Source organism: Coturnix japonica, chromosome 2, assembly GCF_001577835.2.
Source record: "Coturnix japonica isolate 7356 chromosome 2, Coturnix japonica 2.1, whole genome shotgun sequence".
NCBI lineage: Eukaryota > Metazoa > Chordata > Aves > Galliformes > Phasianidae > Coturnix > Coturnix japonica.
In genome coordinates, this window is record NC_029517.1 from 109,614,887 (window position 1) to 109,686,521 (window position 71,635).

Sequence of the window (71,635 nt, forward strand, 5' to 3'; positions counted from 1 at the left end):
TGCTGATAGCTTCCATCTCTTCCACCCGCTCAGCTCTATTGGCAAAAGAAATTATGAGCTCTCCTTCACGTGCTTCTGACAAGTCAGACGGATTAGTCAGTGAAAAGGGTTTAAATTAACCTGTTCACTTTGCCTGGAGCAAGTTAAAGAGCCCTTAAACAAACCCTTTAATCAGCAGAGCTACGGCAGCAACAATCACAACATCAAAGATGGGAAGTGGCAAAATCCTCAAATGGCACAGTTAGATGTGGAACACAATACGTGTGAGTTCCTCTTAGTGGGAATTACTTCCCAAAGCTTTCTCTAACTGTGAGCTGGAAACAAGGGCTGTGACATGAACAGGTGTGCCTGTGTCAGCTTGTACTGCAGCAGAAATAACACACACACTCCTTCTGAGGACACCCAGAGCTGCCCAGACAGCTGGACTCGTGCTGCCAACTCTATGCAGGTACGTCTTCTTTGGCTGCACCTGGAAGTGCAGCACAGTCATGACCTCAGAACAGTGACAGCACTGAGATTTTTGAGCCCTTCCTTCCTCGTGAGCTTCCAGCATTATTTCCTATTCTTGGTACCAATTTCCTCTTCTTGGCTCCAATTCTGACATGCTCACTTTGTTGTGTGATCCCCACAGCAAATAATCCTATTCTCCAGAGTAAAGCTTTTACTTGAGACACAGAAACGCCTCTCCTATTAGGGAATTTCTAGCTTCAAAAATCCCTTAATATCCAGGAGCGTTTGATGTGAAACTTTCACATGCCTGGGGATAGATATTTCCAACGTTACAAAAAAACCCACGTTAGTGGAGGTTCAACTCTTTAAAAAGAAAATCTTCTTTATTTTATGAACATCCATTGCAGAAATATGCTCTTGGAATGGATAATATCCCCTCAGCCTTTGAAGATATCTTGGAAAAGCCAGCTTTGTCATGATAGTGTTTGTTAGGTCACAGCAGGAATGCGGGGACACAGACGTCTCCAGAAATAACATGCTGTTAGTATCAGAAGCATCTTGCTGAATAAAGCTATCATCAGTATATGCTGGAAATGCAAGATGTCTCATAGCATAACCTGCTTCTCACTGGATTCTGTTGCCTCAGACTTCAAATACTCAGCTCCAACAAAAGGAAACACTGGGTATGCGTAGAAAGCTCACTGCCCCTATGGCTTGTGTACTGTCCCTCATTGATAGGACACTCCACCATGGATCACACAAGGCTGAGAATTCAGTCCTCAGAGTCTCTCACAATGGGTTTTATCATTTAAAAGCAGAAGATCCTATTCTTTTCATTGGAGCTTGCAAACTGTTCACTGGAACCCTAATTCCGCAGAACGCACAAGGACACATTGAAATGCTTTAATGGAATTTTAATAGCATTAAATTTAATAGCATGGAATTGTAATACTCTTATGTACAGATTTTTTCAGCAATGATACTCACCCTCTAAGCAGTTTCATAAATCATTCTCTTCATCTATGTACATATAAGCACACAGAGTGATAAATAGGAGCCCGTGCAATATTTGCTCCTTTTCACGGTATCCCATTCAATAAATTATCTTTAAACAAAGCAATGCCAGCAACTGACAACAGCACAGTTCAGGTGTGTGTTGTTCTAGATGCGGTGCAAAATGCCACACTGCAGCAGCACATGGAACGTGAAGCATCCGTTAATTATTCCACTCCCTCATGTGAGGCACAAGAGCTCTTCATTTACAGGAAGCTACATCGCTTTATGAATTCTTCTCAATGAACCGTGGGAGATTTGGAGGTCTTTCTGTAATAGAAGAGAAAGAAGCGGAAAGAACCAAGGGATTATCAGAGAAACAAGCAAGCTGAATGTTGTTAACTGGAGAATTGGATTTCAGACTGAATTAAACAGCGTGTGCTGTTCTCTCCCATACAACCTAAATTCTGGTGTCACAGAGATGCTATGGACCACTGAAGGTTTGATTAAGATCCCCACGCACCGAACGGAGGTGGAATCCCTTGTATCAGGCTGACAAAGCACTCAAGGTTTGCTGAGCAAACAGTCTGGGAGAGGCTGAGACGCTGTCCCTGAGCAACACAATGTAACGGAGGCCGGTCCTGCTTTGAAGTCCAATCTAAATTATTTTATGATTCTCTATCAATTTTATTAGCAATTCTGTACTCAAATGCAGATTATTTTTGCACTCTACTGCAGAGACCTATGGCTCCTTATCCTGCAGTTCCTCTCACGCTTTCTAAGCACCCCGGTGCATCTCCAAGCATCCACTGGGAATGCTTTAAACACTCCGGGATGCCGGCTACGCTCCTGGCTGCAACAAATCTCCCCTCTACACGTGAATCCCTGCAGGGATTCTTCATGCGAGCAACCTGTTCTAGTTTAATCATTCAGTAAGAAAGATCCGCTAAGAAAGCACCTCCAACACCAGGCTTTAAGAGCAGCTCGGTTCTCGAAAGGCTGAGAAACCGCAATGTAGACAGGCGTGAGGCAGCAGCCAGCTGACAAACGCTGACAGGCGAGGATCTCACGCTCGGGGATATGGAAGCATCACAAAGCCAGGAGCTGAGGAAGTGCCGTTTGAGTTTCCACACGGGCTGCATCGTGGGAACCCTTCGCTTAGACGGCTCTGGATTTGAGCCGCTATCTCCACCCCGTGCCCCGCCGAGGCACAGCAAATGTTGGGATGCTTCAGCTCCAAACCCTCACCGAAACCCAGAGCATCTTTATTCCTCCCCCTTCTGGAAACGTGCCGCTGCCTCAAGGCGGCTCTTTTAATCCATCAGGGATTCACCAGCCGCCTCTGGAATTTCAGACTTTCTTAATCCCAACCAGGAGAAGAAAAATTTCCACTAAGTACCTGGTAGCAATTACCAATTACTTGAGAAATTACTTTTCCCAAGGCGTTTTGAGAGCGTCGCACGGCACCAGCAGGAGAGGAAGCGCAAGGATGAGCTCAGCCAACAGCTCTTACCCACAAACGGCCTCACCTGTTCGCGGCCACAACGGGCGGCTTTCGGAGCGAACCGACCCTATAAGCGACGGCCCTAAAGCCTCGCTGGGCCGTTCCCGACAAGCGGTCCCGGTGCGGCCGGTCGGGTGGCACATAACGGTCCCGACCACCCCGCCAGCCCCGGGCAGAGTGGGATCCCTCGGCCCCTCGGTAGGAGGGCGCTGTGCGGGGCGGGGCTCGTAAGGCACCGCGCTCGTCGCTCGCTCCCCGCCCCGCCGCCCCCCGTTCCCCCTCCCTCCTTCCTTCCTTCCCTCCCCTCCTTCCCTTCCCGGCCGCCCGCCCCCCGCTCGCTCTCCCCCTCCCCTGCGGCGGCCGTCCCGTTGCATTGTGGGAGCCGCCCGTTGTTCATTTGCCATTCGACCCGATCCGGGGCCTGTAGGGACGGAAGCGGCGCCGAGCCCGGCCGGATCCATTGTGGGCAGCCCCGCGGCGGCGATCTCAGCCCGGAGCCCGCGGGGGGGGCGGCCCCGGACGCTCGTTTCTCTCGGCCGCCGCCCCCCTCCGCCCTTCTCGTCGGGCGGCCGTTCCGCTCCGCTCCGCTCGTTCCCGCGGGCGCGGCCCCTCAGCCGGGCTCGGAGCGGGGCCGGGGGGCGCCAGGCGGCGGCGGGGGGGCGCGCTCGCTCGCCCGCCATGTTCGCGGAGATGAACCGGCGGACGCTGGCGTTCCGAGGAGGCGGGTTAGTGGCGGCGGCCGCCGCGGCCGCATCGGCGGGAGGCGGAGGGGCCGAGGCCTGGGAGAGACAGGACCCCGAGGCGCCGAACGGGCGCGGGGCGGACGAGGAAGCGGAGCTGGAGGGGCCTGAGGCCGACGAGCCGGAGGCGGCCGGCGACGAGAAGGAGCTGCTGCTGCTGCCGCCGCCGCCGGACGCCGCGTCGCCCCCCGCCGAGAGGAACCGGCGGACGCTGGCCTTCCGCGGCGGAGGAGCCAACAATGGCTGCGAGGCGGCGGCCTGGCCGAGGAAGCGCTACGACGGGCGGGGGGCGGACGACGAGATGGAGCTGGAGGGCGCCGAGGGCCTGGAGCCGGAGGGGCTGCTGGAGGGCAAGGAGCTGGCGCAGGACGGCGGCTCGCTCAGCGACAGCAGCGACGACGAGGAGGACGGCGAAGGGGGCAGCCTCGGAGACGGCAGCGGCGCGGAGGGCGGCAGCTGCAGCAGCGGCAGGCGGTCCGGGGGCGACGGCGGGGACGAGGCGGAGGGCAGCAGCGTGGGCGCGGGGGAGGGGGAGAGCGTCCGGCACTTCCCGCTGGCCAGGCCCAAGTCGCTGCTGCAGAAGCTGCACGTCTCCTTCCAGGGCTCCTGGCTGAAGGAGTTCCCGTGGCTCTACTACTGCCAGGAGACCGGCCTCATGTCCTGCGCGTGGTGCACCGCCGCGGCCGCCGCCGCTGCCCCTCCCGAGCTGATCCTGGCGGGCGGCCCCGTGCCCGGCGGCCACGACGAGCTCTGCAAGGGCACCCGCAACTACAAGCGGGCCCTGCTGCTGCGGCACCACCTCTCCGCCGAGCATCGCCTCAACGAGCCGGGCAGCGCCGAGCAGGTAGGCGGCGGGTCGCCCTCCCTCCCCTTATATATAGCAGGCTCTTTGTTTTAGTTTGTTTCTGTCGGCTTTTGCTTTCACAGAATCACAGAATGACCCGGGTTGGAAGGGACCTCAAGGATCATGTAGTTCCAACCCCCCTGCCTGGCAGGGCCACCAAACATACACATTTACTAGATCAGGTTGCCCAGGGCCCCATCCAACCTGGCCTTGAACACCTCCAAGGACGGGGCATCCACAACCTCCCTGGGCAGCCTGTTCCAGGGCCTAACCACTCTCCTAGTAAAGAACTTCCCCCTAACATCCAACCTAAATCTTCCCTCTTTTAACTTAAAACCATTTCCCCTAGTCCTGCTATTGTCAGCCCTTTCCAAGAGTTTACTCCCCTCCAGGGTGTAAGTTCCCTTCAGGTATTTAAAGGCTGCAATGAGGTCATGCTTTGTCTCCCCCCTTCTCTTTGCCCACGTGCGAGAGCTTCCTCGCACGGCTCCGTGCGTCGAACTCAGCGCGAGGGTCCCGCATCCCCGGCTGCCTTTATCTGGCGGAGGAAAAGCTGCGGTGCGGGCGGCAGTTGCGTATTGCCGGCAATGTTCTTGCACTGATTTACAAACGCGAGTTACAACTTCCTCCTGCGGTACTGGCGGAGGGAGGGTAGTGTCCGGCCTGCGAAACCGGCGCTCACCGCCTTTAAATCGGCGTCGTTTCGCCGTCCTGTTGCCCGGGTCTCCGTACGCCGCCTTATTGCTGCAGGCCAGGGAGTTTCAGCCTTAAACAAACGGGTCGCTTTAGATCGAGTTACTTAGCCAGAAACGTGTAATCGCTCGGTGTTTGTTTGAGATAAACATGTGGTTTCCTGAAAGCTGCGTTAATACGCCGGCATCTCCTCTAACGCTTTTGGATTGGCCAAACTCTTTGTTGTTCCCTGCTGAACTTAGAGTTATTGCAGTTCTTGGCTGCTCTCTGAGTAAGTCAGGGTGAACTCGGAGCTTTTCATCTACATGTGTCCTAAGGGATGGTCTCGTTGAATCACCAGCCTTTCTTCCTAAGGTTGCCTGCACTGCTGAAGCCTGCTCGCATGGACTGACCGGCTGTGGGTTAGGTTCATCCTGGAGCTGTGCTCTCCCAGCTTAGAACTGAGCTCTCCTTAAAGCCCCTACTGTGGTTGTGCAGGCGTATCCATAGTCCAGCTCGTAGCTCAGTGCTTGCACTGGGCATGTTGCTTGAGCACCTTAAGGAGCTCAGGGTACCTCGGACAAAAGCTGCTGCCCTAATCTCTGGGTAGGGCATTAGGATGGCAGGCACCGTAGGTGAGTGTGATATTAGGGCTAGTTGTAAAGGAACACGAGTTGTGCGTGGAACTCCTGCAGGATTGCAAGAGAACCTTATGATTTGTGAAGCAATACCAGCCATTCAGGACACCGTTTGGGATTGATAAAGGCAGCGATCACCTTTGAGATGAGTAATGCTCCCTGTTGGGTGAGTGCCTTTGTGAGCCCGCTGCTATGCATGCTTCATGGCGGTAGGTCACTATCGGTTTCCTGCAATCTGAGGTTTGCTATTTACTCTGCAGTATTTTGGCCTGACTTGCCTTAAATACCTCCAGTTTCTATTTCGAATCTCTCATTTGCAATTTTCCTTCTCTTTATTTTGTAAACGTTCTTTTTTGTTTCGCGTTAGCATGGTATGTTCCCCGCCATCCTGTTATGGCTGATTACCCCGCAGAGGTATGTCCTGTCACTGTGCAGCCTCCCTCCCACCAGATATTGTTACTTCGTGTCACATGTGAAAGTTTCTTTTGCTGCCTGTAGCTATGTGTAAATAAAACATACTCCGAGCAGTTTTTTCTTACTAAACTCAATACTCCGTCCTTCTGTCCTCCTCTCCATACCTTGTCATAAGACTAATTGATATTGGCGAGAAGGGAGCAGCCTAAATGTTAGTGCAAGTAATGATGAGGTTTGGACCAAGTAAGGTTCTGTAAGGTAGCCGTAGCAGTGCTGGTTGTGAATAGAAACAGTGCTGGGTGCATCCCTGCTCAGCTGTGCTTGAGTTAGAAACTTCTTACAAGGAGAAGAGTTCAGTTGTTAAGGGTCACTGTAGGTTTTCTGTGGTGCACTTGTGGGTTGCACTTGCTCTACTGTAAATACGGTTAAGAATCTGTGTTTTCTTTGCGCTTATTGTGTCATTATTTTCCCCTTTCGTGTTTGTAATAGCACTCTTCCTTCTCTAGATCCATATGTTTAACTAATGCCGAAACAATAGCCCTATTTTGATCTTAATGCCTTGATACCAGATACTTGGAACAAAAGTAGGTAATTTGTACCCCGACTGTATTTCCAACATACATAATGAGGCAGCAAAGCCTTTTAAATTTAATGAAATTTGGGAGAGGCCTTTCGCTCTTTGTTTTAGAGACAATGCATATGTATTCCTGACTTGACAAGCTTCAACTGCAGGGCATGTTTAGCAGCTGCTAATAAACATATGGCGGAGTGCCACCCTTCAAGTGCAGAAGGGAAATGGTAGGTGTTAAGACAGTAAAGCAGTGGAAATTTCTGTGGGTCTGTTGGATGTTACGCTCGTGAAGAAGCAAGTGATGATTTCAGTTTATTTTTGGGGTACTTTTAATTCGGAATGCCGAAATGCATGAGTGGTTACAGCTGCTGCAGTTGAAGATATGGAGCTGTCGGTTGGTGCTACTTTCTAAGACAAAAAGCTCAATTCTTTCTGTTTTAGTTTTTCAGCTGGTCTGTGTTGCCACGTTAAAGCTTGAGGAGAGATATAATCCAGTCTGAAGCTACCTTGGGTTTTTTGTTAAATAAGACTTGTTGCAGAGATATTTCTCTTTTAATTGAAAAGAATTGAGACTTGCTGGGAAGTCACTGCCAAATGTTTTAGTTCTGTGATGAATTTAGATCCATGAGTTGCAGATTTATCATCTGTTTGTGGTTCCTGTCCTCAAAGCTGCTTCTTAAAACACTTTTTTTTTATGTGGACATAATTCGAAGCGAGCTTTGGCATCAGTGCCAGGAAAGCTTTCTCCAGCCTAGCGGGTGCGTTGGTTTAAAGCAGAAGCTCTCGGAAAGGAGGAAGGCCCTTGATGTGTTACTTTTTCCATTTGAACTGTAATTGTTTGCTTTGTGCGTGCACTGATGAATAGAGGTCGTGCTTCAAATGTAAAGTTGCATTGTGGCGTTCTAAGTTAACTTACTTCTTGAATTACTCTGGTTGAGGAGGCGGTCAGGCCTTCAGAGTAAGCACCTTCGCTTACAGTGGATTTATGCCGTGTTCTTTCCAGGCCCAGAGCTGCTGGGTTGTGCATTAGGCACTTAGTGCAGCTATGCCGCAGTGCTGTGTTTCCTGAGGGATGCTGACTGAGGCTTGTGAAGCAGCAGCGGAGCATCCTGCATGTACAGCTGATGGGGCTGTTTGCTGAGAGCATCTCCTTCGGCAGCCGCACGTGTGTAAAAACAGCCTGTTTTTTCAGCAGGAGAATTAATTTGGGGGCATTGAGAAGTTGCTGTGGAGCAAGGTGTGGCAATAGGGAAGGGATTGCAAAAATGTTGCTTTACTGCTTTAAATATGCAAACATTTGGGGTGGAATCTGTGCTCAGAGGGCTTTCCTTCACCTCCCTCCTGCTTTCACTGCTAGGAGAGCATGGTGGTGGCACAGAGAGCAAGTTTCTAGTAGTGCTTCTGATCATCCTTATTAGCTTTCAGGTGGCTGTAATTACTGAGCTGTACATACAGAGGAGTCATTTTGTCTTTGGGTGCATTTGGAGACCAGTTGGCTGAATCTGAGCTCAGTTCATGATCTGTTGCACTGCTGCTTAATCTCACCTACAGAGCGAAGCTTTTCAGGCTGATTCTGGAAATTCCACAAACAAGAATGAAAGTCTTCCATTCTATTCTGTGTGTCTTATCATTGTCAAGGATAAAGCTGTTTGCTGGTGAGGTAACCTAAGCCAGGGGAATATTTATGTTTGTATTCTGAAATTACAATTGGCATCTAAGGAAATAGCAGTTTGTGGTTCTCATCAGAAAAACAGTTCCCTTACGGTGATTGCTATGAGCATTACGTGGGTAATAGAACATTAAAAATAAATCCTCTTTATTTTTTTCCTGTAATTATTTTCTTAACTTTACCTCCCATTGAATCGCATTCTACTTTCTCTATGGAGAGGGGAGATGTTTAAAAGTCTCCAAGGGCTATGGCATTTTTTTCATTTTTTCCCATAGTGGATGCTAACTGTGTCACACTTGGTTTACACAGACTTGTTCACTGTTCTGATGGCAGGGCTTTCCTTTAGCTCTTGGTGCAGTGTTAGAGTTGGTTTCCAACAGCAGTTAGTCGCTCATGTTCAGTTCTGCAGGTAGCTGGAAAGAAAATCTGTGTGCTCTCTGTTAACTGCACATACTTATCCCTTTCTACCAGCCTGCACCACAGAATCAGAGTATCACAGAATGACACAGGTTGGAAGGGACCTCAAAGATCATGTAGTTCCAACCCCCCTGCCTGGCAGGGCCACCAAACATACACATTTACTAGATCAGGTTGCCCAGGGCCCCGTCCAACCTGGTCTTGAACACCTCCAAGGACGGGGCATCCACAACCTCCCTGGGCAGCCTGTTCCAGGACCTAACCACTCTCCTAGTAAAGTACCCTGGTACTTTGAATGGTTGTTGCATTATGTCCCTTATTTTCACTTGGCATTCTGTTGTTTTCATAACAAAGACTTCAGCCTCGCTTCTATAGCTTGTGACTCTGCAAGTCCTCATTGCGCTGCCCTTTTTTCCTTAAGGAAAGATGCACTGTACATCTCACTTATTTCTCAGCTGGATTGGTTGCATACACATCCTTACTTCAAACATACTCTATTGCTTCTGTGTAGTCAAACATAAAGAGGAAAGGCCGGCTGCAGAACGATCTTGAATATTGTCTCAGGAAATGAAGACGCATCAGCTATTGTGGCACGTGCCTGACAGTGTGAAAGACAGAAGTCACTGATGTTTGGCTGTGACTAGAGTGACGACACTTCAATGCCATCGCTTCTGTTTTTATTCTGACCCGAAGTCAGCGTAGTCAGAGTTTTGAAACTGCTCCGTGGAGTAAGAGAAAGTTTGTCTGGCTCTGAAATGCTCAGAACTCAGAGGCAGACTGAGCTGTCACATCTAGGGTGTGCTTCCTGTTTCACAGCTCTGATCAGAGGGAGCGCTCGCCTTTGTCAGAGAGCACATAGAAAGAAGTAAGCTGGGGCTGGACAAAGATGTGCCTCATCTTCACATAAAAGCCTAATTGCTAGTCGTGCTGCTTCTTTCCACTGAAGGTTGGTTTTGTTTGTTTGTTTTTTCCCCAAAAAAGTGTAGAGGTTTAGAAGTGAGTTGAACATGGCAGCAAACTGAATTTTCTCTGCAGGGGATACTGGGAAGTTTCTCTTTTGATCGTGTTGGACATTGCTTGCTGCTCAGAGATAGAAAACATCTCTTCTGAAGTATGTAGCTTGACCTCATGATTCTGTGACCTCAGCTGCCATTCTAGTGATCCACACTGGGATTATAACTTGAAGCAAGTGCTGATTTAAGGCACTGATTCCTGTATGATGAAAAGTGGCTTCTTTATATAGTCAATTCTGCCGTAATTCCAACTTAAGGGTAGTACTCGTTTTCAGGATGCATTCTAGCCCCGGTTTATATTATGAGCTCATGAAAACCCACTAACTGAATCTGACCTGTAATGCACTCGATGGCATCTATCACTTAATATAGGTACGATCTCTTTTTGTTGTTTTCTGCTCTCTTCTGGCTGCTTCTCTTGTAACAGATTTGGATCATCACTGTCTAAACAAAGCAGTGTAAAATGTACTTCAAGCCTCTCGTTACTTCAGCTTCTGCCTGAACTAATTATTTAGGAATTCATCTCTTGGTGTTTGATTGTCTGATTCTACTGCTGGGAAATGTCTGAAGCTGTTTAAGATCATTTCTTGAAAGGCTTGTGGAGAGGCATATAAGTGCATGTTGTCGGTATTTTAACCAACTAAAGGTGGTGTTGCTGGGAAGTTCCAGTGTAGTTTGATTCAAGTAAGTCTTGGCTAAGTAACATAATGGAAGCCTGACTTTTGTTTGGTCACCTGCAGCATTCTGTTCACTTGTATTACCAGTATTTAATCTTAAGCCTGTACAATGGGGACAGGTTGGGAAGATAAATTGATCATCTTTATGTATTCATCTCTCAGCATGAGCAAATGCTGAGTCTGGATCAAGGTTCTTTATTGACTGAATGAACTGGGAATGTGAGAACCATCTAGATAAATCTCAGACTGCAAATCTTTAATGTACAAAGTCAAGTACTTCATTCTCATCTAAATCTTATTTCACTTTTGGCCCAAATTTTACTTCCTTTGTCCTTATGGCAATTTTCTTTTAGTTTTGTTCCAAATATGGGAGGAAGATGCAGTCTGAGAACGTGATTCTTAGCTGATGGAAATGTTTTTTCAAACATGTGTTTCAGCCTGCGTTTATAACCAAGATTCTAATTAAGAAAAAATGGAGTAGCACTATCTTCAGTTTGGTATCCTTTTAATAGTGTTGCAGGACTAAAGAGAGCGTTTGTGAAAAGCTGATTGTTTTTCTTTCTAATTCCAGGAGTCGGAGTTACCGTCAGAACTGAACAATGAAGGATACTGTGATTTTAACAGCAGGCCAAATGAGAACTCTTACTGCTATCAGCTCCTGCAAGAACTAAATGAGCAGAGGAAGAAAGGCATTCTCTGCGATGTCAATATTGTGGTGAGTGGGAGGGTCTTCAGAGCTCACAAGAACATCCTGGTTGCAGGCAGCCGCTTCTTTAAGACTCTGTATTGCTTTACAAACAAAGAAAGCCGTAACCAAACCACTGTTACCTATTTAGATGTTGTTGCTGTTCAAGGTTTTTCTGTCATTTTGGACTTCTTGTATTCTGGTAACCTCGTGCTTACGAGCCAAAATGCCATTGAAGTGATGTCAGTGGCCAGCTACCTTCAGATGACGGAGGTTGTCCAGTCTTGCCGCAATTTCATTAAAGATGCCTTAAACATAAGTATAAAATCAGAAGCTCCAGAGACTGTTGTAGTGGATTATAACAGGAGGTCTGTTAGTAGGGATGGTATGTCTCCAAGGGATCAGAAAGTTGCCAGCTTCTGGGCAACGCGAAATCTTACCAACTTGGCAAGCAGCATAAAAACTGAGAACGACGGTTACTCTATTGACGAGGCCCAAATTGAAAGCTACCAAATGAATGACTGCAGCTGGGTCCAGGACAGCTCACCTGAAATGGCTGAAAACGAGTCTCAAGGTGAGGGGAAAGTTTTTGTGTGGAATGACGTGGGCTCACAGGGACAATCAGTTCAAGAACCTGGAAAAGCGAGAAGGAAAAACCAAACTGCAAAAAGATTTATTTATAATATACCGCCGAACACTGAAGAGAACTCAGAAGATTGCTCAGTGTTGCAGCCGTCAGTCCCATATCCAGAAGAAGATCTGTCATTCATTAAAGAAGAAGCAGGTAAATATTGCTTAATATCAATCATATAACTTAAAAATTTCCGAATCACGTACATGGCAATGTAATTTCTTTACAGGTATGGTGGGTAGGGTGTTCTAGTAAAATCAGCACTTGTTTAGCATTATTCAGCAACTTGGTTCTCCTTGTGCTGCAGCAGTGCGTCTTCAGTTAGAGAAAAGAACTGTCCAACCAATCTCATGTGGTACACAACATGTTCTTTATAACTGATGTTTGATTGCAGGTCCTTATCAACTAGTAGAAGCTAAAATCTTCGTATCTACGTTTCAATCTCTAGCTAAAGTTAGGCACAAAATCAAGAAGTGATAGCTGATGCTGCTTGCTGATTGCATGGAGATGGCCTTATGAATTTTCTTCTTTTCACTAACAAAAGATTTTTGTGATCATCTCCTTGAATCTCAACAAGAAGCAGAAATCAGCATTCCACTACCGTTGTCTGGATATCTGGGAAACTGCAAAATGGAGTAATACTGCCTATGAAGTCTTAAAACAGATAGATTTGTGAAGCAGATGGGAAAGAGATACCACAACAACATGTAGTAGAGAGAAATGACAGTTTGCTCAACTGTCCTTTAAACAATCTTGGAATGTGACTTTTCATGGGGTTGTTTATCTGTTGTATTTTTCCTCAAGGGTTACTGCTTATTGAAAGTGCTAGAATAAGATTAAATGTGTTCTAGGTAAATACTGTCGCGTAGAATTCTAAGCAGACTGTTCCTGGTGTATTTGGAACTTGGGGTAATATAGTTTTTAATTACCATTATGTTGCATGAGTAGCTGAAATATGGATTTGAAATACTGCTGTATCAGTTCTAGGTGGATTAGCAATCTTGGAAGTATGAGTTCTGGATATTTTTAGTTTCATGTTTCTGAAGCATTTTAAAATGCATGTCTTTTTCAGATATCTCAGACGCCTGTGAATGACCTTTACTTCTCAGGTTTAGATGGCAGAACTTGGAGGGGGGGGGGAGAAGGGAATAACCCATGTGTAAATTAGGTAAAACAAACAAACAAAAACCCCCAAACAAACTCAACCAACTAACAAAAAACACCAGCACTCAGACCTTGGGTGCAGAGTATTTCTGTGGAAATTTTTGCATTCCAGTGATGAAAAAAAGGAGATTTGAAAGCGGCTTGAGATTTCAGGAATGCCTCGGAAACCTGTCTATTCTGGTGGAAGTAGAGGTGACCTTAGTTCGTTCTTGTACCCCCAGTCTCCTTGAAAAGCAAAGACTGAAAGAAATCCTTTCAGGAGTGCTGTGACCAAGCCAATTGTACTGGGGCCCTGGAATGCCTTTGCCCACAGTGTTAGAAGTCTATCTCTGTTGCTGGCAGCTGCTGAGGTGTGAGGAGGCAATACGTGAATAGCAGTCCAGCAGCGGGCACGTGATATCTCTGCACTGCATTGTACTGCTGTGCATTTGTGTATGGCATATACGTGAGCACCGCAACAACATGTGACAGTAGAGTACTGCAGACTGAAGCTACGGGCACCTATATTTGGTGAGAGCAGGAGCAGACAACACAGGAGATGGATGTGCTGTTAGCGAGCAGTGTGACACAACAGGAGCAGATGTGGGAAATCAGAATCGGCTGTGCTAAGGAACTGACACTCACTCCATAAATGCTTGAGTGGGGTTACTTGTCTCTGGGTCAGTAGGCATGTCCATGCTAGCTTTTCAGGTTAGCCTGAGAGTGTACTCTTGTAAAGTGGATTTCTTGATCTTCTCTTAGTGTACCTTGATTAATGTTGTGAAGTATTCTTGGCCTGCAGAGAGTTTCTTCTGTGTGAAAGGAAAATGGAAGCTGTGTTACAGAAATGTGCTTGTTATGTGCCAACCACTGTCAGGCTTTGGATCCACAGGGTTAGATCTAGCCTGATGTAAAACAGCTCTGAATGTGTATGGTAGGGCCTTCAGTACCCATATTAACAGATCTATCTACTCATGCTGTGTAGCACTACTTGCTAGCATGCATTTAGCTGCAGCAGCTTTAAGAAGGGCAGCAGGAAAAAGTCTGGAGCAGGAATGGGGATCTGAGTTGTGAGAAATTGCACAAATATCAAGTTTCTGACGCAATTTAGTGCGTTTTCTACTTCTGATTTATTTGGGTTAGGCAGTTAAGCTTTTTTTACTGTTTGAAATATTACAGGGAGTAAGTATCCAGCTAACAAATGGCTTGTTCAGCAACAGAAATAAATGCTTGTTTGCATTCTGCAGACTTGATATAGGTGTACTAGAGCTGTCTCATGGAAGCGTAATGGGTGGTGGGGCAGTTCAGCGATGATTGAACAAGTATTAAACTTGTTCAGTTGTTTGGACAGAAATAGAATCATAGAAACATAAGGTTGGAAAGGACCTACAAGATCATATAGTCCAACCATCCTCCCATTACCATTGCTATCACAAGCCCCTAAACCATATCTCACAGCCCCTCATCCAGATGCTGAAGCTGAGGTTTCCAGTCGTTTGTTGTACTGCAGAGTTAACTTGTAAAATATATTTCATTCTACATCTTGATGAAAAGAACTGCATTAAATGCATTGAATTTATGCTGTGGTGTCAGTCCAAAATCATGGAAAGCTTTATGATCGTAGAGAATGAATTTATTCTGTAAGTATTGTCAACTAATGATCTCCTTGGTACTTTGACTGCAACATGAGAGGTCTTAGGTAAATAATTACATGTTCCTGTCAGTACTAGAACCACTTTGGAAGCTATGTTTAATATCTTTGTACTAAAACCCTCTACAAAATTCTTCTGTGAGAGATGGTGGAGGTAGAGTATGATATCACTTACTTTAGTCTTAGTTATGCTTCAGTAGCTGGTGTTTTCTCCTTTACTGTGTGCAGGTTAAGTAAAAGTAGATTCCATGGATGACATGTGCATTTGTTCTATAAAACACTCTGTAATTCTTTCCTTCAGATCCAAGAAAAGGTGCGAGAGACAGGAGAGAGAGAGAAGAAAGAGTGGGGAATTGGAAGAATGACAAGAATGGGTTGTAGAATAACTTGCAGGTTACATGATAACTTTTCAGTTGTGGATTAAGTTTTTTGTGAAGATAGAAAAATGAATAGGCTGTTAAAAATTCATGAGAAAATGTTTTTTGGAACACATATAAGACAGTGAGTTTAGAAGAAAAAGAATGAATAGTAGATTCCTGTGATGCAAGCTAAGTAATACGCTTGCTGTCTCTTTGGTTGCTGAAAGAGAGAGAGTGAGCTTCTACTGTTACACTTTGCGGTGTGCTGATGGGGATAACTAACACCAGCTGTGGTTATTAGATGTCTGATTACATGCAAAGTGGGTTGCTGTGTCCTTGATGATGGTTTTAGGTTGTTTGGCTTTTCTGTGGGGTGAGAAAAAGTACCATAGGTGGTGGCATGGTGGAAGGGAAACCAGTTTAAGGACTGCTGCTCTCATGAAAGCTTAAAATGGAATCCAGTGCGTGGAGAGGGAGAAGGAAAAAAAAAAAAAAATAGCTGAAAGCCATTGAATTAAATAAGATTCTAAATGGAGTTTTTGATTGAGTACTACTAGGTAAGTGTTAGATAAATTGTACTAGAAGTTTTCTCAGTGATGCTGTTTCCTCGTATCCTGGTGAAGCAAATGTGAATGTGAGTTTTCTTGCAGATAGCTATGAGGGTACATCAGTTCTCCTTCCTCTGCATTACCAGTGGGTTTATATTTGACACCTTTCCTGTAAGCAGTAGCACTTTGGGCTTCAAAAAAGCTTCATAAAGATGAGTTTAGAAATCAATATGACATTTTTGCTTCATTTATCTACTTTTACTGATGCTTTCAAATGTTCCCCAGGTTTAACTATGGGAAATAAAGTAGCTGAGTTCCTTCTCACTGAATTGTACAATCTACTTTGCTATTTTTCTTTCTAGTTAATAATCTGTTAAAAACGCCTTTGCTGTTGTTTTTAACAACCAGGGTGCATCCTGCAATTAACCATTTACCGAGTTGGAAATAACAGTGCATTCAGTTTGTATCTTTTAGTCAGTTTCCAGTTGATGAAATCTCAGTGATTCTAATTAATATTTTTAGTGTCTGTCTGTAGATTCTGTGAATTCACACCACTTCTGACTAGTTTTTTCATTTGAGTTTGTGATTTGGAATACATATTCTGTTTGTAGACTTCAGAACAAAACTGTCAATTACTCCTTACGATTTCCAGAGCTGACAGTGTTGAATCTTTAGAACATATTAATGGGGTATTTGGTTGGTGTTGTGTAGCTAACACCAGATCAATTCTTTGCATGATTTTCAGGCTACATAATGTTAGGTTATATATTAGTTTGATGGCATCCGAGGAGGGGGTAACAAAACAAGATGAAAACAGCCTTTTGTGGAAAAAGGTTTTTCTGGGTAACTTTGTAGGAGTTCCTAGAGAAGGATTTGAATTCAGTTGGCTGGAAAACAACTACTTTTCATAACGTTACAAGTAGTGTCTAAAGCTGCTTATAAAAATGTGCTAGTCACAGTTTTTGTCATATGTTGCTCCTTCAAGTCATAACTTGATAAACAAGTTTTACTATAGAATTAATTAACTTTGTACTTGAAGAAATCAAGACTGATGTGCTTGCCTGAACTGTGGCATATGAAGAAAACTAATACAGCATCAGGAATATTTTTCTCCAATCTTCTTTTGTGGTAATATACCCTGATTGGACAATTAAAATTGCTTAATGAATGTTTAACCTCTCTATTTGCTCCATTTCCTATCTAATAAGGAAATAAAGGCCCCATGGATTTTGAAAGACATCCAGAGAGAGTCCAACGATCAGGAATCTGGCCAATCCAGTAAATTTGCCTCTCTTAGGGACGGTCTGGAATACAGGTGGATTCCCATGTTCTGGTGGAATGGACATAAGGACAGTTGTCCTTATGACTTTAAGGGATGCAATCAAATCACAGGCAATATTTGAATTATAAGAAATCATCAATCTGAATTGCTGACTTAATCTTTCCATTACCTCGACTATTTAAGAAATGATAAGGATTGTGGCAGCAACTCCATAAAGAAAAGCAGAGGCTGCATTTCTTCCAGATTCATTTGGGATATGCAGCTCTGGCTGCAGAAGTTAGCTGTGCAATTCTTTCAGATGTATTCCCTCCTGTGCCTCAAAAAACATATCTCAGGAAGTCAAATCTGATTAATTTTATAACATGTCGAGCAGTGAAAGTGATTTTGATACAAAAGTCTAAGATCCTCTTGGATTGCTGCTGACTTTAAAGGAGCATGTTTAGAATACAGATTCCTTAATAGATTACATGTATGAAGCCAAAAGTCTGGTAAAGGATTTCTAATAATAACTGTCTTCACTGACACAAAAACAGCCATAAGATTCTTGCTTAACTTCCAGATTTTCTGCATTGTCAGACCTGTTCAATTCAATTAAACTACTGTAACTCCCTATGAGAGGTTTTACACTAAAGTGACTTTGTCTCGTAAGGGTTTATAGAAGTATAAGTGAGTCAATTCCTCTTCAGTTTCTTGGGGTTGACAGGCCTCAGGGTTTGACTGGTTGTTCTTTTGCTTTTATTTCTGTTTTGTTTGAGGGAAAGGTTTGGTCAACCTCAGCATTTGTAGGTATGGTATAATGGGCTGTAGATTTCAATTGTTGTTAAGTTTGACTAGGGAATGTTTCCTTTCACTGTATTTTCAGTTTCTCCTGTTGAGTTCTTGCTGTACAACCATTCATCCTCTGTGCACTGTGAGGATTCTGAAGTCGTATTGTACAGGTCTCAGAGTAATTTCATGGGGTTGAAGAAATTGAGATGGGCACATTTCTTCCTTGTGCCGATTTCTGGCAGGCATCAGTAAATATACACAGCCAGAAATGTGTTTGCATTATGGAAACTTTATACAGTAGTATTCTACTCATAGTATGGCAAGGTTATGTGATTTGTTTGGGAAGATTTTCGTGTGTGCTTCTTGTTTGTTTTGCACAAATCCGTGTTTTTACAGATCTGTATCTTAGTCTTGTACCTTCCTTTTCTTCAAAGCTCTACGAAAGGACAAAATGCTTCAGTATTCCTGGTCAGGGTTTGGCAGTGTCTGACTAGAATGGATGATCCTGAGGTACCCATTTTGGTCAAGGATGCTGCTGCTTCTAAGACTGCCTGCTGCTAGAGAAGCTAAATTGAAGTATTATTGAATATTTTCTTAAAACAACTTAGGATATAACATTGTTCTGACCTAAACAATCTACACAGCAGTGGTATCTGTGCTTGTGTCTTTATGTAAGAATAAATACCAACAGAGACATGTATGATTATTATTTTTGTGATGATTTTCTTGATTTAATTTAATTATTCCTTGAAGGGCCTAAGAACAACATGTAGCAGATGAAATGGTAGCAATAGCAACTCTCGATACCAGTGCAGAAAGAGCAGCTTTACTTTGTGGAGAACCCTTGTACTAGGGCTGAAGTTGGCATAAAGTTTCCTTTTTTACTGGATGCCTTTTCTTCTACGACTCTGCATCAGTACAGCTGTGTAGTAACTGAGGAAAAGAACCAAGGGCCCTTTGGGAGCAGCAAGTTGAATGCGAGTCAGCCATGCGTCATAGCAGTAGTGAAGGCTAACCTTAGACTGTCAGAATTAGCAAGAACGTAGCCAGTGTGCTGGGGGAAGAGGTAATTTCCCTGAATTCAGGGCTTGCAAGACCACATTTAAATGCTGTGCCCTGTGCAGGGCAGCCTAGGATGGGAAAGGTATCATTAAGCAGGCGAGTGTCCAGTGGGTGGGTACTTAAGGAAATAGGGAACTGGAGAAATGTTGAGGAGAGTCTGTGATACTGAATTTATTTAGCATAGGGAAGCTGGAGGGGTGTATACCTGCAGTCTGTCAGCATCTTAAGTGGATTTATAGAATATGAATCCAGATACTTGCCCTTCTGCTGCACACCTCTGAAAAACATCTGTCGCAGCAAGGGAAATTCTGCCTGTCCACAGACCGGACTGTGAAAGCAGTTTTGCTGGAGCAGATTGTGTACTCCATCCTTGTAGACATTTAACACTTGGCAAGGCTCAAAGCGAGATATAATCCAGCTTTGAAGTTAGCCTTGCTTTGAGCTGGGTTGATCTAGGTGACCTTCAGAGATTCCTTGTGATCTAAGTTCTTCCTTGTTCCCTGAGATCAGTAGCTCCTCCACAAATAAATGATGTGGATCGGGACAGTCCTTACTAGCTCACGTTTCACTGTTGTCGCCTTTATGGAGAGATCGGCAAGCTAGCCTTATAAGCAGTGATAGTGAATAGCAATTGGAGGTTATCTGGCAGAGTTATTTAGTGGTTCTGCTTCTGTAGGTAGAGCTGTAAACCAATATTCATGAATGCAAAATAGGGAAAAATTCTGAGCAATTGGGATTGGTATTTGAATTGGCAAAATATCACAAGTTTGTCGGAGGATTCTGTTGCAAGAGGCAGTTCAGAAGTAATCTGCTCTGACCTCTTTTCAGAAGCAAGGTTAAAGAAGTGAGTAATACTCTGGGAATGAACAGTATAATGTATTTTCTTCTCTTCACCTTGCCAGTATGTAGCTCTTGGCAGTGCTGTTTTTTTCTGTCACATGTTACTTAACATAAGCAACAAATCCAGCTCTAATAGCAAGCCAGATTGTATCAGTAGATTACCAGTGCTCTCCTTACAATCCTTGAAAGCTGTGGCCTAATCGCTTATCTGATCTACTTTCTGTCTTTTTTGAATTGGTCTGAATAAGCAACATGTCAGAAGAGTTGCAGGGAAAAACCATGTTTCCTTTTCCTCCTCTTTTGGCACTGCTTTTAGTGGCTGTAGGTATAAAGAAAACAGAAGTTATTTATTATAGTCAGCTGGATCTCCTGTGAAGTTTTGCGTCCTTCTATGCACTTTACCTCCATATCCGTTTCTGTAATGACCTGTTCAAAGGCTTCTATCATTGATCTTCTCATTGATCTATTTAATCTTCTCCCACCTGATGTCTCTTTTCCTTCCCAGAAGTTCAGCCGATTTTTGGGTGCAGAAAAAGCAAAGCTGTCAAATTAAGGATGTTTCTGCTCACGTGTTTTCTTTCTGATGATACTCCCTCACCTCTTGCCTTTAAGACTGCAATTCAGTGTCTGAATCTCATTTATCCTTTCATCTGAGAAGGAGCAGTTTTAGAGTGTAAAAGGCTTTCGGAAGTTTTTCTGTTGTGTAAAAACCTACGCAACCACTTAATTGTATTTGGAACTGTCCTAATCTCTTCTCAGACTGACATCTTGAGAGTTTTAATGCTGATAGTTAATCACTTTGTGTTGCTTTATTGTTATTTTGGTTTGTGGCTTGTTGGTTTTGGTTTTGTTTCTCTTTCAAACATAACATTGCTAGTAGAAGCCTCTTCTCCAAGCGTAGTCTAAGTATGGGTGGGCGTTGGAGGCTATTTGACATCTGAATTATTAGCTTCCACCTGTTTTAGGAATGAACAATGCTGTTGAAAAGCATCCTTAGATTAAGATAAGGCTGTAGACAGATGAACTGGTCTGAATGTACTGAGAATTATTGCTTCTCATTATTTGCCTTTTTTTGTTTTCCTCCTTACTGTCTGTGTTCTCCTGTGCCCCCCTCCCTCTCTGCCTGATCTGCCAGCACCATGTTTTATGCTGTTGCCCTCAGTCTCCTGTCAAAACCAGTTGGGCTGTGTTACCTTGACAAGAACAAGTTAGGCAGTGACTATAGCTACAGCTTTCTAGGCAGGTCTGAGAGGTGCTGTAGCCTGGGTGGGGGCAGTGGGAGAGACTGATTTGAGCTGTTGGGTCTTCTAGCATCTTGCGCCTATCTTAGCAACAGTATGGAGCTTGTCGTACTGTAGGCTCTGCGTCCACCTTAAGGAATCATTGCATTTCCCATTCACACTCTATGTGTCTTTCCTGTGTGGGAACCATTGGACATTCAAAGTGCCTCTGTGTTGCTTTGAACACATGAGGTGTATGTTCTATCTAGAAAGTAGGCTTTTTAAGTCAACAAATTGTTACGAGAAGGAGTAAGTATTGGGTTTAATTAGGATTTATTTAGGCATTTATTCCGCAGACACTGAAATGTCTGCAGCAAGCTCTTATCTCTTGTGGTATCTATACCGGTGTTCTTTCATGTCGCAGCAGGTCTTCTCTTCTCATTGGAGGCAGACAGATTTAGTAGCTTTTTATCTGCACTAGACTATAGCTCTTAAGTCTCTCTGGCTCTCTGCCGAGTCTTAGACTAAGATCTAGACCTACCCAGGGATTTGAGCTCTTAAGTTTGTTCAAACTTCAGTATCAGCTGTGGGCATAAATGATCCTCATGACAGTCAGTGTGTGTTCTCTTAGTTCTCCAAGAACTCTCCAAGCAGCAGTGTTATAAATGCGCTTGGCTTGGTCAGTCTTCACTTATTGGCAGTCTTTGGTGTATGCTTATTTTGAAGGAAGGAAAGTAATATGCCAATACGCAGCATATTTATTACACCTATGAGAAGTCCAGTCCTCAGTCTGTTGATTTTACAGATAATCCTCTTACAAGGGAGAGGAAAGTGATTAAAGTACTTCAACTAAAGATCTTCTGTTGTTCAACAAGAGACAGGGCATTTCTATTGGGGTGGGGAGAGACGGCTTATAAATAAGAAGTCTAATGTTTTAAAGTACAGTTTTGTTTTTCTCTGTTAGCTCCCGAAGCCTGCTTTAATTTGGAGGCTCTGGGCCCTGAGGTCATCTTTGCTGTTGCCTAGAGATGTACAACACTGCTCCTTCACTGCTTGCACGTTACTGAAGGAAGGTTTACTGCTCACCTCGAAGGAATGTTGAGTTGGCATGTCCATAGGGTATCTGTTCTATTGCTTGAGCTGTTGAGCTGGCATGGCAGGAGTATATAGCTTCAAATTAGCATAAGGAGTTCTTGCCTCTTTTGGACATAAGAACGACTGGAGTCTGTAGTTTAAAAGAGTTTTATTAAAATGTTCTTCTCACTGTGTTGCTTTCAAGCGGAGGGAGATGGAGCCTTCCTTCCCCCATATCTCCCCTCATTTCTTTCTATACCAAAATAGTTGGGTGGGTTAATTAAAATACTCATTTTTCTCTTCCTTTGTCCAGTCAAGCTCAGCTTGTGACAAGCTTAGATAGACGGAATAGCTTTCTGATTACTCTGTAGTTTGGCAGTCGCTTTGCTTATCGTTTGCCATTGTGTGCAAGATCTGGTAAAATTCTAGATTTCCTATTTGTTAATTTATTTCCTTTTGAACTGTTATCTTCTCATGTTGCAGCTGCAATTGCTGCTGCCAACTGTAATACTGCTAGAGCCTTAAATATGACTAATGTCTGTGCCTAATACTGTGAAGATATATGATCTGTATTTCTTTTCCAGTAAAACTGGAAGTCAGGAGTGTTTTGGTATGTTGCTTTTACCACGAGCTGTATGAAAATGTAGTTTACCCTCCGAGAGCATTTCCCTTCCTGGAAAAATCCTTGGAACGAGCAGCGTAGGGACAAGTGAAGAAGTCTATGGACTATTAAAACCTACTGTCTCAGGCTTGAGAGTAAAAAAAATAGATGTATTTGCTGTGCAAAGTCCTCTCAAGGTTTTTGACAGCAGTGACGTTTGGGAATCCAGTGTGGTGAGGATCTCAGCACCATCCAGACAAATAAAAGGAAATGTGCCAGTTTCCATTGCAGTTTGTTTATTTAACAACTATGTGCCTGTGAGGAAACTAATGGATTTATGAGTTCATGTTTTCCAGCAAACTCCTGTCTTGGGGATTGGGGGTAAGATTGATTTGCTCTCTCGCCAGAAGAGTCTTTGACCTACAAACACGATTGTCAAATGCCTACTGCAATTTTGGGTGAACTATTTATGGTTCTCTCTGATATGCAATCTGTATTCAGTCATACAGATATTGCTTATTACAAAAGTGTAGAATTAAAACAAGTCAAAACTAAGTAAATATCTTTTTTCTTTTTATGGTGTTGTTTGCTTCTGACTAATTCTGTTCTTTTATGGGGGGGAGAAAGGCTACAGAAATCATCCAGGCTTCATGTACAGCTTGTCTAAAGACCAGATGTAAAGACACAAGCTAGTATTTCAAGCTGACTTATTGCTAATAATTGTGATCTCTTGAATTGATGTGGTTATAAAGTAATGGGGATGATTATTCAAAGAAGGGCTTAGATATAGCTGTAGGGATACTTTATAAAAATAAAGGTATGTAAAACATTTTATGGACCACTGAGGTAGTTTAAAGCAATAGAGAAGATCACACTTCTGGTAGAAAATGAGTGTGTTTGTACCAAGCAATAGCTTGTGGTAGAGCAGATGAAGTCACTGAACATAGCAGCTCCGAGGAGAAACCACTGGAAAACTTGTTAGTGCTGTCATGATGATAGCGAGTGAATAAATATCCTTACCATAAACATTCCTGTGGTATTAAAGAGGCTTTGAGTGTTTCTCAAGATGGGGAGAAGAAATGATGCCATTCAAAGACCTCATTTCATTTAAATCAGGAATGCAGCTTTATTCATCTTAATATCAAAGACTGTGGAAAGAGTTTTAACGTTTTAAACTTTTTTGTCATGGTTCAAGAAAGATAAATAGTTTTAGATGCAAACTGGCTGATTATAAGCAGGAAAGCTGAAGTAGTGCTGTGTCTGTAATAGGGACTTCGAGTGACTTCAAGTATGGACTGATGCCGGGGACATCAAGTGACTTCAAATATGGACTACTGCCGGGTACTTCAAGTGACTTCAAGTATGGACTGCTGCCGGGTACTCCAAGTGACTTCAAGTATGGATTGCTGCCAGAATCTTGGCCAAAAGATGCTTGGGAAAATGGCAAGTATATCTGATGCACAGCAGGTTGCTTTCTTTTGTTCTGTTCTTTAACCTGTGTGCCACCGCTGGTAATATTTGATTATCTTCCATAGAGATTTATTAGATTATGTGTTCACGTATTCTTCCCCCTTTCCCTTTTACCTTTTTGGCTAAAGTCAATAAATCTGCTTCTCCAGAGGGACTAAAATGATCACAGATACATGGAAGAGTGAAAACAGAATGAGTTAACTCTTGTATTGTGCCTGAATATGTAGATACAGATATGAAGTGGTCTGATGGTTTGTTGTTGGTTTGTTTTGTTGGGATTTTTAACCCTCCTTAGCCAGCTAACTGCAGATACTAACTGCAGATAAATAGACTTTGAATGCTTAAGCAACTTCTTATCTGTTTATAAAAAAGTACATCTCTGTATTTTCTATACATTAATAAAGATTTAATCATGGTAAATGCTTTGAACTCAGTGCAGCTGTAACTAAAGCCCATTCCAGTCAGACTGATGTTGTATAACCTACTCTTTCACACTTCTGTGCCTTCACCTATTCAAGTGAGCAATTATCTGTAATTATTTTGTCTGAATCCAGTTGGAATGTATCCCAAAAACACCACACCTAAATCTGTTATTGCTGGATTCCTAAAATGCATCATAGTGAGAAGAGGACCTTAAGAACTCATAAGACCAGGCAATAGTGATGCCTGCTTCTTCCCTGTAACACTTTGAGATATTGCTTGTGTATGTGGTTTATGGTTTGCTTCAAGCAATTTTGGTTTTACATGGGAAGCAGCGGAGGCATCAGGAGGTGAAATTCACTAGTGAGCAAGAGGTTAAAACTTTTGAGATCTGCCTGCTATTAGGTTCGTCTTACAACCCCAATGTCCATCTGTCCAGACCCCTGCTGATGTATGTAAGGCTGCAGTTAAAAACCCTACAACTCACAAACTGTTCTTTCCATGTAACTCATTACACGACATGGTGATGTGCAACTTGTGTGAATACACCAAGGCACATTTTTGAATACCAGCAAAATTTAACTTGGACGTCATGATGAGTTTTGAAGCTTTTTCACTGTGAAGTTGGCATCTTATATAGAGACATGCCTGTAACTGACTAGTCTTTTCTTCCTGTCAACTTTAGAAACTCTCACACATAATCATGCAGCTTTAGAGCTTTTTGGATGCTCCCTTTGTATATGGTTACGATTGTATCCATAAATTCTTATCTCACAGTAAGTTCAGTCTATATCCTTTTCTCAAGTTGCTGCACAGCCTCCTTCACAGCTGTCACAGAATCCTAAGCTCTTCTGCTTCACATAGCAAAAAGCAGCTGTAGTAAACCTTGGTTTTGCAGATAACCCTTGAGCAAACTGTGTTGTCCCTAGTCCAAGCAATATAAATAACTCTCTTCATAAGAAAGAACAGGGATATTGCTACTTCCAGAAGTCTTTTCTGCTCCCTTTTTTCTTCTATGCTTAGACGAAATTAGGTTTGGATGGCAGAATAGCTAAGATCTGAACTAATCCCTTCTCACTTTTAGCTATTTCAGAATCACGTTATCTCGTGCTGTCCTCCTTTAGTCAGTGTCACCATTCATTTTTTACTCGGTTACACCTTGTTTAAATTTTGGTAGTGATTCGTATCTTCAGGTAGGTGGTTCTCCCATGTAGCGCTAAAACAGAAGTACTGGGAGAAGGTTTTAACTGTCTAAATGCCACAGAATCCTGAGCAAAGTGATCAGCTGGTCACTTACTCGCTCTGACTCATGAAATAATAATTGTTTTCAAATAGTTGATCTGTGCTCCTGTACTTAATATTTCTTGCTTACAACTAAGTGCTTTTTTTCTAGCAAGATCATACATGCAGGACCCCCCAGTATTTGTGGTTTCCAGCAGCAGGCATTGTCCTGATATTGCTGATGAAAACTCATGTGGGTGCTTTATTGTTTTGGCATTTGCTTGTGTTTTATTGTTTTCTTTTTTCACCAGGAAGAACAGACTGAAAAAAACCTTTTGTTTCATCATCTTTTCTACTGATGCCTTCTTTTCTTGTAGGCGATTCCTCTGCTTTAATCATGAACAAGCTGAAGTGTCCCCACTGTAATTATGTAGCCAAATACAGAAGAACACTAAAGAGACACTTGCTCATTCACACAGGCGTGAGGTCTTTCAGCTGTGACATCTGTGGGAAGCTGTTTACTCGAAGAGAGCACGTCAAGAGACATTCCTTGGTAGGTAGCATCAGTGCGTTTGTGTGTGTGCAATGCATGTGTACAAGAGGAGTCTTCATTTACATTTGTCGTAGTGTAAATAAATTGGATGAAGATATATATCTGTTTAATAGCTGCTTCTTATTACTTGTGGGGAAAATGCAGTATCAAAAATGCTGAGAGAAAACTTCAAGGTAATTTCATATTGAGAAGATGATGGTATTTCCAAAGCTGTTATCTTAAAAGTAAAAAGTAAGATATAGAAACAGTCTTTATTTTACAACATGTTTTAAACGTTCTCCTCCTCATGGTGGTTGATTGTGAGAATGGCTCAAGTGGAAATGGATCTCTAGAACTCTTTCTCTGAACAGTATTGAGATGATATGATGCAAAATGGGTATTTTTATTAGTAATTATTGTTAATAGTATTCTAGTACGATGTGCTTATTCTCAGCTGTCAATTTTTCTTCTCCATAGGTGCATAAAAAGGATAAAAAGTATAAATGTATGGTGTGTAAGAAGATCTTCATGCTAGCAGCCAGTGTTGGAATAAGACACGGATCTCGACGCTATGGAGTTTGTGTAGACTGTGCAGATAAATCTCAGCCTGGAGGGCAGGAGGGAGCAGACCAGGTGCAGGACACAGATTTCCCTAGGGATGAAGAATATGAAGAAAATGAAGTGGGAGAAGGTGACGAAGAGCTTGGTGATGACGTAGAAGAACAGAACGACCAGTCTCGATGGGATGAATCTGGCGAAGTTTGTATGCCTTTAGATGACTGACGAAAGCATATTGACTTCAGGGTGCTGCAGATGGACACTATATGGATTGACTGTTTGAGTTTTGGACTGAAGGCTTGTGAAATATGGTACAGGCTGGATGGTAGTTAAGTTGCTGTGAAAAATGTAGGGTCAAAGCCTTATAGCAAAAAAAAAAAAAAAAAAAAAAGGATTATTAATTTTTTTATGATATTTGCACAGGACTGTACAGCATACAACCGTTTGGTTGAATTATACAGAGTCCTCACATCTACAGTCAGTTATCAAAAGAAAAATGTATTTTTTATTATTTATAGGATATAGCTACTTGGGTCCTATTCAGATATAGTAACTGTACTTACGTTACACATTCATGTGTCTGTCGACATGAATGAAGGAGATTGCAGCTTGGTATGGAAGTACAGAGACAGCTTCCCCAGATCCACTCATACTTGTAGTGAACCAGTAACGCTAATTTGGGCTGGTGGGCTTGCTTCCACAAACATGTCTTTGCCATACAAACGTTACCTCTCCCATACGCTGATAGGTGAAAGCCAATTACTTAAATATGCATTATGGAGAATGCCAAGAATTGATTGAAATTTGGTCTTAAAAGTTGTGGCTGTAAGCCAGCAGGTGGTACAGGTGATGATAAGCACTGGAGAAGTTAATAATGGCATTAATTGAGTCTATTTCTTCATGGTTTGGTGTTTTCCAGGAAGTTGCTATTGACTTAACAGTTGCAGAGTAACGTCGCAGGAGAAATGGCCGGTTATTAAAGTAATAGACTGATCAGAGCATGGGCTGCTCTTCTGCCACTCAGTCAAAAGAGACAGTCGTATTAAAGTGTCTGTAATGAAGCTTCTTTCTCCCCTCTAAGGCTCCCCTCCTTCACATTTTTGACTTCCCTGCTGTATACCTCAGTCCTACAAAATAAAAGTCCAAGGAATGGAGAAAGTGTCATATTAAACAAACTTTTTGATATATAATTTCTTGTCCGCTTTTTGGCTAGTCGATGTGATATCAATTGGACACTAGGCTGTTGTGCCCATCGTTCGTCATTTAAAATGAACACAAACTATTTTTTATCCTTTTGTATGTAACGGGATATTGGTAGCGTTTAATACGAAGCAGTTACATTTTGACTTAATTTGCTGGATTTTCTTTTTCTTAAGAAAAGAAAAGAGAACAAAGTCCAAAGCAGAACAGCGCTCGCTGAGTTGCGTACTTTTCAGGACGATGTGCTCCCTCTGCTCTTTATTTCCACTTTTCTATAAGGCATTTAAACTTGAATTTTTTGTAGCAACGTGGATTTTCTTTTTACTTCTTAAGCTCGTAATATTGTACCAATGATTTTTCAGGCCTCTTTCGTAGGGAGGGGAGGGCATTATTACATCTTCAACTCTCGTGTGTTGTCTGGCCGAAGACAAACGAGTTCAGGCAATCATCAGAACAGCACAGCTGATGTGCTGTCCTGTCACAGCGAGTAAATACACAGAGCATTTGTCATAACACATAGCTAGGCCAGTGTGACAGTACTGTATCCAAACCAATCGAGGTCACCATGTTCTTCAGCTTTGTTTAATTTTAAAAGAAGTATATATTTTTTTCCTATTTTTTATCCAGTAACTAAATTATGCTAGTTGTGTGGGTAACCTTGAACTGTGCTTTGATGGGCAGAATCTTAATGGTGCTCCATCTGATCCAAGTTGGGATGTATTTAAAGAGATGAGCTTTACTGTTGTCCTTCCCATCAGTAGAACAGCAACACGATGTTAAGACGTTGCTTTTGCTGACTGAAGCTGAGAGAAATTTGAACTACAATTACATGGGAATTAAAATACCTTTTTTTTAAAGTCATCCATTTGTTTCATTGGTAGTTTCCACATTATTGTAAGCCTGACACGATTTAGTTTTCTTGGGGCGGGGTGGGTGGGTGCCTTTTCTTTTTCTTTTTTACACTGAAGAATGCATCTTTATTCTCGTTGTTCTATACTGAGACGAGTAATGTGTAATTCTGGTGGGGTCCAAAGTAGAAATTAGTTGGGCAAAGATGATACGAATGAAAAAGTATTTTAAACGTTAAAGTAATGTTCTGCTTTGTGAATATGTAAGTATAGCATAAAGATTTTTCCATCCCATTTATCCCCTTTAAAACCATAGTTTACAATTGGTAGATCTGTCTATATATATAAATATATATATCTATATATATATATATCTGAGATTCACCTAAATCCGCTTTATTAGAATACTGCTCACGTAATGCTTAGAAACTGGACCTGGCTCTACATTCTTAATGTATCTTCCTTTTTCTGTTGGTTTATTTTTTTTGTTCATTTCTTCCTGGAGGTATGAACTGATTCTCTCGGAACTGAATCTTCTTTTACTACTTAAATCATTTATGTATATCTGGTAAATTATGACCAAATTTGTTGTTAGACTGCATACAGTAAATTGAAATATACACTTGGTACACTACAGAATTGTTGTGCTTTATTCTGGTTACATTTGGAAAAGCAGGATTTAATAGAGATCAGCGTTACTTATAATGATTTGGTTATTATTATCCGCTGGCCTTAATGTTCTGTTGCGTTGTGACAATCGCTGTTTCCTGGTGGTGATGAAGTGTCCTCGGATGTTGCGTGTAATTGCTGTTGGTAGGGCTGGAGGGAGAGGGATGGCCACCGCGATGCCGTGCTAACCCTTCAGCAGGTGCTGTGAGATGATTAATGGCGATCCGGTCTTCTTGTGCTGGAGGACCAAATCGATTTGTTTGGCTGTGATCTGCAGCTCTCTGCTGCTATCAGATGGTATTCGTAACGTATTGCTTGGATTGGATAAATGAATTTTCTAATGAAAATTTCCAATGAAATGGACTACTCAAATTTCTTTACCAGTGTAAACGGTAGGAACAGATTTGCACTGGAAACCATCTTCCTCTTAAATGCTGGCACTCCGCTGTAATAAACGTCGTAGAGAATTAAATGAAATGCCGCCCTTAGACTGTCTCCCTTCTAGATGTTTTGATATTCAGTGATGTGCTTTGTTTTCTGATGAAATACAGAGTCATGCAGTCGGAGGGCTTGGAAGGGACCTCTGGAGATGGAGTCCAGCAGCCCTGCTGAAGCAGGATCCCTGCAGCAGGTCACTCAGGAAAGCATCCGAGCAGGTCTTGAATATCTCCGGAGGAGACTCAACAGCCTCTCTGGGCACCTGCTCCAGTGCTCCATCACTCCCACAGTAAAGAAGATTTTCCTCATATTCAGATGGAACTTCCTGTGTTCCACTTTGTGCCCATTGCCTCTTGTCCTGTCACTGGGCACCACCAAAACGCCTGGCTCCATCCTCTTCACGCCTGATGCCTTCCAAACTGAGCAAGACTTGCTTATGTGAGGCAATGCCGTGCAAGAATAGCCTTCTGCAAAGGGCCGTGTGTGTTTGAGATGGACAAATGAGTTCTGCCCTCGCTGTGGCTTCTACTGGGCAGAAATGTTGTGGAGAGTGGGTTTCCAGCTTAGTGATGTGTTTTGTGCCTATGTGGAATTAGTTACGACACGTGTTTTTCAGTTGTAACGTCAGCTGCAGCTTTCAGGATTCTTTTCAGTGGCATAGAAACCATACATATTTATATTAACAAATGGGTCATCTGGTCTAATAACTTTCTGAAGTGAAACTAGTTTTAAAGCCAAAGATGATGCCTGGTTGTCAGCACAGTAATGCATCTGCAGAAGTAAGGGTTAAAATCAGGGTTCCTAATAAGAACCTGTAATAAGGACCTAATAAGGATGCTGTTGCTTTGCAGGTGCGTGTATTTCTGCAGATGCACAGTTGTCAGTTATTACTCACCCCCCTTCCTTCTGAGCAGAATCAGCATCATTAAATGAAGTCTGAGGCTGTGGCATCTGATAGGTTTCTACTTGTTCACTGAGCAAAAGGTGCTTTCTTTGCCTGGTTGGAGGTTGGCAAGGCTTGTAATAGGCTCCTATAAGGTTCTGGCCACCTGGTCACGCAAGTATCCCATCTGTAATGCTTTTGCAGCCTGTTGATTCTATGCAGATGCAGAGGTGTCTTCATAAGAGTGTACGTTATCGGCTCATCTGGAGCACAAGTCTTATGAGGAACTGCTCAGGGAGCTGGGAGTGTTTAGCCTGGAGAAGAGGAGGCTCAGGGGAGATCTCATTGCGCTCTACAACTTCCTGAGGGGAGGCTGTGATGAGGAGCTTAGCCACTTCTGCCAGGCAACAAACAGGACCCGAGGAAATGGCCACAAGTTGTATCAGATGAGGTTTAGACTGGACATAAGAAGGAACCTTTTTTCTCAGAGAGTGGTCAGGCACTGGAATGGCTGCCCAGGGGGTGGTGTACGCTGCCAGGGATGGCGACTCCAAGAGGCGCCTGGATAGGGAGCTAGGAGATATGGGTTAGTGGCTTGTGGTAGCAGTGGTAATGGGAGCTCAGTTGGACTAGATGATCTTGTAAGTGCTTTCCAACTTTGTGATTGTTTGAAATCCAGGGGCAGGTGAGGTGGTGAGCTGGACACTTGCAGGTGTTAAAGATTTTTTTATGTATTTTTGATGTGTATATATACACATACATACATACATATATATATAATATATGTAGTGTGTGTATATATATATAAATACACTGGTTTTTAAAAGTATTTTTATGTTGTTTTTTTTTTTTAAAAAAAAAAGGAAAAAAAGGCTCCTATGACTTCAGCCAGTTTGATTTCCCCATTTTGTAAGCACTTTGTATTTCCCGTTACTGCAATTGGAACAAACGTTGAAATTAAGGAATGGCGGTGGTTTGTTACCTGAACTGGTTTGGATTGGCCGCTTCAGAAGGCGGCCATAAACCATTTCTCACATATCAGCACATGAGAAGTTCCAGGAATTCTAATAACTTGTGCCTCAATCTTCAGCGTACCGTACTGCAAATAGATTTGAAATGTAACTATTGAATCCTATCTGTTATCTGTGCTCTGCCTCCTCACCTTCCAGTTGTGGACACAGAGAGACTTATCGGATGGATGAGGGATTATGTGCAGTTCTTCCCTGCATGGAATTTCTAACACAGAGTTTATTTGTAGTTTAAGCTTACCTCCTAATGAGACACATCGTGTTAAGGTAACTGATATCTCCAAGCATCCTAAAAGCTATGCGTACCTATAACTAGATTTTGGGCAACCCTCAGCTCAATTTTGAGCTGACCTAGGGGATGGGTGCTGAAAAGATTGAATCCCTTCAGAAATGGCCGTGCAGTGTGCCTGACCCCCTTGCCGTGGTGTTCTGTTCCTTCTCTCCAGCCACACCAACCTTTGGTGCTTCAGCGATTATTTCAGACAGCACCGTCTTCATTCATACGCGTAGAGTAAAAATGTGTTGTTTTCATGTTTGGATGTAAGAACCGTTATCTCAGCCACTTGTTAGAACCAGGCAACTTCATGCGAAGCAGTAATCACATCTCACTCCTCATCTCCTGAAATGCCTCCGGTGTGAAAGACCTGCTTGTTACCAGGCAGTGTGTGCTACGTTCCCCCAGCAACTGTGTCCCATGGATCCAGTGCATTCAAGCAAACCTTCAGCTCCTTTTCTCTGGGCGTAGATCTGACACTGTCATCAGCAAAGAAGTATGTCATGAAAGAAGTCCAACCTGATGTGTTTGTCTTGTGTTTCTCATTGCTGAAATTTGGAAAGTATTTTATTATTTTTAATTGCTGCTTTAATTGAAAGATTCTTTAACTTTAGGTAACTACTTTTGTATGGCCTGCTCACTTGGTGAGTGACCTGCGTGTGCTTGCTAATGTCATCATACAACATTTATGCAGGTAATTCTTGGCAGCCACCTGAAAAATCAGACTGCTGAGGTCATAGGATATAATATTAAATACGTCTGGGCAGATAGTGGCTGTCATCTTCTTGCCCAGAAATCCCAGTAATTGCAAAAGGAGGTGGAAAGGTTTACCTTTAATCCTGTGATTAATTGGAATTTAGGTAGACATTTGCATTAAAATCTTATGGGGGTTGTGATATGTCAGGGTATTTATAAACTGCGCTGGGCACACTCTGCTCATTAGTACAATACAAGGAGACCTGCAGTCAGTCTGAGCTGATACAGTGATTTTTGGTGCTCGTTCACCACGTAACTAAACAGGCCCTCATTCCAGTGCTGCTTAACTGTAGTTGTCACTGTTTGTACTGCTTGAATGATACTGAAACGTTATGGTCTGATTACTGCATTGGGAGGCTTTTTAGCAGCACTGCTGTTCATTCACAGCCATCCGGGCAGTCCAAGGGAAGTTTTTAGCTCTGCGCATCTCTGTGGTTCTGTCAGTGTCTCTGTCTTCCTTTTAGCGCTCCGAAGTGCTGGGGAAACTCTTCTTAAGAACCAAAGCACTGCAGTACCTGCACAAATGTGTGGCATCTAATGAGCGTTATTGGAGGTTCCTTCCCTTTGATGTATGCTCAGAAAAGGATCTAAAACTACGTGTGGTTTTAAGTTGCCACATCAAATGGTTCAACATTAGAGTCTCATCATTGCAATGGATGGTGACTCATTTCTCATCACAGGTTAAAATCTCAAACAACCGCTCTCTAAAAATCACTGGAACCTCTTTATCTCACACAAAATACTTCTATTTCTATTCAGTCTGGACTTGCTTTGCTCCTAACCATCTTTTTTTTCCTAGTTCTGTGAGCTGGCAGTAAAGGCCATGTAGATCCCAACTACTTCCTTTGCTAGAGATACGAACGCTCCAGAAAGGAGTTCCACAGGACAGAGGTGGAGGTGGGGAGAGCTGTCTGTAAGGCTTGAAGTGAGCTGACAGTTGCAAAAATGATTGATTTAATTAGTATGAGCTGAAAATAAACAATAGAATGGACTTTGCCATTCTTTAAATAAGTATCTCCTATTGGGCTCAAGGGCTTTGCTTTTTTTTTTTTTTCCCTTCTTTTTTCTCGTGATGCTGCCTTGCTTTATTCCTGTTGCTGAAAGTTATTTGCTTTTCCCATATCTTCTGAAAGTGAAGTGGCTGTAGTGAATGTTTGGAGAGGCTGTGGACACTGGACAAACAGTTCTCACTGAAAACAGTCTGCAGATGTTGTGAATCCTACAGAGAGCTGACGTGCTGGAGCTCCTAATAAATAACCTGTAAGCAAGGAGTGCCTTTTAGTTCTGGGTTTGATGTTGGGTTTCTTGAGCCTTGCAGCTTTATCTGCAACCCACTGTTGCGATGCAAAGGCTGGATCTTGTCTTCAAGTTGCCCGATTTAAATTCTGAATTTGAAACAGCAAGAAAAACACCACCACACCTGCTTCTGCACTGAAAATCCAGTTTGAAGGACACCCCGCATTAAGCCTATGCTGTACAGAACTTCTGTAAGAAGAAGGGGCAAAATAACCAAACCACTGCTTTTCAGGCGCTGGCATTAAGGTTCCTGGATGTCTGTCTCAGGCGGCTGCATGTCAAACCGCGTGTCTTTAGGTACCGCTGTAAGTATGAGTAACGTGTGAGACAACGTGGCTGTATCTCAAGAAGTCCAGCAGATCTTTGGGGCAGGTGAAGTAGAAAAAGATCAAGCAATCTCTGAACCGAGGTGCAAAGAACCGAGGTGCAAAAGGCTTTTGGCCATGGTGCACCTTCCTAAGCAGCACTCGTCTTCTGCATGTCACCATTTTCTCCTGGCAGTCCCTATGAGGGACACACAAATGCAAACCAGCTGCTGTGCTTTCTCTCTGGTGAGAAGGTTCCCATTGCTTACCTCACACCCTTTTATAAGTAACACTGGGAAGATTATGATAGTGTTGAGACTTCAGTTATTCAGCAAGTCCTGCGTCATAAGAGATGGCGTACGCTCAGCCTCGATACCGAGCTTTATCACATGAGACAGCTGATATGGATGGTAGATTTGCAGACTTTTGTCTTGCCTGTACCACTATTCCTTCTTGTGGTGACTGATATTGTAGGTTTATTGGTGCCTCGTATCTTCTGCTGTTATCAGCTAAAGAGCAAGGGTCAGGGATTACATTTCTGATTTAAATCCTTTTTATGATGTTTGCCTGCTAAGCTGTCAGTGTTAATGAGCTACTTTACTCTTAAGCTTTATCAGTTTGCTACCGTTGTTAAACCTAAGCGAGGTAAAAATTGAGCCTGTCATGGTGATTTAAAAGAAATAATGAGAGAACTGGCACGTATGTTGTGGAAAGGATGAGTCTCCTTTTATTCCAAGCTGTAGCTGTATGGAACTTACTGTACTTAGGCAGCTATTTTCAGAGTAACAAAAATCATTGTCTGTTTCTGCAAAAATAATCCATGCCCAGTTCCTCACGTAATTAAACCACTTACTGGGAAAGAACATGCTTTAGGAAAGGGCTCTGAGGTGCCTCCTGGCTTATGGTGCTGCAGGCTGTGGAAGAACAAATAGAGGCTGCACATCCATCGGCTTCATTTCCAAAGGATATCAGTGGTTTTGTGCAGTCCTTGCTGAGTCTATTGTATTCTTTTTCTTTGTGAGATGTCTTGAATGGAACTCTCCACTGCCTTCAGCCTTCTAGCTTCTTCCATTAGTAACAACCTTCCTGCAGCTTGCATTTGTGTAAAATAACCAGTCATCCAGATACCTGCTGCGTGCATTTTAATGACGGGACAAGGGGGAATGGTTTTAAACTGAGACAGGGGAGGTTTAGGTTAGGTATTAGGAGGAAATTTTTCACACAGAGGGTGGTGATGCACTGGAACAGGTTGCCCAAGGAGGCTGTGGATGCCCCATCCCTGGAGGCATTCAAGGCCAGGCTGGATGTGGCTCTGGGCAGCCTGGGCTGGTGCCTGGTGTCCCTGCACATAGCAGGGGGTTGAAACTACATGATCATTGTTGGTCCATGTCAACCCAGGCCATTCTATGATTCTATGATTCTAATCTGTGTTCTTTAGTTTGGCACAAGGAATGATTATTGTTTGCAAAATTAATGTATTGAATAGCATCTTGGAGTCAGAGAGGAGTAAAAAATTGAGTGTTTGCAGTTAAATTGGAATCTGTTAAAGAATGTTAATCATCAGTTTAAGCCATTTTTAAGAGTGAGCTTTAATTGAACAATTCGTTCTTAGAGATGAAATATCTTCCTGCAGCCCTTCTCTCATTCCCTTTCAAGTGTTTCCTCAGAATGTTTGTCTTAGATCCTTGTCGAGAAGTGATACAAGTGCATTTGATTTGATTTGCAGGAATTTGCATGGAATCAGTTGAAACAAAGCAGCAGCGAGACCCAATTCTTTGTTCTTCACCTTTTTTTATAAATGTTTTTTTTTTTTTTTTTTTAACCAAAGACCTTGACAAGGTTTCAAAGAGGTCATTTACCTCTCACCTACTTTTCTGCCAAACATCAGTACCGATTTTAGTATTGTTGCATCAGTCTGCTGTGTTCCTCATACTCAGTGCTGTCTCCCATTCTCCGGCCCTGGAGGTGCTGTTTGATGTCACTGCATGCACAGCACATCCCTGTTGCTTTTCCAATCCTGTGCATGCAGCTGCCTTTGGTCACAGTTGGAGAGCACGACTCTGGGCAGGGCTGTATTCCTACACTACTCAGCCTAATGTTGAGCTCCTTCTAAACTTCTGTCCTGTGATAAACTATTCTCAAATAGTTTCACCTCTCTGTATGTAATTAGCTGACTTAGACACACACATTAACAGAAAGCCTGTCCTCTCCTCTGATGAACAGAACGCTGTTGTGCCAGCCCCCAGTAGGTACTATCTGCAGAAAAAGGTTTAAATACTTGGCAGAGTTTGCAGGCATTCTCACATGGTTTGATTTCCCATTCCTGAAGCCTTTGTGAGGCCATCTCTCTTTCCAAGTTCTTGCTGGGTGTTACTTATTTCTGCTGCTGCTGCTAAAGGGGAAAAAAGGAGTACAAATACTTTGTTTCTCTGAGTTGTGCAGTCAGAATCATAGAATGGCCTGGATTGAAAAGGACCACTAAGATCATTTAGTTTCACCCCCCTGCTGTGTGTAGGGTCACCAACCACCAGCCCAGGCTGCCCAGAGCCACATCCAGCCTGGCCTTGAATGCCTGCAGGGATGGGGCATCCACAGCCTCCTTGGGCAACATGTTCCAGTGTGTCACCACCCTCTGTGTGTAAAAATTCCCCCTAATCTCTAACCTAAACCTCCCCTGTTTCAGTTAAAAACAATTCCCCCTTGTCCTATCACTACCCACCCTTGTAAACAGCTGTTTTCTCTCCTGTTTATATGTTCCCTTCCAGTATTGGAAGGCCACAATGAGGTCTCCCCGTTGCCTTCTCCAAGCTAAACATGCCCAGTCCCCTCAACCCTTCCTCACAGCAGAGGAGCTCCAGCCCTCTGATCATCATATAAGAAAGAGACATCTTATAAGCATGCTTCTGGAAAGAGACCAGCCTTCTTAACAATCAACAAACTGAGGTAAAATGAACAAAGTGAAAGTATGCAGGCAGCATTTGAAATTAAAGGAAGAGAAACTGAATTATATGCTCTACTAAGACTAGAATAGTAAACTTTCATCAGAACTGGGGAAGGTAGCTCTTAGCCTTAATTTACAATGACGTCTATGAAACATTCATAACCTCTAGCCTTAGCTCAGCCATACTTTTCCACTTAAACAAAGGCATGTGCTAGATTTGTGGTGACACTAGAAACTCATCGCATCTGTTCCTCTTGTCTACTGTACTACAAGATGAGCTTAACCCAGGAGGGGAGGTACTACTATTTTTAACAGTTATAAAATAAACCCCTTCCATGTTGAGCTAGTGCTCAGTTCAGCTTCCCAACGTGGGTATTTATGCAGTTTCTGATGTTTTAGAGAATCTTGACCTTCAACTGCTACTAAGGAAGGGTGTGGGTGACTCATAGACCCAATGTGGTATTTGCCCAGTCCTACATGGATTATTATTATTATTGAGAATACAAACACTGAATTAATCCCACAGGCTGGCGTGTGGCTTGACAAGAAGTCGGATGCAAGCATCTGTGTCTGGGGAAGCTGTCTATTATCATAGAATAGCCTGGGTGGAAAAGGACCACAATGATCATGTAGTTTCAGCCCCCTGCTATGTGCAGGGTCACCAACCACCAGAGCAGGCTGCCCAGAGCCACATCCAGCCTGGCCTTGAATGCCTGCAGGGATGGGGCATCCACAACAGGGCAACCTGTTCCAGTGTGTTACCACTCTCTGTGTGAAAAGCCTTCTTCCTAACATCTAGCCTAAATCTTCCCTCCTTGTCCTATCACTATCCACCCTCATAAACAGCCATTCATCCTCCTGTTTGTATGCTCCCTTCAAGTATTGGAAGGCCATTAGAGAGAGTACAGAGCCAGACTGTATTAGAGGTCTGGACTAAGATGTAAGCTAGAAAGCATTCACCAGACATGTTATTGCGTGCCTCTTCTAGGGTAAACAGAATCACTCTGTAGGCTCTGTTAACTGTTTAGATAGGTAGACAACTAAATTTGGGTCTAAATCTAGAAAAAAGATCTATTTTTATTTGATCCTGTATTAATTCCATTTGATGTGTCCCTTACTTTCTGAGCGTCCAAGAGGCAGAAAGGTAGAGGCCAAGAGGTTTGCTGTGAGGTTTGGTAGAGGCGAAGTTTGCTGTGAAAACAGCTCACAACATTATTTTTCTATGGTAAATGTTGTCATATATTATGATGCTTCCTCTGGTTCTCTGTTGAGGGAAATGGGGTTTGTGAGATACACAGGCAGGCATGGAAAAGACAGTGACAATCACCTGCAGCAATCCAGAGGACTCCAGGTTTCTATGAGCCATTTGAGCCAGAGTCTGTCTGTCTGTCCTTTATTCTTTGTTTCAAACAACTAGGGGGTATGGTAACTTTGAAGTAGTAAATGTATGAGTCAGCCATAGCAAACAGAGCCAAAAAAAGTTGGGCAATATTAAATCTGCCAAGGAAATCCTCAGATTGGAATCCAATTCTTTAGATAAGAATTTCCTTAGAAGTGCCTGCTTCTTCTAATTACATTCTTAACACCATAATACACAGAAAATATCAGAATATCTATCGTGTGAGAATCTGTATTCACCTTTGATAGACTTGCAGAGTATAATAATTAGAGGGAGTCGTGAGTTAAGAGAAAGCTCAGCAAAACAAACTGGTGCTGACGTACACAGATAACATCAACTGATAAATGTTTGGCAGCATGAATTGTTTTCTAATTATGTAATTAAAGCAAGTCAGTACAAACCTTAAATTTCAGGAAGCTATAAAAACGCATGTAGCTATAAAATCATATTTAGCCATTAATTTATTGTCAAGTCTGTCACATCTACTCATAAAACACTTAACAAAGAAGCTTACATGTGCACAGTCTAACACATTAATATAGAAACTGTGCTCCGTAACAGCATAGCCTGAAATGACAGCTTTACCAATGCATGCCATTTATTGTTCTTCATTCCTTTTCAAATTGAGGTTATTACAATTTCAGTCTTTCAAAGGCAGGAAGGCACTTAAAGGATCTGGGAGTACTGGTTGAGAGCTGGAGAAGAACTGGCAAGGAGTTGCAACAGGCTACTCAGTGAAACAGTAAAGGTATTATTGAAGAGATGAGTGGACGGAGTTCTAAGTGACATGGTTTACTGACAGGACTCAGTATCATAGTATCACAGTATCACAGTCTTGTGCAGGTTGGAAGGGACCTTAGAGATCATCGAGTCCAACCCCCGGGATTCGAGCCTCTGTGTAGCAGAGCGGCACTTCTACCACTTGCACCACAGGGGGATTCAAACCCAGGCCCCAGTGTTGCAAAGCAGCATTCCTACCAGTGTGCCACCGGGGCACACTAGTAGATCAAATGATGGTTGGAATTAATCATCTTGAAGATCAAATATACAGAAATCTGATGGGCTCTTGCAAGCATCTTTTTAATATTTCCCTTAATCTGAACAAACTAAAGTAAGGAAATTCTGTAAAACTGAAGTGGGTTAAAAAAAACAAACCACCACAATCACAGATGCAGAAACACCCAGGTCATCTGTTATGAGAAGTTCCTCAAGGTCAGGCTGTTATTCTTTTCCCCTCCTTCCAGAGGAAGTACTAATTTTTAACAGTTCTTACTGAAGCTGTAAGGCCCACTTACAAAAATACAGAGGTTACCCCAACTCTGAACTCCACATATGTTCCACAACTCTTCTTATTAGATGTTTCATTATCAACTATATCTACAGTTATAATTCATTTAATTCCCTATAATTAATAATTCCCTGCAACTGGAAAAAATATGGGATATTTAGGGATGTATTCATTACTGAGGTAATCTGAACTTAACCAGTATGCACAGCTGCTAAACTGTATAAAGTGATACAGTGGAATAAAAGAAAATGTTAAGATAGATTGGGAAACTGAATGCCGCCTATCTCAACTGATACACATCTTGCTTTATACAATTTCTCTGCAGTGGGAAAATCCTGACAATTAACTGAACCTTAAGGTGCTTTTGGGGCTGGCACAATTTTACTTCCTTTGTTTTTCTCCTGCATTATTTATGACCTGCCAAGTGCTTGTAAAAACAAGGAAAAAAAAGAAGCAAAGGCTTTCTCTGTCAGCATTTAACCATGCACACATCATTGGAGCAAAGAGATTTGAAAGTTACTGGGGTACTTTCCTCTGTAAATTTTAGCTGAAGTTCTATAAACTGCAGTACAATCTTAAATATCAGTACCTGAAGTTCTGGTGTTTCTTCCTACGTGATTAGTCACTGCAATAAAGATGCACCAACAGTGACAAAGGACTATGACACCACATGTGGTGGAACGGCTCAGTTTTCCTAGTGCTATACATATTAAGCATGCACACACACCAAAGAAGTAGGTTTCTCTATTGGACCCCCTTATGTAGACTTCTTGAAATAGGGCTGCTGTCATTACTTGCCCCCAAAACTTATAAAATTGAAACAGAAGTTTAGAAGTTATGTTCTGAATTAAGCAGAATGGTGAGTTTAAAATAGCGTGACATTTGCATTCACCACTATTGTCTGCTAATGATCTGGTCCCTGCCTCATAGAACAATATCCATTCTACTGATGAGCTAAAAATCTGCTTTGGAAGAAAGCTTAAAGAGTAAAACTGTATAAAAGATGACTGTCTTTTGTTAAAATGGCACACAGATTAAGAAAGCATTATAGGCAAGAGAACTCAGAAATTGAAATGCTTATGTCTTGACATATCAGCTTCTGGGCAGGTTCTGACTTCTGGCTTTGACATACCAGCTTCTGTTTCCCAGTGCTCTAATTTATGTTCTATAGCTTCTGGAGAGGAAGAACTTGAGGTTTAGAAAGTACTTTGACACTGGTCCCAGTAGTACACTCTGCAGAATACTGACCAGTTTCTTACAGCAAGGAATTTTTGGTTGTTTTTGGTGATTCAGGTCCTTACTTGTGTCATGGTAAAATTATGGTAAAAAAAATGGTAAATTTAGAAGTGCCGCTCTGCTACACAGAAGGCTCGAATCCCGGGGGTTGGACTCAATGATCTCTAAGGTCCCTTCCAACCTGCACAAGACTGTGATACTGTGTGATACTCTGGAATCTTTTGAGTTTCCATATTATACATCAGAGCACATTTTGCCATAGTGAACCCAGTCTGGGCACAAGCAAGGTCAGAGTCACTATGAGGAGACTCAACCATCCCCCTGGGGAACCTACTCCAGTGTTTAACAACCCTTTCTGTAATGAAGTGTTTCCTGATATCCAGCCTAAACTTACCCTGGTGCAACTTGAAGCCATTTCCCCTCGTCCTGTCACCAGTGAGAAGAGACCAACCCCATTCTTGCAGTAAGCACCTTCCAGATACTGGAAGGGAGCAATAAGGTCTTCCCTCAGCCTCCTTTCCCCAGATTAAACAGCCCCAGTTCCTTCATTCTCTCCTCATAGGGCACATTCTCCAGGCCCTTCACAAGCCTTGTTGCCCTTCTTTGGGTCTGCTCCAGCACCTCAGTGTCTTTTCTGTACTGAGGTGCCCAGAACTGAACCCAGTACTTGAGGTGAGGCTTCACCAATGCCGAATACAGGGGCAGTATGACTTCTCTAGTCCTGCTCACCACACCATTCCTGACACAAGCCAGGATGCCATTGGCCTTCTTGGCCACCTGGGCACACAGCTGGCTCATATTCAGCCGACTGTCCATCAGTACAAGATCCCTTTCCACCAGGTAGCTTTGCATCCGCTCCTCCTCAAAAGGCTCTTGCTCAGTCCAAAAAACAGGTAGAAGTAAATACAGCTCATTCACAAATATCACAGGACACTCTTGAAATATTAATGAAGGAATCCTAAGTTACGCTTTGTTCTCATTCAGTTTCATTGCAGCGGGTTTGAGGCAGGCACAGATATCACAAACCAGCTAGTAAGATTTTAGCTTCTCAAACAAGCGGTCACTGTAAACATGTCACTATATATACCTATGAGCCTGCAGGGGTAAGCCCTGTTAGCTCTAGAAAGAGAAGAACAGAAGGCAGGAGTAAGATTTGCATGAGGCACCTTGTCTTGTTTTCCCCTTTTACTTATTACAGACATCTGATTTTTTTTTTTTCTTTAGGAACAGAAACAATGAAAACCTTGTCCTGTTTGCATCTAGTTCTTCATCTGTTTACACTGACAGCCATTAAACCACTTAATGCCTTGTGTTGCTGCACTTTAGAATATTAATATTCCCCAATTTCACACATCTGCAAAATCCCCTACTTCTGCTATTTGTTTATTCAAACTTCTTAAATATTTTCAGCGCTAAAATACAACAGTCAGCACTGCAATGCGCTAAAACTTCTTAACCTATGAACAATTTCACTTACTGATACTTTCCTGGAGGATATCTGAATCTCCGTGGATTTTCTAATGCTTATAAACATGACATACGATGTTCAATCTGGCAGCTCCTCTTCAAGAAAATGCTTCTGCCAGACCATTAGTGGTTAATGTGCTCTAATTCACATTCTTTCAGGAAGATGGAAAATCAGAGGCTGAAGTTTTACCCTGAGAAAGGAAAAAAGCAGCAGAGGAAAATGCTGTTGGTAACATGTTTAATCTGCTTCAGTCCACTCAACCCAGAGGTGATTCAAACATTTCCAATGTAGCTCAGGTCTAGAATAACATCCAGGTTGCTGGACAGCCTGCAGGAAGGAGTGAGCCAGCCACACTGCTTAGAACCAACACTAAAGAGCTGCCCTGGGACCCATCTGCACCTTTAGCCAGACTCTTCCTGCAAGGCAATTATGGGACTCCTCAACACTATCTCTTCCTCCTTAAGAGCCACTTCTAGCACTCCCTGACTGCTGATTGCACCATTGAATATGGTACTGTAACACTATAGCACAAAAGAAGGCACAGCAATAATAGCATGGTGGCAAAGTCCCAGTGTACACTGAGTGAGGATAAGCCCAAGTAGAGCAGACATGACTACAGAAACAAAAGAAAAATTAAAAACCTACTTACCCTTTAGATAGGCAAAAATCTCTAACAAGCCACCTTTATTTCCACTGCCAGCCTTTAAATGAGGTCTGGGAAGGGTTGGATCCTGACTTCATGCCTTCTGGTCACTCAAGTACATTGCATACACCTGAGCTCCCCTGGGTTGGCCCTGCCTTCCCACCAGGTGCTCAATGACTGCTTCATGCTGTGACTTTGCATTTTCACTACAGGTACATTGCTTGTAGCTAATGATTTGTATGAAGATTTTTGTACTGTGGCTTGGAAGCTCAAAAGGGTTGGCCATACCCAACTAGTTTTAGGTATTTTTGTACTCTGTGCTCAGTGTTGTACTTCTGTGTTTTACGTTTCTGCATGTAGATGGAAACACAACTCACTTTCAAGATTTGTACACCTTTACCTTTCATCCCTTTCCCCATGGAATGATACTTCTGCTTGAAATGCCAAATCTGCTCATATAGCTAATGGTATGGCTCCAAAGCACAGGGCACTGATAGACATAGCTTGGGAAGGGAGCTTGATAGGTCAGGTTAATGGTTGGACCTGATTATCTTGAAGGCCTTTTATAACTTCTATGATTTTACATTAAGCACAAACCATGATAGGGCACTCTAAGCACTGAAGCTGCTATGAGCAAGCACATGAGGTCACATTTAAAGTAGAAAATAAACATAATTGGGATCAGATTGAAGGAAATTTTCCTAAAGGCTGCAATGTATTTTTTCCCCTTTGCACCTCAAGAAAAGGGAGGAAGTTAATCCCACAAGGGAGTGGAAATTCACTGCGTGCACTTGGATTAAAGTTTTCACTCTCAAATTCTTCAAAGAATAATAGCTTTGTAGCCAGAACTGCAAGGGCAGTAACTGTAACAGTTACTGAATAAATGAGGTCAGTCAGGCTGGAGACTGGAGGTGATTGTACTGCCTGGTCAAACTGGTTGGGGAGGAGGGTGAGGAGCATCGGAGGGCAGCCGCTGGAGAAAGAACTTTTTGGGGTAGGGAAGGGCCAAGTGTCAGTGAGCTGTGGAGTCACACCTCAGGGATCTAATACAAGAGGGAGCTGTAAATATTTAGGATTGGACAACTACCTCCATCTCCTACAAGGCATTTTCTACACGAGCAGTGATTTTTGGTTGGCTATTTTAGCTAGCTTTCCTTATAAATTACTCTTTAAGAGTTGTTGCCTTGGTCATAGAGTAATACAGGTTTGCTTTTACCAAAGTTCATGTGATAACAGGAATCATATACCAACTAAAATTGTCTTACTTCTGGCTAGAATTTAATGTTTCAATACAGCAAATAACGTGGGTACCCGCTGCTCTAGTTTACAGCTCACCATATACCACTTCTGGACTCTCAGTCTTGTCTAAGTAACAAGCAATGGGAGGGTGCCAGCTTCTGTGTTTTCTGTTGCAGCTCATTTCAATCTTCATATTTCTTCTCAAGATTTGAGATAGAGAATCAAGGGCTTGACAAAATGAAGCAGAACAGAAAACATAGGCCATACAGCTTATATAGTACTTGGAAAATGTGAGTCAGGTCCACCCTCAGGTTCAGAAACTAGAAAGTGAATAAAGGAACCTAATGATATTGCTCAGAATAAATAACCCCAATGTGGGACACCTGACTGAGGGTGTGTGGAGGGAGAACTGTTTTTTTAATCCTCAAGCTTGGCACATCTGCTACAAGCTAAATAAACAATTGGTATTGCAGTCAGAAAAGGACTAGCTAATGTAAAACAGGCTGGCAGCATAAATTAGTAGTCACAGTGGTCTGTCACAGGTGAGTGCTTGTGAGATAAGTGACTTGAAATGCCAAACAAACCTGCGGAATTCTTGGGAATGTGTTTTTCCAACTTTATCCACTTTATTTTAACCAAAGAGTTAGTGGCACCTGTTATAAAAATGCACACAGAGGAATATGAACACTGGAAACTGTGAAATTTGTTAGAGATCTTCCTGCCCACTTTGGCTTCTCTGCCATCTTAAAGCCTGCGCAGTCATGTGCAGTCCCAGCGAGGGGGAAGTTATAAAAGTCAGGTTCTCTACATCAGAAGGTAAGAATTTCTTCACTAGGAGAGTGGTTAGGCCCTGGAACAGGCTGCCCAGGGAGGTTGTGGATGTCCTTGGAGGTGTTTAAGACCAGGTTGGACGGGGCCCTGGGCAACCTGATCTAGTAAATGTGTATGTTTGGTGGCCCTGCCAGGCAGGGGGGTTGGAACTACATGATCCTTGAGGTCCCTTCCAACCCGGGTCATTCTGTGATTCTGTGAAAACTTCAAGCACCTATTTTTATTTCTAAATTCCAATGCATTATGTGTTACAATCACTTCTTTTCTTTTTGAGAAGTAACGTGAGATAGCCATGAGAATGACCTCATAAACATGAGAATTATTAACAGCATGGAAAATAAAAGGTAGAATTCCTGCATAATCTTAACTTTATGGGGGAAAGAAGAAAACATGATGTGAGACTAAAGAGAGAAGTTTGACAGCTGCTAACAGTACATGTGCTCATTTCCTAAAAGCTTTAATTCTCACAGCGACTGTAAAAGCCAACTTTGCCACCGCTTGTCAGGAAATGTCACATTATTGCTTTGTATTTATTTATGGGGTTAGAGCTGCTTGAAGCTTTTCAGTTTCAAGACTATACATTAGATCAGATCATGGAAGATGATCACGGGGACACTGAAGAAGAAACCGTTCAGCAGTTGTCAAAATTACCATCCCAAATTGACAGATAATTAACACTACTAACTTTGACCAAATGAGTAGCACGGGCACAAATATGAGCTCTGAAAATATCTGAATGGGGGCTATTTCTGGAGTGCTTCAGCAGCACCATGACAGAATGTTTGTTCTTGTGCTTCAGCCAGCCTTAATTATCATCTCGTGTTTCTCACCCCAGATTATAACTATCTGCTTTAAAAATGACTTTTGTCTGAAGTGCTGTTAAATCTGAAAGGTAAATATTCAGCTCTTGGTCTATGAGAAGCGCTGCCTGCTCAGGCTCATGCTGATCTCATCAGAACAGGATGGATAGCACACATCCAGATTTCTTTGTCAGATTTAAAGCTGAAGTGATGATCCTGGAAGCTTTCTTGAATCTTTGTGATGTGGTTGTTTGGGTCTTAACACCAAAGCAGGTTTATTTGGTGGCTAAACTGTCTTAACAGAGCTAAATAGCTTAGACAGCAGATCTCGATTTAGATTTAATTGCAGCAGTATCTAATTAGCAGTTATATATTAAAGACTTGCGAAGTCTCTGATCTCTTCCAAAGTCACCAATACTGCCAAAACTACGAGCTCACAGGAATCACGAGACCGACTTACACGGAGATTCTTGCACTTAATTCATAAGTGCAACTTCTTCAGAAGGAAATTAAAACCAACAGAGCTGTCATTCAAAAAACAACAAACAGTACAAAAGTGACTGAAAGGGCCAGATCTGGGGGAAGGCATGGAACAGTGGAAGAGCCAGTAATGAAGGGGCTTGCTCTAGTGTAAGCAGCAGTCCAAGTATCTCTTAGATCCTGTCAAGTTTCAGAGGTTTCCCTGCTATCATTAGGAATAATCTAGGAAATAAATATATATCTCATCTACAGAGCTATAATGGCAAAACTGTGCCCCTAGCAAGGGTGGGTACAGCTCTGCTCTGCCTGGCTGCCAAATTATGGGGTGGGTCTGTAGCAAGGGCTGCAGACAACGTTAGGTGCAGCTAATTTTTCACGTTTCTCTGCAGCACTATACAGATACCACTCTCTAGTTTACCTGATCTGATGTGCAGACGTGAAAATGAAGATGAAGGCGTGAAAATGAAGATCAGAAAGGAGGGAAGTAAGATCAGTGGTCACATACGATAGGCACTTTTATGTCCCTCCTTCACTCAGAACTCCTGGCTGCTGCATTCCTTTTGTCAGGAGCACACTCGAGTTTAGAAGTAAAGACCAAAAACAAAGTCATGTGACTCTATTTCCTCGAGTTTATCATCTTCCTTCCTACAGCTCCTTGGCAGATGAGTAATTTCCCCTTCCGTCCTCCTGGGAACAGACAGTACAGCATGGTAATGGTACTACCACCATTATAATGCGGACTGGAAACTGACCTGAGTATCTCAGCATTCAGATCAGCGGTCCTTTAGAATTATAGAATCTTTAGAATTAGAAGGGACCTTTAAAATTCATCTAATCTAACTCCCCTGCAATGAACAGGGACATCAATAGCTTCATCAGGCTGCTCAGAGCCTGGTCTAGTCTGACCTTGAATGCCTCTGGACAGGACTTTCACCATATATCTGGTAACCTGTTCCAGAGCCTCACCACCCTTGATCACAGAATCACAAAATTTTAGGGGTTGGAAGGGACCTCTAGAGATCATCGAGTCCAACCCCCCTGCCAAAGCAGGTTCCCTACACCACGTCACACAGGTAGGCGTCCAGGCGGGTATTGAATATCTCCAGAGAAGGAGACCCCACCACCACTTGATGTAAAAGACTTTTTCCCTATATCCAACCTAAATCTCCTCTCTTTTAGTTTGAAACCATTTCCCCTTGTCCTAACAACCATTTGAAACCATTTCCCCTTGTTCTACCCTGCAAAGTTTGACTATCAACTGAAAACATAAATCCCAAGGACTTCTCCCAGTCATTTTCTAATTGTTTTTTTGCCATGCATTAAACCTCCATTCTACAAATTCCTATGCTGTCACTTTTGTGAACAAATGCAAAACACTCCTGGAGCTATGGTAAATATAGACTTTCACAGGGAGGCTTTTGATTTATTCCAGCTGCATATTTTCTCATCAATTAATGTCCTTTATTTTCCCAAGCAAGAAATCTGTTGTTTCAGTTAAAAGACTCAAACTTATCTTACTTTGAGGTTAGGATTCAGAGATGGCGCAGTAACAAGATGACCATTCAATCTGTACTTGCCAAACAGATAACTAACTTCAGTACCCACATGAAAGATAAATGTTCACATGGACAAAGCAGCAGCTGAGGCAGTTTGGCACAATGCTTTCCTAATGAGAAGAAAGTCCTTAAAACCCAGCCTGCTCTCACAGTCAGTAACACACCCTTAGGAAACAGCAGATACTCCCAAATACAGGGAACTGCTCACGGTTTCCAAATAAGGAATTCTCCACTGGGTCTTAGGCAGAGGAAATCATCCCCTTTTCCTAACTGTAAGTCAAGTGAATTATTTTTCCCCTAGAAAAGAACGAAGCATGCTTTCCTACGTGAACATCTGTGCTCCAATATTCTGAAGTACCTATGCTTTCAGTTTTGATTTTGCAAAGGGACCTAGAGATGATGTCTTATGTTAAAGTAAGCAGACTTGTTTATCTAGCTTTTCAATATACCCTGCTCCAATTGATTTGGAAGAGCCAGTCTATCAAGACAAAATGGCAAGTACTTTTTAAATACAAGCCATCTCTCTGAATTCCATCGAAAATGAGTTCATATGACAAATATTTTTTACTACTCCCTCAAAAAGGAACCAAACACAGAAACCCATAACACACTGAGGAAGGGAAAAAAGGTATTATCAACTGTCTAGTCTGCTTTTGTTCTGCTGGCCCTCTACTGAGTAACAGGCTCCAGGAACCTGGTACAATCAAGGTCAAAGTTTGCTACACTTGCATGGATTAATATAAAAGCCTCTGAGCCAGTAGCTGAGAAGCCCTTGCCTTGATGTGCCAGCAAAGCCACCTCCACGTTACTCGCAGAACAAGCTTGTGACAGAACTGACAATGCTATTTATGTGTTAGTCTACAGTTCCTGTCTGGAATTCTAATTTTCCCTCTATGCTACCGCTTCATATCAAGTTCTTACTTGCAACGTTCTAAGAGCTATTTTAGCCCACAGGCAGACCTCTCAATTAATGTTGCAAGATCTCCTAATAAAGTCAGGACCTAATTATCAGTGATTTTCCCTCTCTAACCCAAGAAGTTGTTGAGTATCACATTTAGCAGGGGCATGTTCTCTGGCCACCCCACACCCTATACCTTTGCAGGCAGCAGTGGCCACTATCTGGAATGTCCCTAGATGATGCCAGCAGGTCTCTCAGTGACAGCCCCCAGAGCTGGCCCCAGAAATAACAGTGTTGGACACTAAGGAAAGCAACACAGTTGGAATTCCCAGGTACATCATCTATGCCCACTTTTCAGTTCTAATCTGAGGTCTAGATCTCAATACAAAACAACAGTTTCCTACTCCAGCAGAGGCTGCAGTTCCTTGGATTTTTGCACTTCTGCTGGTAACAACAGCACAGTCAAGAACGGGAGAAGTGAAAAGGTTGTTTTGGTTGTAAGGAAATAATTCCTTCATTCTATAAAGATTACTCTTCTACTTGGAGATGGGGGAAAGGTGTAGAGGAGTAAATGAGAAGGTTCACCATTCTCCTGTTTCGCTTCTTTATGACACAGTGGAAAGCACTGCATTCTGGCCTCAAAAAATGGACTGCTGACAAATCTCGCTTCAGCCACTTCTTCTCAGTTGCACTCTGTCACTCTCGCTCTCAGCTGCACTCATTCCCAGGAAGGCTCTCTCTTGCCAGGCATATGACTGTCTCCTTCTCCCACCCACCAGAGTTTCCCTGGCAGCTGTATCTTAGCCTTGCTCCAGCCCTTAGGATGTCTCCACCTACCACTTCCTGCCATGAAAACCCTTTAGATTTATACCACATTTGCAAACTTGGATAGTGAAGCACAAAATCCGGAGCTGTATCACCTCTCAAAGGCAAAATGGGGGAAGGGATGAAGAAGTGACTTAATACACCTTGGCAGCTCTTTTTCTGTTTGGATTCTAAGGGATAAGCACACATTAGGAGCTGAATCTGGTTTAGCTGCACTTGAATTCTTCTAACTCATTCCAGCAGACCCTATGGCAAATAACAGTCACAGCAATGAACAAACCCTGCACAGCAGCTACTGTGCAAAAATACGAACATTTCTAATAAGGTACCTCTCAGAAGATGTATACTATGAATCCTTTTAAAACCCTTAATATTCATGTGTGGAATGCAGTAAATGCCCAAAACGAAGAGCGTGTACAAATATTTCAAGGAATTAACTTACTACAAGATTCCTGCAGGTAAGGTAAATTATTCTGACTGAAGTTTCAAGGCTCTTTATGAATGAGGTGATATAGAATATAGGAAGCATAAGCAGTGACATGAGTGATATCCACCAAAATGAAAGATGTGAGAATTTTGAGATTTTGCTCTACTGCATGATAATTTATGCCTTTCTCTCCTTTCTTCTTTTTCTTATAATAGGGAAACCTCACTGCTGACCAAAAATAATGTTTTTCTTTCCCACAGGAGATCAACAATTATAACATTTTCTGTCCAACCTACATTTCTGCCCCTTGTTTCCTGGAGGCCATTAAGAGTCCCCACCACACCAGCCTAATAGTCATAATATAAAATTCTATCCCGTTCAGTTTCTGAAGGAGAAAACAAGCTCCAAATCTAGGAGAGGATTCATGGCTGTGAATCATTTAAGGAGACTTCCTCCTCAAAGTCTCAAATATTTATATGTGTAACTCGTATTTAAAGGTACCAAAATGCCTTTAAAATCTGAGCCTTAGTCTCTTGGGGTTAAATTGTGGCTCTCTCCTTAGCATTTCCTATGGCTACTTCAGAGACATTTTTGTTCAGTTTGCTGCTGCCAGGCACTTCAGAAGGGAATGGATCTCTGTTTCAAATCTGTGGATGCCATTAGGTATCAGAGCAATTAAGAGCTGAGCTGTTTCAAAGCTACCACTGGCAACTTTTAAACTTCCATCGTCTGAAACCCACCTACTGTCCCTTCCTATTATGCCTTCCGCCTTTTATGTGCTTAAATAAAAACACTCCTTCCATAAGCCCAATACAACATGCTTCCTTTCTCTAAGAAGGCAATATGCCTTTTTCTTTCCTCTGCTGCTTTGCAAAATCCTAGCATCGGAATGCACTCAGTAAGTTCCTTAAGCACATGGAGTCCCAATATAACTAATAGCCCGTACACTGAACATTACGAGACTTCCAATCTTCACACATGCTTGCAAAGCAACTTTCAGAAACTATTTAATTTAGGTGGGAGTTTTTGGCATCAATACAATACGCACAATATCAAACAAGTTCATATAATCACACAGCCAACTGGGCCCCAGCACAAGGCAATATGTGTGTACACAGTTTGGCTGTGGCACTGTTGCCCGTCCCAGGATTCCTGAAGCTGATTTTTAAACAGTTTACAGAGAGCGTGTAGGATGTGCTACTCTACTGCGCTACTCAGTTGAAACTGGGTGCCAGGTTGGAGGAGTGAATTATTTTGGAAGCAAAAGGTTTCTAAAAAGTTTCCTGAAATTATAAATGACATATGTGCAGTTACGCACATGCTAGCAAGACACTGTTGATGCCTATACTTAACTGTCTGTTTTCTAAGTTAAATGATATCATACACAACCTCAGCACCCCCGGTGTTTCGGCATAAGTACATTTTGTTCCCCATTTTTTATGGGGATTTCAGCACTATAATTGCAAGCTAAATGTGCACAGTTTTGCTAACAGCCTGTGGTCTTGTGCCTGATTCGAAACACTGTTTATGTCTAAAAATATATAGACGTGGCTGAATAATGATGTTTGCTTCAGAACTATTTAACTACAGCGTCATCCCCCACTTTTACAGCTGCTCAGCGGCAGGACTTTCTAAGAGATGTTAATTGCTGTTTTCGATAAAAAACACATACTTTAGTAAAACTTTGTACAGTTTGGAGAGGAGCACTGAGAAAAAAGAAAAATAAAGTAAAAAAAAAAGTGTTATCCTGCAAACTTTAGTGCCCAAATGTGGCTAAGGTATGAGCACGTAGCATCGCAGCAGGGTAAATATTGGGAGTCTGGGCAGTGATGAGAGTATCCTTCAGGCCCTGCTGCCGTCAGGAGCCTGCCGTGCGCACAAACCACCCATAGATCTTCTCCTTGGGGTGACAAAGGCTCCTTTGAGGGAGAAAAGCTCCCTATTTCCCCTACACTTCCCCCCGGGGCTCCTCAGAGAGGCCCTACAGACAGGGACGGCCCGAGCTGCCGTTCCCGCCCTCCCCGCTCTCCGCCGTTCCCGCCCAGCAGCGAGGCCGACATAACGGTCTCAGGCGCTGTGGAAAAGCGATCCCCCTCAGCACCCCACACCCCCTCCGAAGCCCGTTCCGCTTTGGGGCTGAGAAGAAACCCGAGAGAAGTCATCTTAAAATGTCGTTGAATGGGGTCACTCCATGCGGTCCTGTTTTGGGGGAAAAAAAATAATAATCCGAATTTAGGTCACCGATGGCATATATTTATTTCTTTCTAATAACCTCGGAGAAGAGGCAGCGGGGAGTTTTCCTGGCTCAAAGGGGTGGAATTTTACATTGCAGCTGGGTAAAGTGCTGAGCTTGGAGAACGGGGCTGACAAAGGCAGTGGGGAGCTGGCAAGACTGGAGGAGGTGGTGAGGCGGTTGAGAACCGAGGCTGGAGGGACAGCTGTGGCTCCTGGCAGTTGGGAAAGAGAGATCAGACGGGATCTGGTGTGGGCAGATGGTGCTGAGAGTCTTTTCTTGCAGTAGCAGGAAAGACTGTGAGGAGGGAGGTGGGGAGACAGACGGTGAAGCAGGAGCATAAAACTGGGATCCTGAGCAAGGCAGAGAGGTGGAAACAGCAAGTTGAAAGGGGGGATTTTGAGAGGAGCACCAATGCCTGCACAAAGACAGAAGGAGAAATGCGTGGCTACCTCGGGGGGAGGAAGGGGTGCCCCCTATTGATAGACCAGCTGGGCTGGAAGCAGAGGTGCACCCTTGACTTACTGTTTCTCCACTCATCTGTGTAAAAGCTGATAATTTGCCATTGACAGAGGCTAACCTCCCAATTCAAGTGGTGTCATGTGGAGTGAGCAACCCTGCTAATGGTCGTGAGGTAACATATATGGGATTTCAGATGATGGGATGCATGTCCTCTCACTCCTTTCAATACCACCTGCAAAATCATGCTGCAGGACTCGTTCTTAGTTTGTCTTCGTTCTGCATATCCATCATGCTGCAGGTTTCAATGGCATGATTATGGTTTTCTACAGGATGCCCCTCTTCCTTAGTGTGGAAGGTGTGCACAGCTGGGCAGTGAAGGAGGGTATTATCCAGCCAGCTCCTGTTTTGCTTTTGTAGATACTGGAACATGTATAGTGACTGATACGGGGGAGGTCTCAGGAAAAAGGAAGCCTTAAGATTTGGCTAGAGGAATATTTCTGTGACATCAAAGGTTGATTCAGCTTCCCTATGCCACAGCTGCCCATACATTGTTCCTTGCCTCTTTGAGGCAGTTGCCAGCTCCCTGAACACAGTAATGCAACTGCCTGTGGCACCTCAGTGTGGATGATTTACAAGCCAATCTAATAAATGATTGCTTCAGTGCTGCTGTGGAAGTAGTGAGCTGTGCAGTGAGTGAGGCTGGGCAGCTGAGGTGTGGGCTGAGAGGAGGAACTTCATTAACTGCTTTTGTCATGGGAGGAAAATTTCCATCGACTACGCTCCAGGTCCCTCATTGCTAGAGTAGTAATGGTAGTGTAAGAGCTGGTCCCTCGCCTCTCAATGGCATGTAACAACGTCTTCATTAATGTTGGTGAGTTACTTTGCCATCTGAGCCCCACAGAATCACAGAATGACCCGGGTTGGAAGGGACCTCAAGGATCATGTAGTTCCAACCCCCCAAGCAACAGCCACAAATAATTGTGCAGAGCAGGGTTAGGGAAATGTTCAGCATGTAAGAATGTGGAAACATAGGTGGAATGTGGGAGAAATCCAGTTAGTGACCGGGAGTTAACCAAGTGGTTGCTGTGCTCACCAAATGATGCAAAAATTCTACAGGAAAACAAAGCAAAAAAACCAAACCAAAACAACAACAACAAAAACAAACCCCACACCAGAACATCCCGTGTAATTAAAGACTGTGTCCTTGCTAAGTGAAGGACACAACTCTTAACCCAGCATTTGACTAAAATACTAATTTCCTTTTAGATATTCTGTTCATCCCAAAATACCTCTTCCAGCTTCAGCATGGTTAGATCTGGTCAGGTCAGCTGCAACCCCGTCTCTCCTGAACGTCCTAGGGAGAGGGCCACGAAGATGATCAGGGGGCTGGAGCACCTCCCCTATGAGGACAGGCTGAGGGAGTTGGGTTTGTTCAGCCTGGAGAAGAGAAGGTTGCGGGGTGACCTCATTGCAGCCTTTCAATACCTGAAGGGAACTTACACCCAGGAGGGGAGTAAACTCTTCGAAAGGGCTGACAATAGCAGGACACGGGGAAATGGTTTTAAGTTAAAAGAGGGAAGATTTAGGTTGGATGTTAGGGAGAAGTTCTTCACTAGGAGAGTGGTTAGGCCCTGGAACAGGCTGCCCAGGGAGGTTGTGGATGCCCCGTCCTTGGAGGTGTTCAAGACCAGGTTGGACGGGGCCCTGGGCAACCTGATCTAGTAAATGTGTATGTTTGGTGGCCCTGCCAGGCAGGGGGGTTGGAACTACATGATCCTTGAGGTCCCTTCCAACCCGGGTCATTCTGTGGTTCTGTGAGAGTGCTGCCAGTTGTGCCCAAGGATCCAGGACGAGCTGGTAGGGGCCTATTGCATCCTGCCTGCAGCAGGGACAGTCCAGTCCAGCACACACCTTCCCCCTCCTGAGCTGGACAGGAGTTGCTTCATTCATTTCCTCCCCTGAAAGCAGCACGTGAGCAGAGAGTAGTGCAGCCTCAGTCAGCTGCGTGGGGGCAGAGAGGCAGCCGGCGTTCCCCAGGGAAAGGCAGGCTTAGGGGTATGGTATTGATTTGTTGAGATGCAAAGAAAGAGCATCTGCGTCCTGCCAGAGGATGGCTTACCCCGCCAGAGATCAATCTGCCAGAAGTTAGAAGGGCACAAGTTTCTTTTGTCCCTTTTGTTTTAGGGAAAAATAAAAACAAAAAAAAAAACCCCAGAGATTTAAGGCTTCTGGCCCTGAATGAGTGATATACCCTCTTTATTTGGTGACTGCTTTCCAAAACCTGCTCCTGGCTTTTTTAAAGAACTTTAATGGTGTCTATAACTGAGAAAACGGTGACTGCTAAGGATGGGGAATGTAGAGAGTATAGCGCCTGTTTGTTGTGTTACTTTTGGTTTGAAATGAGGGCAGCTTCAGGGACAAGTGGCCAAGTTCCCGAGCTGTATTTTGTGGTTTTACAATCACACTTTCAAAAATGTTTTCTCTTTCCTGTTGCTGTGTGGAAGATCCACTAAAATAGCCCTGAAGATTGCCAGTACACCAGGCAAAGGAAAAAAACATTGCTAATAGCATCTGTTTTGCAGCCTCTGTGACATAGAACACTGAGAGACAAATAGGCTTGAAATCTTGGGTTACACTGTAGACATCTTTATGAAGTTTAAGAACCGTAAGTTTACCATGTTGATGTTTAAGGTAGACCTATTCTGATAATCAGATGACCAGTATGAAGCAGTGCCACAGATCTCAGCTTTATAAAGTAGTTATCTTTCCTACAGCTCCCCTGTGTAACAGCCCTGGTCCTGCGCAGACTCCATTAGGAGAATCTCTTGCCAGTGGAATATGTAGGGTACAGGGGACTGCATGCTTGGCTTCTTTATAGAATGAGTAGTGGTTTAAGTAACACAGTGCAGACCTGACTTATATTTCAATTGTAACACATATATCTGAACAGTCTTCTTGTAGTCAGAAAAACGTACACCTAGGATCTGAAATAGGACCGACAAAGAAAAGGGTGGAAGGGAGAAATAGGCCACACCTATTACTGCACTTTTATTAAGCAGCCCAAGAGGAGCATCGGGGAGATGCCAGGCAGCACTTCATCCTGAGTTAGCACATCAGTTAAGACTAAAAGTAATTACTGACAGATTCACAGGGTTGAGATTGTGGTTAGGATTGGATGATGTTTGTTCTGGCAAGAAAGCTGCCTGTGCAGTTAATTACAGGCACTTTTAATTTGTCTGATTCACAGGTTGCCACACCTGAAGACAGTGAAGTCCAATTATCTTGGAAACAGAACAAGGGGACCAGCGTGTACCTTCAAACTGCCTCCCTCAAAAACAAGACATCAAACACAAGTCCTCACTTCTAAAGCAGCTCTGCTTTGAAGTTCCTCAGGTTTTACTCCTCTCCTGTTGGGCTCTATGAATGCCTGGGGAGCATAAGTCACAAAGACTTTCACTGGAGTAACTTGCTGATGTGAAGCTTTATCAGAACAGTAGTTTTGTGCTCTAAAACATTTGTCTGTAGAAGAGCAGGTTAAAGAGAAGACTGTCTGCATGTGATGTAGAGAGAGCTATTTCCAGCATGAGGTGGGATGTGTGTGTTATCAGGATGTGCTCACCCAAGGGATTTAGGTATTCAGTTTTCAGTGGTACCGGGGTGTTAAAATGTGGTAATTAGAAGTACAGACATTGTGGGATCGCAAGGAAGAGAAGAGGCTGCCCAGGGAGGTGGTGGAGTCTCCTTCTCTGGAGATACTCAAGACCTGACTGGACGCCTACCTGTGTGACATGGTGTAGGGAACCTGCTTTGGCAGGGGGGTTGGACTCGATGATCTCTAGAGGTCCCTTCCAACCCCCACAATTCTGTGATTTTGTGATTCTGTGAAGAGCTAAATGACTTTGAGAAAGCACATCTCCAACCAATAGTGTTCCCAGTGTGAGCTCTCAGCCCTCATAGCTGCAAACCACTGCAGTGAGAACTGTGTGTTTCACTGAACGGTTTGAACGTCTTCGGTGTTTGTAAATTGCCTTTTAATTGCACTAGGTTTTCTTTATTGGTTTGGAGAAGCACAAGATGCTTTTGAAATGTCTGTTGATCCTATTCTTTGTCTTACATCCTGGCTTTACCCAACTAAATCTTACAGCTTCTGCAGTCAGCTGTCACTGCTGTTGCATATCTCTTGAGTGAAAGATTGTTCACGTTGTAAATGTCAAAACTTTCTGACCTATAGAAGTCTACAGCCACAAAACCGTGTATGCCATTTTTACTTCAGTCTTTCCTCAGAACCATTCCTTGGGGGGAATAGCTTTAAACTGAGATGGGGTAGGTTTAGGTTAGATGTTAGGAACAAGTTTTACACACAGAGGGTGGTGACGCACTGGAACATGTTGCCCAAAGAGGTTGTGGATGCCCCATCCCTGCAGGCATTCAAGGCCAGGCTGGATGTGGCTCTGGGCAGCCTGGGCTGGTGCCTGGTGACCCTGCACATAGCAGGGGGTTGAAACTACATGATCACTGTGGTCCTTTTCAACCCAGGCCATTCTATGATTCTACAATACCATGGAATACAGAGAAGCGGTGAAATTTCCCCCCACAGTTCCAGTTATCAAGTATGAAATCTTCATAAAATCTGTATTTGAACTTAAATGAAATACTATAGAACATTCAAGTGGGTTTTTATACAGCAATCTGAAAACTAGTAAGTAGCTAAAAATGCACTTCATCTTTGGAATTTCACATGAAAACCACTTCTAAAAGAAAACACCCTTGTTTCTCCTTTTTCTTCTCAGTTCCTAAGGTACTTGCCACAGCTTGTACTTTATGTGGTGAAATTGGTGTATTAGTCACTGGAAAGAAACAAAGTGATAGAACTTGTCACAGAATCACAGAATCACGGAATGACCCGGGTTGGAAGGGACCTCAAGGATCATGTAGTTCCAACCCCCCTGCCTGGCAGGGCCACCAAACATACACCTTTACTAGATCAGGTTGACCAGGGCCCCGTCCAACCTGGTCTTGAACACCTCCAAGGACGGGGCATCCACAACCTCCCTGGGCAGCCTGTTCCAGGACCTAACCACTCTCCTAGTGAAGAACTTCAAGAACTTGTCCTTCACTTATCTTTTATATTCGCATGCTCCTTGCCTTTCAGGCCTGCTGTGGTATCTTTAGTCCTAGACAAAGCACTCCTTCATTTTTACATTCTCAAACAACCAGTCCTGTGGATGATGCACATTTTAGAGACTAGAAATCTCTCCCCTGCCACTGTGAAGATTGGTGGGCTGAACGTGTCCAGCTGCTTTTTTGGACTCTTGGGACACATAAGGAGAGTGGAAGTGGACAGGACGTAAACATAGATTAGACAGACTATTGAGTACAGCAGCACAGAGGATGGCTGAAGGGGTACAGAAAGGATGTTTTTTGCTGCAGTTTAAACCAACCATTTCGTTTTCCCGTTATTTTTTTTCCCACTTTTAAGGCTGTGCTCACATTCATCCTTAGTATCACAGTATCACAGTCTCACAGTCTCGTGTGGGTTGGAAGGGACCTTAGAGATCATCGAGTCCAACCCCCGGGATTCGAGCCTCCTGTGTAGCAGAGCGGCACTTCTACCACTTGCGCCACAGGGGGGATTCGAACCCGGGCCAGTTAGTGATATTTACCAAGATCTTCATTGATTTTAGTTCTTCTACTCCTTCCTTTTACTTAACACAAAATGCTCATTAGCTGTCCACTGCTATCTAGCCATTTTTCCTTCCCTGCTAAGGGCCATCTGATCATACGTCTCAGATAACTTTAAGCTGCTTCAAAAAAACACTGCGTTCAAATGCCTCCAGTTTTGAAGCCTCTCTTGTTACATTTCCTTCAGCTGTACATTGGCAGATCAAAGAGGCAGAAATCATTGCCAGCTTGTGATATCTCCAGTGCATCTAAGCACAGCTCATTGCATACAGGCACAGACTATCTCATTTTTTGTCTTTTCCTGTGACTGCTGTCCCTACTAATCCATTCTTCAGTTTCCTATCTCATTTTGTATTAAAAGCTCTGGCTATTGAAAGGCATAAAAAGGGCTCTGAAGTTTATCTTTACAACAGACCAACAAGCACCAGCCCTTCAAAAAGCAGGATCAGCAAGAGGGTGTTCCTGTTGTTCCTTCCTAAAGCGAGCTTAAAGCAAGCAGGGAAATGCGCAAAGATGTGAATGACACTCTTACAGATGGCACAAATGATTGGATGGAAGCATTCTCAGTAATAACTGTGGTTAGCTCACCAAGCAACATAGGTGCCTTGGGCGTATAATCCAATTCCTGTTAGCCTGAATGACCACTTAGGGTTAGTTATGCCCCCTAACAACATACTTTGCTTTCCACGGAGATTTTATTCACCAAATTGAGCTGTGTTTTAATAGGAGCAGATCAGAGAAGATGCCTGTTTTCAAATAAGAAACAAGTTGATATAAAATATCAGAGCCACATTTCCCATTGCAAGGTGCAACCTCTGCATACAGGGGGTATTGCTACAAAGGCAGCGCTCCCAGCCGGAAGGGAGGCTTAGGCATACACAGGTTACTACCAAGCCCGTGCTGGTTTCTTCCAATGTATTCCAGCAAACCATGTTTAAATTAAGATGATTGATTCACTAATTAAACCCTACGTGCTTTTTTCTTTTCTTTTTTTTTTTTCCCCCTAGAGAAATGAACTTAATAGTTCTGTTTTCCTCTGAAAAGAGTTTTGCTCTAAATTTTAGAGACTGTAAAGCTCAGTGTATTTGACAACCAGCCTGTTACTTAAGGACCTTAATGTAGATTATGGTTACTTAGACTCAACTCTTCCAAGTTTTGATCAGAAAGTAATCAAATGTTTACTGGATCAATCCTTACCATGATTTTCCTACTGGCTTTCACCTCTGCTAAGCGAGTTCTTGCTATCTGCATTGCAGGCAGAACAGCAGTTCTGTTGTGCAAGAAGGAAATCAGCAGAGCCACAAGTTCTGCACTCTGAATAAAACTGAAGTCTCAGAAGAGGAGATGAAGTTGATGGCCTACATTCAGAAGTTCCAAGAAGCCAGTTTGGTTTGAAATAGACCATATGGCAGGGAAGTGTTAGTTTGGAATTGAAACAAAACTCCTCAATACTGCAGCTTTCACAATGTACGAACTCTGTGTTTCTATCTAACTGCTGACTACACCCCAGTGAGGTACCTCTTCTTTAATATTACTGTCTTTGTCTGTGCCTTCAGACAGCTGCACTGAATTTCCCAGTGACGCCTGCAGTTCTGACCTCTACAACGAGAATCTAATAATTCTTCCCATCTGTCTGGATGAAGAGCTGCGGTAACCAAACCTCTGAAGTACACATGCATCCTTCTCCCCCTTCCTCATAGCTACACGCTGACACAGCATTGGAAATCTTAGGGTGAATAATACACATTGCAGCATCTCCTTTTGGAGTTTGGGGGTTGTAGGTGCCAGCACTCTCTCAGCTTCCCTAAGAAGTAACCTGGAGTAACTAAGAGGTAGCACAACCCTATCTTGGCAACTTGCACTTTGGATAATTAACAGAATCACAGGATGGCCCGGGTTGGAAGGGACCTCAAGGATCATGTAGTTCCAACCCCCCTGCCTGGCAGGGCCACCAAACATACACATTTACTAGATCAGGTTGCCCAGGGCCCCGTCCAACCTGGCCTTGAACACCTCCAAGGACGGGGCATCCACAACCTCCCTGGGCAGCCTGTTCCAGGGCCTAACCACTCTCCTANTGAAGAACTTCCCCCTAACATCCAACCTGAATCTTCCTTCTTTTAACTTAAAACCATTTCCCCGTGTCCTGCTATTGTCAGCCCTTTCCAAGAGTTTACTCCCCTCCTGGGTGTAGGTTCCCTTCAGGTATTGAAAGGCTGCAATGAGGTCACCCCGCAACCTTCTCTTCTCTAGGCTGAACAAACCCAACTCCCTCAGCCAACTCCCTAATTGCACCCTGCTTGCTTCTATCCCCTTTGCACAGTGTGCCATGCACTTCCCATCAGTGCCATGCAGTTAAGATACATTTCACCAACAAGATGGTGGAAAACCAATATTTTGGTGTGCCTGACATTCTAGATTACATATAGGCAATGGCCGTCTGAGAAATAAAAAGCATGTGAACAAACCAAACACAGCCTTGAGTCCCTAGGCTGTGAGAAGCCTCTGCATCTGTTACTGAAATTCGATTCCTGATGAAACACACACCACACAGGCTCCAGATCACACCTTAAGATCAGAAGAGAAAACATCAAAACGCCAGACAGAGCTCAGTCTATCTCATGGCGCGCTTCTCTCCCTCCAGGATAGAGTACGCTGCAGTCAGGGAATCAGAGTCCAGGTTATCCTAGGAGATCAAGCCGGAGGGATTTCCCTGCACACCACAGCTCTGGGCTCCCAGCAGTAGGAGGCTGCTGTGAGGCTGTGACAGCTCAGGCAACATGAGCTGGTGGGGCAGCCTGTGGGAGCCCTTCTGCTTTGTGTTGCTCACATCAGATCTCATGGGATTAGAAAATCGCTGCATATCTCCCTCTGTGAGGGTCAGACACATCACCACAGCACTTAAAATATATGGTTGCCTACATATTACCATAATCATCAAAACCTGTTCCCTCCCTCTCTCCTTCCCTGGGCGGTCTTTGAGGTGGGCACCATGAGTCAGGTTGTGTCAGCTGTGCCCAGCTGTGCTGCCCATAGTGCCAGCTGCCTTTAAAGCACCTCCATAGTCTGTGATGTATTTCCTTCACATTATGTTATCTGACACTTGTGGCCATTTGCCGGCTCACTGATGATAATACTGCAGGGACTCTTATCAGATGTATTTATTACCAAGGTTGTAATGTTCGGGGAAGGCACGGGCTGGCTTCAGTTCAAAGGAGGACCACAAAAATGGAAAATAAGCCCTGAGGGTGATTATTTCAGGAACCTGAGTAATGCGCCCTTATTATAACTAATATTTAAAAATCAAATGGCGATGTTAGATGGAACTCCCCATTCTCAACATTTTTCTGGGAGCTGTGCCTACCCTAGAAGTGATCAATGAAAGGGGTTTGAGAAAGACAACTTATCCCTGACTTCACAGACTTAAGCTGGAGACACAAGGGGGAAAATAGCAGGAAAAAATGGATGTCTTTGGATATATATGCACCAGTCACACAATCAGTCATATGGCTCTGCGCTGGATCAAAGGGGAAGAGCCCAGTGTGAGATTAAAGGGGGGATAATTGCAGGCAACCGGAAAGTTTTATAGTAGAGGTGATAATAATATACAGCAGAGGTAGGAAACTGCACGGAACAGAAATGAGGATAAAATGCAAATAAAAGGGATCCTTTGATCCTTCCGGATTTCTCCCTTCATAACAGAATTATTTTATCACCTGCTTACTTCATTTCCTTTCCACTTTCATCTTGCTTTCCTCTGATAACTTCCTAGTTCCTCTGCCCTGACTCAACAGCAGCTTTACCTCCCTGCATATGGTGCTGTGCAGGATGCATCTTTTTCGAGGGCTGACCCTAAATATGAAACGTCTTCACTCAGAGATTGCACTTCTCATTTTGGAAAGCATCAGAGCTGATGGGGGATGGGGAAGCTCTGAAAATCACCCCTCATAGCACAGCACCCAGCGTGTGTTCAGCCCGAAATGCCAGAACTCCTGCCCACCGTGCTGGGTGAGAACATAAACCTTTAGAAGAAAGAAAACCCTAGAAAGAAGTAGCCTGGGTATAGAGCCCAGAAGTGCGATTTTCAGAGTATTTTTGGACATTTCTGATTTTTACCAAAGCCAAGGAAGTAAAAACCATTTCCCTTTCTCCCTCCATTCCTTACCCTGTTTCCTCTTTGCTTTCCCAGGTCAAGAGGTCTGTGAGCAGAAGGAAGGAACCCCACCCTTTCTATAGAGGACATCATTTGAGCCTTCTAACAGAAACACCAGCACTTGAGCACTGCAAAAAACCTATGCAAAAAGCATACTGGGCCCCAGCTGTAAGCTCAGACTTAGTATGATTAAGTGAGTCACCACCTCACTGAGTGCATACCTCCAGCTTGAAGGGAAATAACGGCAGTGCTACTAATATACAGCAGAGTATAAAGCCTGCAAGGAGCAGAACAGAGAGAAAAACAAGGAGGGGTGAAAAGAAGAGGCAGTTTCTTCTCTAATGTGGCTAGAAGCTTTGCTGATGTCCTGGACAGGGCTAAAAAGCCCTTGCCAACTGCAGCTTCATGGCAGGCCACAGGAGGTCAGCACTGCACAAGTTTGCAGTTGCGGTGATCGGGTCTCGGGTTCTGAGCGTGCGGTTCCCACCTACGGCGGTGAGACTGGCAGGTATTCAGCGGCATTCAGCAGCTGCCTTGATCTGCTCTTATCTTTAATCTCATCTCTGATGAAAAGGATCGTTTTGTAGTTATTTTTCCTTTTTCTACGTGTTATCATTTTCGAAAGGAATCTGGGGAGATTAGTTTTTAAACCAAGTTTACTTTAGTTTGGTGGATCAGTGACCTGCAGTCAGATTTAGACATCTCAAAGCTATGCTATATCTTGGTTAATAACAAGCTTGGTAGTTTAACCCAACCCTTGGTAGTGGTTCATCCTCCATTTTTCCCTGTCCCATCCATAATGTTGGTCTTCTTGTTCTTTGTTTGTTTGATTGGCTTCCTTTTGTTTGACAGCTTTGCAAATAAATAAGTCTTGCTTCAGAGTGGGACGCTGTATTATAGTGGTTACAGGGCAAAGCTCAGACATTTGTCTTGCCTTAAAACTGCTGTGTTTGAAAATTCTTCTCCTTTCCCAGTGACTGTGAGGGGGGGAAAAAAAAAAAGATTTTATCTGTTGCTGGTGGTAACATCTGGAAGCTGTAAGACAGGAAGGTGCAAATTCTTTCTCTGTTCCAAAGCTAAATTTAGAACAAAGATCTGAATGTAATGTTTACTTTTATTAGCTAAAAGAATAAGTGGAGCTTAAGTGAGAAACACTGAAAAATCAGTAATTTCCAGTCAGGCAACGATCTTTGTGGAGCAGCTAAATTTATTGGTCATTGAAATTATTAATGGGTTCACACACCCTTGTGGAGAGGGTGGAATTGCACACCTTGTCAGTGAAATCCAGACTGTTACATACCCTCTCTCCAACGCATGTCAATCTCTTCTGGCACTCCTTGGCTGAGCATCTCAGTCTCACAACCTACCCGAAGCAGTTGCTAAGGTACACTCCTGTGTAAGGTACACTTCCATATAGGGTCTATCACCCACCTGTTGTTTTTCATTTTTCAAAGGGGAACAGGAGGACAATGGTTTTAAGTTAAAAGAGGAAAGATTTAGGTTGGATGTTAGGGGGAAGTTCTTCACTAGGAGAGTGGTTAGGCCCTGGAACAGGCTGCCCAGGGAGGTTGTGGATGCCCCGTCCTTGGAGGTGTTTCAACGACCCAGGTGGAGCGGGGCCACTGGCAACCTGAATATAATAAATGGTATGTTCTGGTGGGCCTGCCAGTCAGGGGTTGGTAACTAACATGATCCCTTGAGCGTCCCTTCCCAACCACCGGGTCATTCTGTGATTCTGTGTGTGTAATGTATTCTAAGCCCACCTGTGGTTCCCCATTCATCAAGGGGGACAGAGGACAGGCATACTAGGCTCTCCCTACCCTACCTGTCCTCATCAGCTACTATCGGTATCTACCCACCTGGTCAGAACGTTCTGAAAAGCAAAATACTTGGCGTACTCACTGTACCCTGTACTAGGCTCTGCCTCAACAGCTCTGTGTGAAAAACAGCCCCTGCAGCCATTTTGTAAGAAAGTTTAGCAAAGGCCTATAGCTTAGTGCTATGCTTAGTGTTTTCTACTGCAAAAACGCAATCTCTCACAGCTTAGACTTCAAACTAGTAAGGCCAAATTTATAACCGAAATATTTTTCTTGGCATCATAAGAAAGAGTGGGAGGGAGGGGAAGAAAAAAGTTGGCAGCTTAAGCAGATAAAATTGAAAATAATCCTTTCATTTAAGGGGAACCAAATACTACTGTTCCTGAAGCAGCTCTTTCATGTGTTTTTCAGTGCAACACTAAGTTCCTATCGGGATCTCACACAAGAAGCAAGACCATAATGTGATGATTTGTAACGCTACATTTGGAGAACAGGTCTCAAAGGCACTGGTGTAGAAATAGATGACGGTAATATTTGAAATATAAAATGCACAGAATACTTCAAGAAAATCTGGTTTGCTTTGCATCCAAGAGTATTTGAAACTCAGAATTGAATTTAGGGAGTTATTTAGGATAAAAGAAATGAATTCAGAGGAAGTTATTAATGAATGCAAAGAAAGAATTGTTCTTGCTCAACATTTTCTTCAGTACATGAAGGTATGAAATATTTCTAAACCAAATGCACGTGAGGTAGTCACCTATTTATTAAAGCTGTCTGGAATTAGCTCAAAAGAGCCACAGCCTATTGGGGAAGTGGAGAAAAGGAGTCGAAGGTATTCAACCTTAAACTGAATAATTTGAAATGGCTTTTCTTTAATGCTTCTGCTTTGTACAGAATTACAAAGCATGTCATTTGCATAAAGCGAGCTCTTGTGGTCGGCGCGCCTGTCTTCAGAACAGTCAATCATAGCAGAGATTATTATCTCTTAGAGTGGCATTTAATTAGTGGGATTTAATCTGAAATAGCACTAAATGCTTCCTTGCTAATTATGACTTCAAAATCCTTTTTATTTCTGGAGGAGCCGGCTGCGGAATCACCTGGTCACAGGTCTCCCATGGTGCACGTTGGACAGCTCTGGGTACCTGCCTGGCAGGAGGCAGCTCCGAAGCTCATGGACTGCTCCAGCAGCTCTTCCAGCAGCTCAGGAGGGGCTGTTCTGAATAATCTGACTGGCAGTGGTGGGCGGCAGGATGGAGGCCCTTCAATGAGCTGTTCTGACAGCCTTGGAGAACAGGTGGGCTCAGATATTTTCCTTTCTAGAGACAGACAACAGCTCATCCATGTGTGTGGTGTTGCTGGAAGGGAGAAAAATATGAACCAAAGTGTGATTAAACTACTCATTAAATTTAACAGCCCTGCTAGTGATAGTGAGGTTGGCTTTGCAGCAGAGGGTAGGAAGTCATTAGGAAATTTAAATATGACCTAACAACATAAGTGAGGGAGTGATGAGAACGTTGTGCGAGCAGAAATAGTACTAATTTACACACTTTTTTGGGAACATCCAAGTTGGAACTTGCAAGTTGGAAGCTGTAGCTTCATTAAGTTTGCTATGAGAAAGAAGGCTTATCCTGAAGCTTTGGCTGTTGGGAATGTTCCTTGGTGTACATGGGGAGGCTGTGCCCCCACTGCTAGGCAAGGACAGGGCGGGAAAAAAATGCTTGTAGTGTAGTACATTGGGAGGATCAGTTCTCACAGAATCACAGAAATTGTAGGGTTGGAAGGGAACCTCTAGAGATTCATGCGAGTCCAACCCCCCTGCTAAAGCAGGCCTCCCACACCACATGAACAGAGTATGCGTCCAGGCGGCGTCTGGAATATCTCCAGAGAAGGAGACTCCACCACCTCCCTGGGCAGCCTGTTCCAGTGCTCCGTCACCCTCACTGTAAAGAAGTTCTGCACATTCGTGCGGAACTTCCTATGCTGTAGTTTCATCCCATTACCCCTAGTCCTGTCCCCACGCACTACTGAAAAGAGACCATCCTCGCCACTATGGCCCCCACACCTCAGGTATTTATAAACCTGGATCAAATCCCCTCTCAGCCTTCTCAAGGCTAAACAGACCCAGTTCGCTTAGCATAAGCCCAGAAGTGGCAAAGAGGAGTAACTGCTGGAGGCTGAACTTCACATTCAACGGACCAAAATGTAAAATTTGAAGTCCACATTCCTATCCTGAATGTCTTAGATCACGCTCTGGTGCATTATCTGCCTTCTGATCAAAGGGAGGGGAGTCAGTCCTGTTTGTTATGAAGTCCGTGCAAAGGCTGTCGTGGACTTGAGTTGGTCGTTGGTTGAAATGCTGGTGTTCGTGGCTGTAGAAGAACTGAATTCACATAAACAAGTTGCAAAAGTTATACATATGGGTTTTATTACATGAATAACTTGACATACTCCTCAGTAGTCGGTTACAAGTGCATTTAATTAATGTTTTGTGGACATCATAACAGTCAGAATATTTCAGCTGAACAGTCAGTATTTGGCTGAAGTCAAGCCAGTGCAATTCATGACATAACCATAAACAGGAAATTACAGGTCTACAATGAGGTTAGACTAGATAGATAGCAACAGCATATTTATTGTCACATCAAAGCATTACAAAGTATGAAAGCCCAATATTTCAACTATCTCTAAAATGGTATTTGTACAAACCTGTTGTAGATACCCAGACGTGAGGATTCATCACATCGGTAATGCATCACGTCTTTGTTTTTGGAAGTTATTTCAATATCCAAAACTATTTGGGGCAACAAGAAGAAATGTAAACATCTGATGGTCCTTTGAAAGTCCGTTCTGAGAAAATACATTGTGTGCCACAGGAAAAGTGCATCCTAACTGGTGTGTCTGCTATGGCCAGTTTGACACTCAGGTTCACATAGCACCGCGGATTTATCCATTTCTGCAGTAAAAAGTTAGAAAATCTTTGTATTGACTCAGAAAAGAGAAAACAAAGTCAAAAGATTTGTTTTTTTTTTCTTCTTCTTTCTTTAAAGGAACAGCAGTTAAATAAAAAACCCACCCACCATTTAAACAGTTACCTCTTATGTACAAAGGATCCAAGAGCTAGCAAAGCGCATAGCCTGTGAACAGTCTTTATTATTTCTTTTCTTCAGGTTCAGGGACCTGAACATAGGAATTTATTTACAGGTGGACGGTGTCCACAGAAGTAATAATCAGAATGCTTCTATTTGGCTAAAAGTTGTATAAAAAAAACACGCTTCTTTATTTCAAATCCTTATATATACTTTATATATATATATATAAAGTGTTCAGTATTTCCATTAGTGCCAGAGTTGGAAGCTCTTTCTCATTTAAAAAGTTACCTTTGTGATCGTAAGTGATGCCCCAGAACCCGAGCACTGTGCTCAGAGTTCTGGGCTGAGGGACTGCAGCCAGTAACACAGCAGAGCTGCAGGACATCACAGGTTGCAGAGCCATGCAGCAGTGTCCTGTTGTTGTTACAGCTCCAGAGAACCCCCGCAGCACACAGAGCACCCCACAGCTCCACCTGCCCTTCATGGGGGCAGCTTCTCTGCTGGTGTATGTGCTACAACCATGGGAGCTGCTGAGAACCCGCAGAGACCTGGCCTCAAGCATTTGCATCGTGTCACCGGGTTGGTTGTCTGCATCACATCGCAGGGGTGCTGGTAAGGAATGGTTTTCTATTAAGCACTGCATTTTTATTTTTAAAGGACAGTGTTTAGACCAAACCAAAATCCTCCAAATATTTTGTATGCAAACTGACAGCTGGGATGGTCAGGTAGCTCAATAAATGGGGAAGCATCATTTCCGTGCTAATTCTTGTAAAGAATATAAAATGAAGGGCCGCAGCCCATCAAATACAAATACATACTGCAAAAATATTTCTCAATCAAGCGTAACTTAAATGAATGCACATCTCTGGACAGATAAAAATACCACTGCTGCAATACTAGTATCAAATATTTGAATAGCTTGCATATAAAGATTTGATTTAGTCCACTCCTGACCAGACCAGGCTGATGAATATTACAGCAACAACTTGAAATGTAAGCAATAACACTGCAGCACCTCTTTCCTTCATGTTATTACAACAGACCTCCATTATTCACCTCTCCTAATTCCTTCTAGCAGGGATACGCTCAGACCAGGGCCTGACCCTTCCTCTCCTGAAGCCCCACTATGAAGAACCACATGCTGCGAGCGCTGCCAGGCACCTGCAGCCGGAGGAGGCTCCTGGGTGCTGTGTACCACGGAGAGGTAAGGACAGACCTGGGGTTGTGGTGGCTCTCACAAGGGAACAGTGAGGGCTGTAAACCCAGTCTGCAGCTCCCTCCTCCTTGGCATAGCTTCTTCCAGCACTGCTGCAGACTCCCATTGACCCCGTGTGAGGCAGCAGCTGCTGGTCCTGCTCTGCTGCCTGACTGTGGAAGAAGTGCCAGAGCTGGAGCAGCAGCTGCAGCCCCCTGCTCAACCGTGCTGGGCCCAGCCTGGTCTCAGGCACATGTTCCTGCTTCAGCCATGGCCCTGCTCACTGCTCCTTGGGCCCCAGAGCTCCCCCATCACACATCTTGCCTTTGTAAAGCACAGAATTTGCTTTACAAAGCAAATTGTAAAGAGAGAATTACGTGCTAAAAAAGATGGGGAGCACCTTAATCTCCTGGATATTGGGAGTTACTGACATTGAGAAAAAGGCTAGATAGAACTGCTTAGAGATACATTTTGCAGCTGGATGAAAATGCATAGTTTATACATATACATTCATTTACATAGATCAAAGAAGTCTCTTTGCTATGTAGTTTAATCACCACCTGCCTTCAACAGAAATGCAATCTGACAAAGCTATGGGAGGGCAGTTAAGCACACACCTTGTGGGTTGATGGGAACTCAATGGTGTTTCCCAAATAAAGCTGTTCCTTTTTCTTGTTGCCTTACTTTGAGATGCTTTGAAGTAGTTTTTCATTCAAAGATTGCTGCTTCTTCAAAACAATGTGTAATGTAGCTGGGAATTGTAGGGATTCCAGTTCGATTGTGGCCATCTCACACCTGCTCTGAGGTGTGTGGATAAACAGAGCCCTAAGGAACAAGCAAGCAGACCAACAGAAATCTGTCTGTAAATACAGCAATGAATTAGATTAAAAAGGGTTTCCATTGAAACACTGAAAATCCCGTTCAGTAGCAAATAGTGCTTTGATGCTTTTTTTGGCAATAGCTATTATGAAAACTCAATGAATTTGCTCACAGCTTGGATTTCACTTTGGAACCAAGCTGCTTCCTATGAGGAATGTCTGTTGTCTTGAGCATCCCTGAATACACAACAGTGATAGAATGGGTGGATGGACCTAAAAACAAGCAGGAAACCTGGCTTTAAATGATCTCATTTCATCTTGTTTTCCATTTGTCCTTTTCCCTCTTTTTTTTCTTTCTTTCAGAAGAAAAACTTGCTTTCTCACTAAATCAGGGTGATGTGCAACAGAACATCATTTTAACCAAGGCTTTTACTTATCAGAATGGTCTGAAAATAGTTAATGACTTTGGTCATGATTCCTCACGTTCGCATTTCTTTATGTTCTTAGTTTTTACTTTAGAAGAAAGTTAAGAGATGACAGATCCTCATTTGAGCTGATCATTCAGGTGGGAATGGAAAAGCAAGATTTATTTTCCATACAAACACTGAATGTTACCAGTGCAGGAGGGTGAGATTTCTTCTTTCTAAAACCCAGTGACCAGAAACAAGCTGTTCATTTCCTGAAGTATTCTAAACATTTGAGATTACTACTTTTCCCTATATAGAAGTTGCTCTCCCAAATGAAAGTTTAGTGCATTAACAAACTTGGGAGCCAGTGCTTAGCAAACTAAATACTTTTGGTAGTCTTCTTTCACGTTTCACATGAAAGCACGTGCTTTTTAATATTTAATCTCAGCTATTTTCATAGATGTTAAGATACTAATCTGCTCGTTGCTGATTTCACAAATGTTCTAAGAAAAATAATCAAAGTGATCGAGTGCCATCGCTTGTAGTAAGGACGACTGCCTACGTATCTGAAGTCTGTTGGAAGTGCTCTTGATTCAGCATGCAAAATCAACTCAGATGTGGACCCAAAGACTTTAAATCCTACTTTTTTTCCTAGAAAGTAACAGCAAAATTCCTAGAGAAATTTTGGAGGGCCCAGGTCTATACGTTTGTCACGTAACACCTGTGGCAGTACAAAAGCATTTGGATGCATTATGTCCAGGCTCCTATCATTTCTGCACTCTTCTCCTGCTGCCAGTGCAACAAGAAGACAGGGAGGGAGATAACAAAGGTCTTCATGGTGGCGTTTTGCTGTTCTGGGAGGGGTTTCAGCTTAAGAAACAGCATCTGCTGGTTGATGTTTAGTCACGAACAAGTGGCCAGCAGTGGAAGAACATCACATCCATCTATGCCACTGCCTCGGATTGGCAGGATCAAAAGAGATTATTGCCAGTATCATCTTCTTGCAAAATTCTCTCTTTTCAACTTTCCTTCAAACACATGCAACAATGCAGAAAGCAGCTGGGCAGCAGAGCTGTGTGCGCTGCCTGAAGAACCACCATCCATCAGAGTCCCTTGGCCCTGCTCATCTTTTGTAGGTGAAGCTGAGGCTGGGTGAAACAGTGGCAAGATGATGCATTTCCAACTGAAGCTGGGACTGTATTCACACTGTGAGGCTGAGCCATTCACTCTGGTGGCATCTATGGATGCAGAAATAAGAGCAGAGTGTCTGAAGGCTCTGAGGAGGGCCAGGGACTCTGCTGCATGGCTGACAAGGAGCTCTCACAGGCATTTCCATCTCCCACCAAAGACTGAGAGCTTGTGCATACAGCCAGGGACAGTGCTT

General features: G+C 43.3%; 2 protein-coding genes across 2 annotated transcripts; one reads left to right on the forward strand and one right to left on the reverse strand.

Moving 5' to 3' along the window:
• Positions 1-800: 800 nt before the first annotated feature.
• On the reverse strand, positions 801-3,653 carry LOC107310345 (translation initiation factor IF-2-like). Its single transcript, XM_032442780.1, has 2 exons — positions 2,973-3,653; positions 801-1,773 (listed from the first exon to the last, which is right to left on the reverse strand). Exons 1-2 carry the CDS (start codon positions 3,625-3,627, stop codon positions 1,730-1,732), a joined length of 699 nt encoding a protein of 232 aa, XP_032298671.1. The 5' UTR covers positions 3,628-3,653; the 3' UTR covers positions 801-1,729.
• ZBTB10 (zinc finger and BTB domain containing 10) lies at positions 3,603-29,351 on the forward strand. The gene is made up of 5 exons (XM_015855867.2): positions 3,603-4,531; positions 11,174-12,071; positions 23,736-23,909; positions 25,955-26,130; positions 26,587-29,351. The coding sequence occupies exons 1-5, from the start codon at positions 3,626-3,628 to the stop codon at positions 26,890-26,892; spliced, it is 2,460 nt and encodes an 819-aa protein (XP_015711353.1). The 5' UTR covers positions 3,603-3,625; the 3' UTR covers positions 26,893-29,351.
• The last annotated feature ends 42,284 nt before the right edge of the window (positions 29,352-71,635 follow it).

Bases quoted from the DNA above. Each gene is read 5' to 3' on its own strand.
- LOC107310345 (XM_032442780.1), bottom strand. From the start codon at position 3,627: ATGGCGGGCGAGCGAGCGCGCCCCCCCGCCGCCGCCTGGCGCCCCCCG. The intron at 1,774-2,972 runs GTGAGGCCGTTT...CTTCTATTACAG, and splicing joins CCCGTTGTGGCCGCGAACAG to AAAGACCTCCAAATCTCCCA.
- ZBTB10 (XM_015855867.2), top strand. From the start codon at position 3,626: ATGTTCGCGGAGATGAACCGGCGGACGCTGGCGTTCCGAGGAGGCGGG. The intron at 4,532-11,173 runs GTAGGCGGCGGG...TTCTAATTCCAG, and splicing joins AGCCGGGCAGCGCCGAGCAG to GAGTCGGAGTTACCGTCAGA. The intron at 12,072-23,735 runs GTAAATATTGCT...TGTCTGTAATAG, and splicing joins ATTCATTAAAGAAGAAGCAG to GGACTTCGAGTGACTTCAAG.